Here is a 72,089-nt window from a genome sequence, read left to right on the forward strand (position 1 = left end):
TCAGGTGGAGCATCAGGATAATACTCAGGATGAGGAAATTGATGAACCCGATCATGAGGAGGTTCAAGGGGAAGGTACACAAGTTTTACAACAACAACAGCAAGATGTTTCGGTACACACTAGGCCGAAACGGTTATATAAGCCGGTACAGAGGTTAGGGTCAGACAAACCTCTTAGGCATTACGGGCAGGCAAATCTGGTTGAATATGCACTCTCGGTGGAAGACGACGAGCCGGTCATCTTCAAACAAGCTATTACCGCGGAGGAAAGAGAGAGTTGGTTGCTTGCTATGCAAGAAGAGATGGAGTCTCTTCACAAGAACCAGACATGGGAGGTTGTCCCATTGCCCGAAGGTAAATCTGTTATTGGTTGTAAATGGGTGTACAAGAAGAAAGAGGATTCTTCCGAGATCAAGGGTACAAGGTATAAGGCAAGACTAGTGGCCAAGGGTTATGCACAGAAAGAAGGGGTCGACTACAATGAGATTTTCTCACCGGTCGTGAAACATACTTCTATTCGGGTGCTATTGAGTATTGTTGCTCATAGTGATCTTGAGATGGAACAACTCGATGTTAAAACCGCCTTCTTGCACGGAGATTTGGAAGAAGAAATTTATATGGCTCAACCTGAGGGATACAAGGTTGAGGGTAAAGAAAATCAAGTATGTCGTTTGAGGAAGTCTCTTTACGGATTGAAACAATCCCCTCGCCAATGGTACAAACGATTTGATTTTTTCATGCTAAAGCATGGTTTTCGCAGAAGTGATTATGATTGTTGTGTATACATCAAGAAGCTTCGCGAAGGTGACTTTATTTATCTCCTTTTGTATGTGGATGACATGCTTATTGCTTCTCGAAGCATGGTGGAGATAGATAAGTTGAAATCTCAACTCAGTCAAGAGTTTGAGATGAAAGACATGGGCGCTGCAAAGAAGATACTGGGAATGGAGATTAAGAGAGAGCGGTCAAGTAAGAAACTTTACTTGAATCAGAAAGGTTACATCGAACGAGTAGTTTCTCGGTTCGGGATGCAGAATGCGAAGGCAGTGTCAACACCTTTGGCACCACACTTCAGGCTCTCGGGAAAACAATCTCCCACTACTACGGTGGAGAAGGATCATATGGATCGTGTACCGTATGCTAGTGCAGTTGGCAGTTTGATGTACGCTATGGTGTGTACTCGTCCGGATATTTCACAAGCGGTCAGTGTGGTTAGTAGGTTTATGGCAAACCCGGGGAAGACACATTGGGAAGCTGTGAAGTGGGTCTTGAGGTACTTGAAGGGTACTGTTGATACGGGTTTGTGCTTTGGTGGAGACACATGTCAGGTAAGCGGTTATGTTGACTCGGATTATGCTGGCGATCTAGATAGAAGACGATCTACTACTGGTTATGTATTTAAGGTACATGGTGCTCCAGTTAGTTGGAGATCAATGTTACAATCTACAGTTGCGTTATCTACTACGGAGGCCAAGTATATGGCTTTGGCCGAGGGTGTGAAGGAAGCATTGTGGTTGTGGGGTCTTCTGGATGATCTAGGGATTAAGCAAGAGTGCGTGGATGTATGGTGTGATAGTCAAAGTGCGATCCACTTGGCGAAGAATCAGGTTCACCATGCTCGCACTAAGCATATCGATGTCAGATATCACTTTGTACGAGTTGTCATAGGGGGTTTTAGTGCCAATGAAAATATCAACCAACACAAGCAACAACTCTTCTTTAGAGAGCTAGAGAGAGAGCAAGAGTGAGAGAAATTTTTCATAGTTTTTTGAGCGGTGTTAAATTTCTCGGTCGTCGAAGATTTAGTATAGAAGGTTAATTACTATACGGTACCATCTTGGGACGAACTTGCGGGTTGTGTGAGTCGTCTTCATCTATCCTTCAATAAAGATTTCTTGTTCGCCCGAGGACGTAGGCTTTAAAGCCGAACCTCGTTAATTCTGTTCGCATATTTGATTTTGACTTAGCTTGTCGATTAATCTTCATAATCGGATCAATTTCTAGGATAGGTTCGATAGCTTCCGCGACTTTTAGTTATAACAAAAACGTCTATGAATCTGACTCTAATTGACCCTAGGAGAAACAGAGTCGTCTTGAAGTTCCTTCGGTTTTCGAATCAGCTTTAAGGCGGAAAGGAGCAATCGAAATTCTGAGATGGAGAAAAGGTGGTCATCTTTGAAGACTCTTGTGTTTTTTTTGAAAGATTCATCATTCATTTCCATCAATTTTTTGAAAGACAGACAGACCCAAGGAGGAAACCATTAGGAATACATATATACTATATATATTGACCAACTATGACAACATATACGTACAGTTAAGTCTCTTGTGGTAATAAACCATCCAAAAAAGCTAAGATTTATTTTAGATGATTCGAAGTAGTCAAAAAAATGTAATTACTTAAAAGTTGATTGGAGATTATATCTTGCAGCTACTACATTCAAGAAATAAAATTTACTTTTTAATGTTGTAAATTTATGTTACCACTTTAGTGTTGGAATCGACTTTCCAGCAGGAGCGGTTTTTGCCCTTTTGACAAGGTTCCCTTTGTCGAAATAACTCAAATAACGTACCGTTGCGTTCGTCTCGTCGAGGGCTTGAATTTCAAGCTTTGGTTTGCTCAAAACCGGTTCCGTTTGAATAAGATATTAATTTTCGAAGTTTGGGTTTAAATATGGAAATATGTGAAATATTTAAGGAAAGTCCCATATCGGGTAAGTTAAAGGAATATGTAGGGTTTATAATAAGCTGCTCTCCCATACTATAGTATGAATGAAATAAAGGTCCAACGATTTGCGTGGTTTGCACCACGCAAACCACGCACGCGCACGCGCGTGGGCGCATTAGAGGCGCACTTTGCACGTGCGCTAGGAGCATAGAAGCCTTTTTTTTTTAATTTTAAATACCAAAGGCAATCCGACGGACAAGATTAAATCTACATCCGACGGACCAGATTAAACCCGTGGATCAGTACCTCCTTTCTTCAAGAGGGTTGTGACTTTTCCCCCTAAAAGTGAGGGTTGTGACTTTTCCCTCCAAATGTGACTGTTAACAAACAGTCACCTCTCACCTTTAAATAAGCCATGAAACCAGACTTCAAAATTCACTTCGAATTAAGAGAGTTTAAGGCATTCAAGAGTTTTCAATACTTACTGACGTTCGAAAGAGTTTTCAGATCTAAGTACCTCCGATCCGAAAAGGTAATCCGTTGTATCCTGGGAGACAAATCGCCTATACTGTTGGTACAATAAACAGGGCGAATTATTGTCTTAAGGAAAGAGATCACTCGCCTCGGTTCTAACTAATATAATTTCTGTTCTTTATCCTCTTTCTTATTTTATTAGTTAAAGATACAATTTGTATCTGAAATTTAAAAACAGAGTACTAACCTTCTGTTTTTTATTTAAGGAATTTTAGTTAAAATACTGACTGTTTATCTCTGAAAAATTTCAGAAGGATATTATCATCGTTTAAAAGAAACACGACGATAATATAGTATACAGATTAAAACAACATTTAGTACTTAACAAAAACTTCTAGTTCCACTTTTGATTCTTTTGGGTAAAGAATTACATTGTTGCATAAAGAGTTCAAAATTCTTTTGGCACTAGGCTCCCAGAACATCTCAGCCACACCATTGTTTATAGGTGTTTTTGTGGTCTTGAAACGACCCAACTGTCAATTTTATAGCTTAAGTATGTATTCATTCCCTTCATGTTGTATTCTTATGATTATTTTTAAGATAATCTTTGTGGGAAGTCATATATCATATATGGGTATCTTTCTATTGTGTTACATTTGGTATGTATTAGTTTTACGAGCGTTTTCTTTGTTTACTCCGTTTTTTCTTTATCATTTCTGTTAAAAATTGATATCTTCAATGTAATAATACGTAGAAGCTTAGATTTTTTTTAGTAAATATTTTCAAATTCATTTAAAAGGTATGCTGCAAACTTGTACTGTTAATAATCTTAATAACATTTCCTAACTCATATTTATGGTTCTCCATGATTCTAGTCACTTACAAAGAGGGGGGCACGAGCCAAGATTTTAAGTTAGGTGGACTAGCTTAAAATTTAGGTTTTAAGAATCAAGTTGTTTTATTTGAGTTGTTTACTTACAAAGAGGGGGGCGCGAGCCAAGATTTTAAGTTAGGTGGACTAGCTTAAAATTTAGGTTTTAAGAATCAAGTTGTTTTATTTGAGTTGTTTACTTTTCGGATTAATACAATAAAATATATAAACGAAACGTGAAGATAAAATTAGTGAATATTTGAAATTTTTATTAAGTGAATATGGCGAATATAAGGTATTGCTTCAAGTTGTACTTCCCTTTTTAGAACTATGTGATTTTTAGTTTTGTATTTGCATATATCTTTATACAATTCCAAACTTCTTATATAATTTTTTAAATTTAAGACCATTCGATAATAAGACAAACGGTATATACTTTTCACTTATGAATGAAATATGGTTTCGCGTAGTTTCAAAAAATAAGAAAAAAGTTTGCCTACTAAGTAACCTGTTGGATAACATGAAGAACTAGACGCTAGAGTGATGAGTTGGTTATGTTTGGAGGTTAAAAAAGAATACCCCACAATGAAAAGAAAAATTTCTTAGTAAAGAAAATGACGAGATAATAAATAAGGATGTCATGTTGTGAAGCAGAACTTAGCCTAATACACGTTGAGATTGACAAGATAATTCATATGGTGAAGCACTTAAACTTGAAGAAGAATTAGTTTTCCATGATAACGGTCTATAAAATTGAAAAATGGAAAAATAATTTTTTTTTTAACGACCAACGTCTCTAACCGGAAACAACAACACAGAAATTAAAATTTCTTTGTATATATTTTCTCCATGCACATAACTAGGTACCCAAATATACAACATTTTAGGTTTACATTTTACATAGAAAAACTTCCATTTCTCAAGTGCTTTACACTAAATTACATGGGTGAAATGTAAAGGCATATCTTGTCAAGTCAATGGTCAGATCATATGGGATCTTGGTACCATGTGCTTCCACATTCTAGACAGAGAATGAAAAGAAACCGTTACGGAGTTCTTGCAAGTTCATTTTTACTCCAGTTGTGGTTAAAAATTCACCCTTCAATTAAAGAGCAGCTGCAAGACTTTCTCCTTCTTCTTTTGTTGTAGTTTATGTTCTGATTATTGGCCTTCAAATTTGGATAACTTGTAAGATCAATAGTCTTTTGTCCAATCGTTTTTTTAAGTTTCTTCCAACACCCTATACATTGCCTTTAGGGCAAAAAACACAAATGATAAATGTAAAACAACAAACTAAGTTATTATAGTTAAAATGACTTCAAATAGAAAAGATATGACTAATTATAAGTAAAATGTCGAGATCCTTTAGTTTCAAGAAAATTCCTTAGAACTCATTAGTTATTCCTTGCCTTAGAAAACCCGTTTTATTCGGTGGTATTCTAGAACTGGCTAGGCCAATGCTCAAGTCATGAATGAAGTAATCTCTATTTATTTCCTGTGGAGGAATATGACATGAACCACACATTCCACTTAACAGTAAATCTGACAAAATATTACTTAAAAAGTTCTAAAAGACTTAAAAGGAAAATGAATGGGGACTCCCTGAGGTATATTCTGAAGTGTACACCCCCTCACAGGACAAAGTCATTTTGATCTTTTCACTCTGACAAAATTGTAAAAAGACCAAAATGACCTTGTCACTGTGAGAGGGAGTACATTTGGGAGTATGACCAGTGACAGTGAGCCACAATTATTATTTTGTCGAGTCCAACCAACAATTAATTTATATTTATCATCTTATATAGTATTCAAATTTGCAAAATTCTCCGAACACGGAACTAACTCTCATGAAAAATTGTGGTTCTAATCTTTCATGTAAAAGATAAAAGAAAAACTAAGAATTTTAACCGGAAAAATGTAAACAATAACCTTTTCATATAAGTGCACCCTTAACAGTTTTCGACTTTATATTGAAGTGCTCCACTTGATTAGCTAAAATATCATGAATTTGACTCTAAATCTAAATCTACTCGAGTTAGATTACTGACTTGTAAAAAAAACAACTGATTCTTAACTTTATTTGTTACATACCAAAAACAAAAAGATCGAAAAGGAAAAGAAGGGAAACTTTTTTTTTGTTGAAGTTTTTAAATTAAGAGTAACTTTTTTAGGCTATGTAAGAAGCTATCCCTTTTTCATTTTGATAGACATATAACTACATTACGTTTTTTGGGTTATTTTCAATTTGACCTCCAATCTGCGACCCACTGAAAAAATTTGATCGCTGTATTTGTCTAACGTTCTAATTTAACTTCCAATACAATTGTTTCGTTTTTTTTTTTTTTTGTTGAAATAGATTGCATTAGATTAAATCAAAGCGTTATTACAATACTTATTGACTAAAATACATGGTACATTCCTCCACACTTTATTCCGCTGATTCGTCCTTGCCCATTTCGCTAATTTGTCTGCATTCTGATTCAGCTTTCTCCCAGTGTACTGAAATTTGATCATCTGGAACTGTTGAATGTAAGATTTGATTTTCTTTATATGCAAGATAGATTGCCATTGAACTGCATGTTTTCCATTGAGAAGATGATTTATAAGATTAATGTTATCACTTTCTATGATGATGGAAAGGTGGTTCATCTCTTTGGCCCATTCAATTCCCAAAAGGATGGCTTTGGCTTCACTTTCTTCACTGTTTCTCGCTCTGCTAGATTTAACTTGAGCTCCGATGAATATAGATTTATCATTGTGTGCAATCATGCTCATTCCCATATTAGAAGAAATATTAGTAAATGAGGCGTCAACGTTTATTTTTATCATATTATGAGGAGGGGGTTGCCATTTTTCATCAGTTGAAACGTTTATATTTCTATCTTTATTACTAGGTTTTTTGTTTAAGTTCGGGTAGTTTTCTATCATTTTTATAATGTAATGCAACTCATTTATCTCGTGCTGAAAGCAGTGATCACACCTAACTTTCCATAGCACCCAAAGAACTGTAGATAGATGAATGTTACCTTTGGTGTAGCAAAGATTCCTATTATCTTCCCATGAGAAAATCCAGTCCGATACGGATGGGATATTCTCTGAGATGATGTCAAAATAGAACCAAATATTTTTAGCTAATGCACAGTGTAATAGGGCATGTTCTATAGATTCAGTAATGTTGCAATTAGGGCACTTATACTTGTTACCTATATATTTACCAATTCTGCCTCTCACTGGGAGAGCTTCATTGCAGACCTTCCAGATAAAGTTCTTGATTCTAGGGATGGTCGGGAGATTCCAAATGAACTTCCAGTTGCGTGTATTCGGGTTGATCGCTATGTTATTGTTGGTAAGATACTTGTACATCGAGGCTACTGTAAACCTTCCCGTCTTGGTAAGCTTCCATTTTAGTTGATCTTTTCCTTCATGATTAATAGGTATAGTTTTGATCAGATTTTGCGTATGGGTATCAAAGGTCGCTCTGAGAATCTTGTCGTTCCAGTCGTTATTTGTGATCAGCTGTGCAACTTTGGTAAGGGGGGAGTTGTTGACATTAATGATGGGGGTATTAAGATCTGGGACCCAGCTGTCCGTCCAAATATTCACCTCATGGCCCGAATTCACTTCCCACGTGGACAGATCATTAACCATATTATAATGCTTTCTTATAGTTTTCCAGTTCCACGAGTGATGGTTTTTGGCCGGACCCGGAATACTCGTGTTGGGGAAGTATTTAGCTTTGATAAGCTTGGCCCAAATAGCTTCCGGTTCGGTTTTGAGGCGCCACGCCATCTTAGCTATAAGCGCACTATTGTCTATATCCGGGAGATGAATACCTAAGCCTCCCTGACTTTTAAGGAGGCATATATATGACCACGCTTTGGTGCATATACCTTTAGATTTACCCCACCAGAAGTTCCGTTGAACGGACTTGATGCTTTTCGTAATTCCTTTAGGAATTGCAAAGCACTGCATCTGATATCGGGGTACGACAGCAGCTATGGCCGATATGACCACCGTGCGACCCGCCTGGGAAAGGAAGGAGTGACTCCACTTGTTCAGCTTGTTATTAATTTGATCAAGAATATCCTTGAACACTTTTGTCTTCTGTGCTCCTATGAATAGCTGCGCTCCCAGATACTTCTCCGAAGTAGCGGCGTGTCTAACTTTAAGGGTTCTCATAATGATACGTTTAAACTTGGGGTGGGAGTTCTTCGAGTAGAAGATATTAGATTTGGAAAAATTAATCATTTGGCCTGAAGTTTCACTGAAATCCTGTAAAATATCTTTAAGATTATGTATGTTTTCTATCAAGTTCTGACCAAAGATGATACAGTCATCAGCGAAGAGAAGGTGAGTTATCTCCTGATCCAAGTGAGGCGTGGGAAACCCCTTAAAACTATTCTGGCCCATCTGAGACTTTAATCTTCTGCTAAGCCCTTCCATGACCATAGTAACAGGAATGGAGATAACGGGTCTCCTTGTCTGATACCCCTAGTGGGGTAGAACGTTCCCCCCGGCCTTGAAGGAGTTGAAGGAGATGTCCTTCGACCAAGGTGACAATGCGAACAATTTGTCGGATAGGACAATTGATGTGGAAGATCATCAAGTCCGATTGATTTAGGGATCGTAGAGTTGTAGCTAGAGACCAACTACGATCGTCGAATTACGGAGTAATTCGCGGCTAACTTCGATCGGATCCTACAACGGGTTACACATAAGAGTGACAAATTGATCTAGGATATGACTAGTGGGAGTGAGATATAATCATGGGAGTGTCCCATAAACATATCTCATAGGCCTAAAAGGGAATTAGGCAAAGATAGTACAAAAGGGCCAAAAACAGGGTTTTTGGGCCTAGACCGGTTCGGGTACTTCTAGGACTCGGATTGGGCTGAATTTTGGAGGGTTAGTTGCTGATAAGGTGTGGAATTTCTCTCTAAGCTTTCTTACTCTACCACATCAAGTAGAGAGGAGAAAGTGAGCTAATTCCCATTAACTATCTATCTAGTCAAGAAGAAAGGAGTTCTTCTTCCAACCACCATTGGTGTGCTAGCTATACAACAAGGTGGGAGATCAAATTTGTTTGCTCGTGTCCCAAGTAGAGGAGCTACACTTGAAGCTCTTGGTCTTCTCATAAGCAATTGGAAAGGTTCGAGGGAAAACTAGCGAACAAGGTATTTATCTTTCTAGTTTTAATTAATGATTATCATAGGTTTATGCATGTGATCCTGGGAATACTAGTGTAGATATTAGATGTCTTAATTCCGCTATAAACACTAGTAGAAGGGTGTAAAACCCAACAGTGGCGTCAGAGCCTCTTGCAATTAGCCTATCTTATCTAAGTTTTGGACCAATTCCATGCTTTCCTAGATAGATTATTGTGTCAAAAGATTTCAAAATTTGTTCTTGAAAAGAGTTTCAAAACCTAAAATTTTGATCCAAATTGGTTTGATTAAAAGAGTTGTTTTTAAGTTTTTGGAAACTTGTGAAAAACAAAATTTGAAAACTTAGAATTGTTCTAAAAAGAATTTGAAATATTTAGAAGTGTTTCAAATTTTGGAAAAAGCAATTTAAAATTGCAACACAAAAAAAAAAGGAGAGACTATTGAGTTTTTTAGAAACTCAATAGGTCCGGCCAGGAAGCTTCCTGGCCGGACCAGTAGCCTGGAGGACGCGTCTGGTAGACGCGTCCCAGATTACTGATGGACGCGTCTGAGGACGCGTCCAGCTGCTCCAGGTCGCGTCTTCCAGACGCGACCAGTAGCTTAACCAGGACGCGTCTTCCAGACGCGACCAGTAGCTTAACCAGGACGCGTCTTCCAGACGCGTCCAGTAGCTACTACCAGACGCGTCTGGGGTCCTGGGTGTCTCGGACTATGTCCGAGACACCTAGTGCTGGTCGGGTCCAGCACCAGATGCGTCTAGGACGCGTCTGGTGCTTGGACTAGCGTCCTGGCTCTGGCCAGGACGAGATCAGGCCTATTGGCCTCGGCTCGGACATGCCGGTCCTATGGGCCGTGCCATATCCGGACCTTGTCCAAGCCCTTTTGTGGGCTTGGGCCGGGACTTGTCTAGGACTTGTCCCGGGTCTTTTCAAGGGTTTTCGGACCACGAAAGGGACCACTATTCGAGTGGGAGTTTTATCCAAATTTTCTCCCAAAATTCCAATCCAAATATTTCCGAAATTAACCCGGGCCATTCAAGGCCCAAACGGAATTTCTCTTTAAAATCAAATTTTAAAATCAAACCAAGACACACCATTAGTCTAATCTTTTGATGTAGACTTAAGGTGCGTACATGACATACGGATGTCGACAAAAGTATCTCCCGGATATACATGCATATATAATTGATAGCCTTGAAATATATTATATGATTGCATGTGATGTGAATGCGGAAACTAGTATGGCCATAGAATTTATTTCTTATTCTTGTTTTGAGCACGGATGGGTGCATGTTTTGTAATAATTTTAATTTCAAGTTTACACGATCTGCGAATCGTTTGAGTCTTGTAATTAGAGTTTAGGGTTTATGAGTCCATTGATGAAACTCAAGGAAGAAATCCAAAGGCGAGTGGGAGAAATCAATGGAGGTTCAAAGACGGAGATCTAGACGAACTAAAAGGCGAAACAAGAAGCAAACCAAAGGAGATTAGATCTTCTAGGTTAGGGGTCATACTAGGATCCATATGTGCTTGATTTACTTTCTCGCGCGCATTTACTTACTTATTTACGCTTTATGTCGTGGATGTTAGTTAGGCTAATTAGTTCACTAAAACGAACGCCAGACTAGCGTAAAAGTCCCTAAAAGTAATTTTGAGTACAGTGCCTATCCAAATTAAGACACTCCTTGCGCCCTTGTTCGAGGAAGGTGGGTCGGCCTTCGCAGAGTACCTCCTCTACCTTGGGACATTGCGGGTAGGCCTATAGAAGAGGCCTACATGTCTAAATGGTTCTACTCAACGAGATCAGCAAGAGAGTCTTGGATACTCGAGGCAAAAGGATGGATTTTACACTAAACATGTAATCCATCAACCGAGAATCATATAGTATGATCAGTGAAAGTATTCACTCACCTAAATCAATGGGAATTAAGGGCAGGGCCCTAGTCCGCTTAATCCTTGAGAGATGGAATCTTGGAATCGCATTATTCATCTAGGGACACGTTTTATCTTGAATAATGTGGCAAAAACTTAGGACTTTTTGCAAAAATTATCGAATGTAATACTTAGCAAAATCCTTTTTCTGTTTCATGTAGTTTTACTATGGCAAAAATCAATCTTTTCAACCTATGTTCAATCCTTGATGAGGACAAATTGAACATGGATAACTTCCTTGATTGGGAAAAGAGATTGAGAAGTGTTCTCAAATCTACAAACAAAGAAAGCGTACTGGATACCCCTATTCCAAAAATAACTGCAAACTCAAAGATTGAGGAACAAAAGCAGGCCAAAAGTATCCGGATGAAATCAATTTCAGTAACTTGCCTTATGTTGGCAACCATGGAGCCTAATCTTCAAAAGAGATTCAGGAAAATGGATGCGCATACAATCATCCGTCGATTAAGGGACATGTCCCGAAACAAATCACGGTTGAGGAAGTACGGAACTTCTAAGGCAATCCGGAGAGGCATTGGAATGTCTGAATCAAAGAAAGAACTTCAACTGATTCAGAAGAACAAAAGGAAAAAGGAAGGAACTCACGATTCCGACCAAGGTATCTATGTTATCGAAGTTAACTTAGCAAATACATTTGATTCTCAATCTTGGGTATTCGATACCGGATGTGGTGCTCATATCATTTATGATGTGCAGGGCCTTAAGGGAATCAAGTATTTATCTGGAAGGGAGCTTGTCCTACGAGTAGCAAATAGAGCAACGGTTGCTGCGAAAGCTGTAGGAACTTTCAGTCTACCTCTAGAAACTGGTCTAGTTTTAGAACTTCATAATTGCTATTATGTACCCTCTATTTCTAGAAACATTATCTCTGTCTCAGAATTAGACAAAAAGGGATATCACCTATAAATAAAAAACCAGCGTTGTTCTTTATACAAAGGTGAAATGTTTTATACCAGTGCTAAGCTATACAACGGTCTCTATATTACGAATATTGAGAACGAAGTCTTCAACATAGAAACCAATAGGCTACGGTCAGATGATTCAAATCCAAGTTACCTTTGGCATTGTCATTTGGGTCACATTAACATGACACGCATGAAGAAGCTCCATGAACATGGACTTCTAGGTTCGTATAATTTAGAATCATATGACACATGCGAATCATGTTTAATGGGTAAAATGACGAGATCTTCTTTTAAAGGAAAAGGAGACCGAGCCAAAGAACCCTTGGAACTCATACATACGGATGTATGCGGACCAATGAGTACTCCGGCGAGAGGTAACTATGGCTACTTCATCACGTTCACGGATGACTTCACTCGTTATGGTTACATATACTTGATGAGGCATAAGTCCGAATCGTTTGACATGTTCAAACAATTTCAGAACGAAGTAGAGAATCAACTTGGCAAGAAAATAAAAGCCATTCGATCCGATCGAGGTGGTGAATATTTGAGTCAAGAATTTGACGATCATCTTAGGAGTTGTGGTATAATATCTCAACTCACTCCGCCAGGAACACCCCAGATGAATGGTGTTTCTGAAAGGAGAAATCGCACCTTGTTAGACATGGTTCGATCTATGATGAGTTTAGCAAATCTTCCAAACACGTTCTGGGGGTATGCTCTAGAAACGGCTGCTTTCACACTTAACCGAGCTCCGTCAAAAGCTGTAGAAAAGACGCCATATGAGTTATGGTTTGGAAAGATTCCAAAGCTGTCTTTTCTCAAAGTCTGGGGATGCGAAGTTTATGTAAAACGCTTACAAGGAGACAAACTCGCACCTAAATTAGACAAATGTCTCTTTGTGGGCTATCCAAAAGAGACAAGGGGTTACTACTTCTACCACGAATCTGAGAACAAAGTGTTTGTTGCTCGAGATGGTGTCTTCCTTGAAAAGGAATTCCTTTCCAAACAGACAAGTGGGAGAAATGTAGATATCGATGAAATTCGATATGAGCAACAAATAAACACAGATATAGAAATATCAAGAGGTTTAGCGGCTCCTATCTATACACAAAGTATGGAAGAGGAAAATGAGGTCGAGAGAGTACCTCCCGCTCAAGTCGAATTAAATTCGCAGGAGACATCTCAACTAGTTGAGAACACTCCAAAAGTTGCTCAGGCCCCTCGTAGATCTCAAAGGCTCCAGGAATTATCTCAGAAAACAGATATCCTACTGTTAGAAGATAATGAGCCGACTACCTACAACCAAGCTATGACGAGCCCCGACTCCGAAAAATGGCTAAAAGCCATGAGATCGGAAATGGATTCCATGTCAGAAAATCAAGTATGGAACTTGATCGATTTGCCCGATGGAGCAAAACCAATCGGATGCAAATGGGTTTTCAAAGTAAAAACTGACAAGGATGGAAACGTTAGCGTTTTCAAAGCTAAACTCGTGGCAAAAGGATACAAACAGATTCATGGCATAGACTATGATGAAACCTTTTCACCTGTCGCAATGCTTAAATCCATTCGGATCATTCTAGCAATTGCAGCTCATTATGATTATGAGATTTGGCAAATGGATGTCAAAACCGCCTTCCTGAACGGACACTTGGAAGAGGATGTGTACATGACACAACCCGAAGGTTTTGTAGATTCCAAAAATGCTGGAAAAGTTTGCAAGCTTAAGAAATCCATTTATGGACTCAAGCAAGCAAGCCGAAGTTGGAATCTTCGATTCGACGAGAAAATCAAAGAATTTGGATTTCTCAAGAATGCAGAAGAATCTTGTGTTTACAAGAAGGTTAGTGGGAGCGACCTAGTTTTCTTAGTCCTTTATGTCGATGACATATTAATCATAGGAAACAATATTCCGATGTTGGAATCAGTTAAAGACTGGCTTCGGAAATGCTTCTCTATGAAGGACTTAGGGGAAGCAGAATACATATTGGGAATCAAGATCAATAGAGATAGATCAAGGAGGATGATCGGACTTAGTCAAGAAACTTATATAGATAAGATTCTTCAACGGTTCGAGATGACAAACTCCAAAAGAGGATTCCTTCCTATGTCACATGGTATGGTGCTTAGCAAAGATCAGTGTCCTAAGAGTCCTGATGAGCTAGCACACATGATGAAAGTACCCTATGCTTCGGCAATAGGATCAATCATGTACACCATGATCTGCACTCGCCCAGACGTCTCATATGCTTTGAGCATGTGTAGCCGTTACCAATCAAATCCAGGCCAAGCGCACTGGCACGCCGCCAAGAATATCCTAAAGTACCTGAAAAGGACTAAGGATCATTTCCTGGTATATGGCGGGGAAGATACACTAAAAGTTGTAGGCCATGTGGATGCAAGCTTTCAAACGGATAGAGACGACTTCAAATCACAATCTGGGTTCGTCTACTGTCTGAATGGAGGAGCGGTATGTTGGAAAAGTTCCAAGCAGAGCACAGTTGCAGACTCTACCACTGAAGCAGAATACCTAGCAGCCTCGGAAGCTGCAAAGGAAGGAGTTTGGATCAAGAAGTTCCTGATAGAACTTGGTGTCGTACCTGGCATGGAAGAGGGCGTGACTCTATATTGTGACAACAACGGAGCTATAGCCCAAGCCAAGGAACCAAGAGCGCACCAAAAATCCAAACATATCCAAAGGAAGTACCACTTGATTAGAGAAATCATAGAAAGAAAAGATGTGGTAATTTGCAAGGTTCATACGGATGATAACGTTGCAGATCCGTTAACCAAACCGTTACCTCAGCCCAAACATGATTCACACATGAGGGACATTGGTATAAAGCGCATTGGGGAATGGCAACAAATGTAATTTGGATTCATAATAGAGTTTATGTGCCTAATTACTTACATTCGATAAATAAAATAAAAGAAAATTTATTTTGTCCTTAAAATTTGGTTTGGTATTTTAAGAGACAGTCCACACGATAAAGAAAACGCTCCGAGTAGGCTTGTCAGATACGTGATCTGATGAATGAAACCCTACTAAGTGAACTTGGAGTGATTCATTATCAATTCCCTAGTCCAGGTCATTGCATGGACAACAATGACTCACGAAGACTAGTACGGGAGTCGATGGGATAGCGCAGTTTCATGGGCTACAGGAATAGTGTATTCGATTCGACTACGTGAGTGCATAATAGGGATTATACGCTGGAATAACCCTCAACGTGAGAAGTTCATCCAAAGAATGATGAAATCGTCAAACTTCTCACAAAGACAAGATTGAAGAGATTCCTCAAAACATGAGTGCTCAGCTCATCTTATGTAAGGAATGTCTGACTTTGGTTCCGTTAAACGCCGCGCCGTAAAAGGAGGTTATAAAGGCGGATACTGGGAAGGACAGGATAGACATGAAGTTGAGTGGGAGCGCAAGAATGGATTATGTCCTCCTAACCATGTTAGGGTACAGTGTCCTCGGGCCACTTGACGAGCAACAACTGAAAATGCATGGCCGTGCTCAAATGGATTAAAAGTTAATCATTTGTTTTGACAGTTGTACTCGAGATCAAGAAAGTCTGAATGACGTGACGTATCAGATGGGATACTAAGTGACATGGGAATCGAGCATTGTACTTGTTCTAAGTCCAAGTGGGAGTCTGAAGGAGTTGAAGGAGATGTCCTTCGACCAAGGTGACAATGCGAACAATTTGTCGGATAGGACAATTGATGTGGAAGATCATCAAGTCCGATTGATTTAGGGATCGTAGAGTTGTAGCTAGAGACCAACTACGATCGTCGAATTACGGAGTAATTCGCGGCTAACTTCGATTGGATCCTACAACGGGTTACACATAAGAGTGACAAATTGATCTAGGATATGACTAGTGGGAGTGAGATATAATCATGGGAGTGTCCCATAAACATATCTCATAGGCCTAAAAAGGAATTAGGCAAAGATAGTACAAAAGGGCCAAAAACAGGGTTTTTGGGCCTAGACCGGTTCGGGTACTTCTAGGACTCGGATTGGGCTGAATTTTGGAGGGTTAGTTGCTGATATAATAAACATTATATCTGCCAATTTTCGTGGTGTTTGGGCACCTCCTCCTTAGGGAATTGAGAAAATACCAATAGTTGCTATTTTCGACTATTTCCCTAAATCTTATTCTAAAGGGTGTTTTAGGAAACCTAAAAGGAGGTGGATTCTTATTAGGGTTCTATATAAACACTCTTAGGGCAGAGAATAAGGTGTGGAATTTCTCTCTAAGCTTTCTTACTCTACCACATCAAGTAGAGAGGAGAAAGTGAGCTAATTCCCATTAACTATCTATCTAGTCAAGAAGAAAGGAGTTCTTCTTCCAACCACCATTGGTGTGCTAGCTATACAACAAGGTGGGAGATCAAATTGATTGCTCGTGTCCCAAGTAGAGGAGCTACACTTGAAGCTCTTGGTCTTCTCATAAGCAATTGGAAAGGTTCGAGGGAAAACTAGCGAACAAGGTATTTATCTTTCTAGTTTTAATTAATGATTATCATAGGTTTATGCATGTGATCCTGGGAATACTAGTGTAGATATTAGATGTCTTAATTCCGCTATAAACACTAGTAGAAGGGTGTAAAACCCAACAGGCCTACCATTAATCAGAACACACATAGAAGAGGTGGAGATACACGCGTTAATGAGCTTGATCCACTGGTCATCATAACCAAGACTACTCATAACATCCTTCAGAAATTTCCATTCCACCCTATCGAAGGCTTTCGACATGTTAAGCTTAAGACCAAAGTAGCTATGAGCACCTTTCAGCTTTTTAAACGAATGAATAATCTCTTGGCCCATGATGATGTTATCAGCTATCTGCCTCCCCGGCACATAGGCCGCTTGAAAAGGAGAAATGATAGGGTTCAGAGTGGCTTTAAATCTCTCCGCAAGAATCTTAGTAATGACTTCGTATGTGGTGTTAAGAAGACTGATAGGACGATAATCTGCTGGAGTCTGAGGAGTGGGAGTTTTCGGGATGAGACAGATGTTGGTGTGATTGATACCCGGAGGAAGCAATCCCGTGGAAAAGAAATTCTTAACCAGATCATAAATATCTGTTTTAATAGTCTCCCAATTAGATTGAAAGAAGAAGGGGGGTACCCATCCGGGCCTGGAGCCGCCTCCTTTTTCAGACTCTTGATAGCCCAGTCAATCTCCTCCAAGTTAGGGATGGTAATGAGATTCTGATTCTGCTCCTGGGAAATGGTATGTGGAAACATGTTATGAATATTACTATCATCTCTGGGATTAATGGAAGTATTGATGTTGAGAAGATGAGAAGTAAAAATATCTTGGATTTCTGCAATCTCCTCGGTCCATTCTCCATTGTTATTCTTAATCGCCCTGATTTTGTTGTTTCTGTTACGTTGGATAGCCTGGGAGTGAAAAATTTTCGTATTTTTATCTCCCAAGTTAATAAAATTATCCCTAGATTTTTCCTTCCAGAGACTCTCTTGGTAGTTATATAACTCTTCGAGCTCCGAGTTAAGATTGTTGTAAGCTTCTTTATTCCTAGTGTTTTGGAGCTCTTTGATGATCCGGTTGATATTATTCTCTATATTGCCAAAAACTCTTTTATTTCAGATGGTCAGTTTAGAGCTTAACTTCCTAAGATCTATCTGGATATTATTATGAGTATTGTTGTTCTTGATCTTCTTCCAATTGTCCTCTATGTAGTTAAAGCAATCTGGGTGCGACATCCAAGTTCGAATAAACTTAAAAGGTTTGGGTTTACTAAATCTAGAATCTTTACTCTCCAGAAGGATAGGTAAATGGTCCGACCCCACCGTGTCTAGGTGCGAAATACCATAAGTATTAAAGTTATGGAGCCACGAATGATTAGCTAGGGCCCTATCTAATCGTTCCTGGATCAGATTATCACCATATTGCTTGTTACTCCAGGTGAACGGATTGCCCTGGAAGCCGATATCAAGAAGATCCAGCTCACTAATGATCTCCTTTACTCTATCTATGTTCGAATTAGCCCCTTTATTGCCTCCATCCTTTTCCGCCTTGTCAAGAATGCAATTCAAATCGCCAATCATGATCCAAAGGGAGTCTCTATTAGCATTAAGGTCTCGAAGGATCTTCCAGGGCTTGAGCTTATTTTTACTGTAAGGGGACCCATAAAAACCCGTAATAGTAATATGATTTTTATTATTATGGTCACTAAATTTGACTTGAATAATATTACTATCCGAGTATTCAACGTGCACTTGTAAGTGATGCTTCCAATAAAGTGCAAGTCCACCTGCTTTGTTCATTGGTTCCACCATATAACTAGTATACTCCTTGGCAATAGGTATGTGCTTATTGATGGTGGACGTCTTGTTCTTCGTCTCAGACAAGAAGATTAGGTCTGGTTGGTGCTTACGAATTAAGTTTAGAAGATGCTTCTTGGTCCTAAAGGCGGAGGTGCCTCTAATATTCCAGCTTAAAATAGTCGGGTGCTCCATAAGTCCCAAGAGGACTAACCCAATGTCTAAGGGCACCTCCACACACCCAGGCCCAAAAACCAAAAAGACCAAAACTGCAGAATCGAGGGAGCACCACCTCCCCACACCTCCCCACTCGGCCCGACAGAAGGAATCGAAGAAAGCAGGAAGAAAGAAACCAATTGAACACAAAGATACCAAGCAGATAATCGACCAAAGAAAAGCAGAAACCGAGAGGATTAAATAACTAAAGACAATATTACTATCATATAACATAAATATGAGTCTAAACCATAACTACTAACAGTAAACTATTAACATAAGCTAGCTTCCAAGGCTTACAACTAACAAATTCAGAGAAATAACACTAACCACCCCCTAAAGCAACCAAGCTTGCTAGCAGGAAATGACACAAAAGAAGTCGACTATCTTATATTAATCGACACCAAAAAACCTACGACTATCTGTTCAGACTCAAAAGCCACGAACCACTGATTACTATAATATGAAAACATACAAAGACACTAAACTAACACACGAGAACTGAATCAAACAAGTAAGAACAAAACAGCAACTAGATAAATCCACCAAAACCACCAATTGACTACCAGAACTGAACCAACCACATAAGACTAGTCACGACTATCTTCTACTAGTCGGGCTAAAGAAATCTGTTGCTGACACAAAGAAAAGCTATATAAAAACAGCAACCGATATCCAACGTAATCACATTAAAAGAGAACCAGATCGAACTGAATCTGACTAACCACTAAACATAAAACTAACAGACCTAGATAAATAATAACTTTATAGCCAAACCAGTAATCTCTACTATATGTAGAACTGTAATAGGTAAGATTCACTCAAGGAATACAACTAGGTTACTCTGAATCTAACAACAATGAAACATGCAAAGTACTTAACCAACTAGAAAGTATATACTTATTATTGCGACTAGCCAGGCTAAAAACTATGATACTAACATATAGAAGCTAACATCACACATAGAGTATCTCGGACCAGGATCAACATATTGTTCTACTGAAGTTAATAATAGAAATATTAATGGTGAAAGAGGATTAGTGAAGTATTACTTTCCTGATTCAGCTTATAAACAGTTGATGTTAGGGAATTCTTCTTGCGCTGCTGCTGCTTCTTGGGTAGGATCAACTTATACAGACATGTTTGAGTATGGGTTAAAATGGTTGTGTTCAGTGATTTTTCGTCAGATACTCGACCCCTGTGTTTTCGATGATACCCTGCTGGTTTAAGATGTTAGGGTTAACCTTCCTTGGCTGATTTCTTCTCTATTGGCAAAGGATGTCGGTTGTCTTCAATCTAAAGGAGTAGTGATCTCTGATTTGGGGATCGCCGGTTATTTGATTGTATGAGGGGAAATCAAAACGGTTAAGAGAGATGATTGAGGAGATTTGCTTTGATTTTGCTGATTGTGAAGGATCTGTATGATGAATTGAAGTTTGGATCGAGATGTTCTTGGTTGGGAATTAGGGTTAGGTCGAAAAAAGAGGGAGGAAAAAATCGCCCTATGGTGACGTCATCGAGACACTCTCTCTCTTAAAAAAACCTGTCTCCTGTCGGCAGATTCATGATTCGTTAGTCAAATTTGTCCGCGAATGTTTTCTTTCTAGAAACTTTCAAAATATTTCACTTGTCATTTCTCTCATTGAAAAAATCACCAACTTAAAAAAAAGCAATCTTTGTTTTCTTCCAATCATTCTTCTTCTTCTCTCTCTCCACGAAAAGCATGGCATTTCACTTGGAAGTCGATCGATTCAAACCTTGTGGAGTGGGGCATCAGTTTGGACAGAGAAATTGCGACCCATCGAGCCTTTAACTAAAAGCTACAAACAAATCATAGCTTTTAATATCTCTAACAGGAATGAATACATTACCTAACTACAAAACACAAACCTTCAATCTCTTCCAAGTTGTAAACTAGAAACTCAAGAATGAAATATGCTCATAAAGACACTCGAACATCTTAAAGACCAGTTTGGACCATCGATCTTGTGACCTGATTTTCAGAGTGTCCATGTGCATATAGCTGATATTATAAATGGTCGTAAATCGCGAAAAACTGTCTTCCTTTTTATAATTGTTACTATGCAGAAGCCTTTTCCTTTCCCATTAGCAACAACCTTGGCAAACTTCAAGGACCAGTCAGGAAAGAAACATCACTCCTGCTTTAACCCTAGTATACAACCGTTTCTGTCTCTTACTATGCAGGAGAGAGTAAAAAAAACCCGAAAATACCTTTCGATGATGATACAAGAATCACCTATTTATTTAACTGGGTCGTTCCTCTCTACAATTTTCTCCACAATGGATGCTAGAATATTATTGTCCGAGACTTCGTCGCTGGTTGTAACGACATTTCTGCTACCGATATCAGGACCGTTCTTAAGGATATTACCACTACTTGGAGTTTCTGGAGAACTCACATCGCCGGAATTTGAAATGGAAAGGTTTCCTTCAGACTGCTTTGACTTATTCAGAGCATGACAGTGTGGACAGTAGTAAGTGATGAAAGGAAATTCCTCTTTCCTAGCAAGCTCTGCACAAAAACAAGTAGGCCGAGATTAATTTTTAACCTTTTTATCTACTCCAATAGTTTCTTAAATCACGTAATCAACATTATTTGAGAAGATTGGAGTCCAACTTTACCACAAATGAGTGCATATGACTGTTTTAGAAGAAACGCCGCGATACAGGCAATCACTTGATTCTGTGTCTGGGACTCGGTCCCATAGGAGCCTGTATTGTTGGGACCTTTCTGAACAGATTGTTCCAACTGAAGATGATTTCTAACATTGTTGGAACTGGTATGGGAGGGTCTCCGGTTTCGGAGCCTGTCGGACTGTGCAAGTTCAAAATCTTTGCTTTTCCCTGACGGCCTGACGTCTGATCAACCTTTATGTCCCCTTTGAGATACACTTGCAAGCCCGAATCTAGGCCCAACTTTGACGCCAAGACTGTTGCAGCAGCTGCCTTTGCTGCTGGATCAGGGTCGTATCTCTGCGATTAGTGGGATCAGTGAGTGTTTCATCTTATGATTATTTTTCTTAAAAGAGTTACAGGTAAGCAGGTATCTCATACATGTTACTAGGTAGACTCATTATCCATGACTTCAGATATACAACTCAACTAATGAAGTGCAGATGTAAATTACGAAAATTTTCATGGCTACCACCAAATGAAAGCCGTCACAACCCCAACCCTCAATACGCCTTTTCACTATTTTAGTCCCGCTATACAGCCGTGAGCATGTGAAAAATACAAAAAGGCCATATTACTCTTGAAAACGAATGCATATCCGCTCCTTCAAGTATATAAGGATTTTAATATCAAATATGCGACGTGCCGACCTTTCTTTTTGTGAAAATGACATAAAAACCCTCAATATTCAGGGAATGCACAAATCGTCACTCTACCAAAAATTTAGAGTTAACTCCTTTTTAAACCCCATCGTGTGACTAGTTTCTTGTTTGGTCTCATATTTTTGTAAATTCAAAATTTGATCCCTTTCGTTAGAATTTTATCCTGCTAGGTGTCATATTTACTTGTTTTTCTTTAACTATAAATATTTTTCTTTGTGAGGTTTTTTCTATTTTTCGTCTCCATTTTCATATTCAATATTTAATGGAATTCTAATCTCGATTAATGGATGCTTATTTTGTTAACAATATATTCTTACAAAATTTTAAAGAATAAACAAAAGGAAAGAGATGAGAGAGAGGAAAATTAGGAGAGGAGATAGAGTTCTTTGATGGTTGTTCTCAACTCATATATGAGAGGAGACGGGGAGTGAAAATCTATAGAGATAACATAATACATATTGTAATCTCTAGAAAACCTATCATAGGTGACTCTATATAAGACCAAAATATATCATTTCATCAAAATGTTAATGTTTGAGAGATTACAAAATACATATTGACCAACTATAACAATACGCAAGAAAAACACTTCGGATTGTTGATTCATCGTCAGGGATGGCTTAGAACTAATAGTTCATTATCTAGTGGATCTTTCCGTTCTAATACTTCATCCAAGAGTAAAATTTTTTAATATAAAGAAATCGTCTTTATAAAAAATCAGAATCATTTTCTTGCTCCAACTTCTTTTTAAGTTTTCTCCAACACCTTATAGATGTCTTTAGCATAAAAACACAAACTAAAATGCAAAAGAACAAATCTAAATCATTATAGTTGGGTCAACTATAAATGAAAAAGAAATGTCTACTTATAACTTATAAACAAAATGTGTCATGTAAAATGTTCAGACCATTTAGTTTCCGGGGAAATTCTTTATGACTAGTTACTTCAATTCCTTGCCATAGGAACCCCTCTTTATTCTATAGTATTCTAGAAACGGCTAGGATACTCACAAATGTTCAAGTCATTAAGAATTTTAAGCAAAAAAAATTTAAACGATGAGTTATTTACATAAGATCATCATGAGCCGTTTTCAACATTATATTCAAGTGCTCCAATTGATAAGCTAAAACGTCTATGAATCTGACTCTAAGTTGACCCTAGTTAAATGGAGAAAGGGAGTCGTCTTAAAGTTCCTTCGGTTTTCGAATCAGCTTTATTACTTTACAAAAACTTCTTGGTCCGCTTCTGATTCTTTTGGGTAAAGAACTATATTGTTGCATAAAGGGTTCAAAATTGTTTTGGCACTAGGCTCCCACAACATCTCAGCCACACCATTGTTTATAGGTGTTTTTGTGGCCTTGAAACGACCCAACTGTCAATTTTGTAGAGAAGTATGTATTCATCGGTCCATGTTGTATTCTCACGATTATTAACATAATCCTCATGAGATCTTAACAAAAAAAAAAACATAATCCTCATGAGAAGTCATATATCATATATGGATATCTATCTATTGTTTTACATTTGGTATGTAATAGTTTTACGAACGTGAACGTTTTCTTTGTTTACTCCTTTTTGTTCTTTGTCATTTAAACTCGTGAAAAAATTGATATCTTCAGTGTAACAATACGAGGAAGCTTTGATTTTTGTTAGTATGTATTTTCCAAAATATTTTGAAAGGTATGTTCTTAACAACATTTCCTTACTCACATTTATGGTTCTCCATGATTCTAGCCACTTACAAAGAGGGGGTAGGGTCCAAGATTTTAAGTTAGGTTGTTTTATTTGAGTTGTTTACTTTTGGGATTAATACAATAAAATATAATCGAAAGTGGAAGATAAAATTAGTGAATATTTGAATTTTGTTATTAAATGAATATTGGGAATATAAGGTATTGCTTCAAGTTGTACTTCCTTTTTGATGGGGGACTTTGAGAAATAAAAAAAATTATCGGAGTAGAAAATTTTAAAGAAAGATGTGAATTTTGACGAATTTTTCGGGTTGTAAAATTTTAAAAGGAAACAAGTCATCTTCTTCTTCGTCATCTCTTACCACCAAATAGGGTTACCACCACCAACTCCGGTCACCACCATTTCTTTTCTTTTTCTTCATCTTCTCTCCTTCCAATAAAACTACAACCTCCCTCTCCATTTCTCTCTACTCCTCCCTCTCTATTTCTCTTTCTTTATCTAATCCGCCGAAGGGGAGGATCCCCTTTGCCGAAAAGTCGAACCAGATACGGCTAGTGGTGTGCGGTACTCCCAAACATGAATGGTTTGGGAGAACCCCAAACCACTACACTGGTTGGGGATCCCCTCAAGCCAGTGCCCTTTTCTGGCGATTTTTTCGCTGGAAAACGGCTAATAACAAGAAGAAAGGGTGAGGGAAGAGAAATAGAGAGGAGAAGAGAGAGGAAGAGAGGAAAACACTTCACTCAAAATGGTGGCCCTCTAACAATAAAAAAAATGATTTTTTGAGAAAATTTTTGCACCCCGGATACTTTTCTTATTTCCCCAAATCACTCACCTTTTCTTTTTGGTACCACTCGAGCTACGTGATTTTTAATTTTGTATTTGGATATGTCTTTATACAATTCTAAACTTCTTATACAACTTTTTAAATTTAAAACCATTTGGTAAAAGACAATCGGTATACGCTTAAAAAACAGGGAAGAGAAATAGTTAGTAGATTTGAGAGATTTTCAAGAATAACAGGAAAAGAAATGGAAATAGGCACACGTCAAAGAAAAAATAGAAGAAAATAACACAATGGGAGATGATAAGAAGTTTCTATCAATGGAGGAAGGAAGATTATACATAAGCAACAAGAAGATAAAGCTACGGAATCGCTCAACCTCCATCTTTGAAATAAAATGTCAATGTTTCCGGTGACATCCATAAATTCTTCTCCGAGAAACTTGGTGGTGTTGTTGATGAAATCGTAATTCGTCTCTACTTGGTTCATCTTGATTACATATAATTGAGTAAAATACAATTCAGGACCTTTAGGGTCATCTCATTTGTGATCTTTAAGATCGTTTTATTTTGAGTTAATTCCTATACGGCCCCCTACTTTGTGACCAACTTCAAATATGGCCCCCAAAATTCTGTAAATTCAAATATGGCCCCCTTTTTTGATGTAATTGTCATAACTACCCTTCCTTTAAATCATTTTTCAAAATTATAAATAAAAATAATATCTTAATTCCACCTCATTTCCCTCTCCACCACACATCTCTCTCCATGTCATCTCTCTCTCTCTCTCCACATCACCTCTTTTTCCAACTCACCTCCCTCTCTCTCTCCAACTCACTCCTCTCTCTCTCTCTCCAACTCACCTTCATCTTCTCCGATTGAAGTTGCCCGGCCGGAAAACTTTTCGGCCGGCGACCTCCCAAATTTTTTTTTTCTCTCTTCTCTCTCTCTCTGAAAATCCGGCGAAGGGGGTTTCCCTTCGCCGGAGTTTTTAGAGAGAGAGAAAGATGAGAGAATTTCTTTTTTTTTTTGAGGTCGCCGACCGGAAAATTTTCCGGCCGACGACTTCAATCGGAGAAGATGAAGGAGAGTTGGAGAGAGAGAGGGGTGAGTTGGAGAGAGAGAGAGGTGAGTTGGAAAGAGAGTTGACATGGAGAGAGATGTGTGGTGGAGAGGGAAATGAGGTGGAATTATGATTTTATTTTTATTTTTAATTTTGAAAAAAGATTTAAAGGAAGGGTAGTTAGGACATTAACTTAAAAATAGGGGGTCATATTTGAATTTACAGAATTTTGGGGGCCATATTGGAAGCTGGTCACAATGTAGGGGGCCATATAGGAATTAACTCTTTTATTTTTTAGCCTTTAGGGTCTTTTTGTTTTGTTTTTACAATATTGTACACCTTTACCTTCATGTCGTCTTTACGTTTGTAAGTTTCGTGTTGTAATTTACGATAGTAAATCCATGTTGTCAGGGCCGGCCCAAGTAAGCTACATTCTAAACTTTACACAAGTTTTACTTATAATAACGATAAAAAAGAAAGTATCCATATTAGTCTATATGTACTAGATTACGAACGAACACACAAGTAGTATTATCAACTAGGGACGGATCTAACGCTATGACATTTTTAGTTTATATTTGAAATTGTTAGTACTAAAAGTCCGCGGAAGCTATCGAACCTATCCTAGAAATTGATCCGATTATGAAAATTAATCGAAAAACTATGCCAAAACTAAATATGCAAACAGAATTAACGAGGTTCGGCTTAAAGCCTACGTCCTCGGGTGAACAAGAAATCTTTATTGAAGGATAGATGAAGACGATTCACACAACCCGCAAGTTCGTCACAAGATTGTACCGTATAGAAATTAACCTTCTATACTAGATCTTCGACGACCGAGAAATTAAACACTGCTCAAAATTATAACCAAAATTTCCCTCTCACTTGCTCTCTCTAAAGAAGAGTTGTTGTGTTTTTTGTTGATGTGAATTACAAGCACTCAAACCCCCTATTTATATAGGATATCAACCGTCATAACAAGTCCAATAATAGGAACTTTGGTTTCTAAATTTTGAAGCCAAACTTTGGTTTCTAAATTTTGGTGCCTCTCACCAAACTGCCTATTAGAAACCGCCTCTTACAATTCTCCACCTCGTACACAATTTGATATACTTCAAATTTTGGACGAACACCATGATACTCCTTGTAAGATATATCTGCTTCTTGTAACTTCATCTGACTGCACCATATGACCATGGTTGCCTACGTATCTTTTTACAGGATCAAGCCTACCGTAGTTCTACCAACCCTTCACATAAAGATTACCTTGTCGCCATTACGCCCTTTCGGGCAACTTAACACGAGCCGATTTGTAGCAATTTCAAGCAATGCTGAAACTTGCTACACGTCACCACTTTAGTCAACATGTCCGCGGGATTCTCATATGTGTGTACCTTCATGAGAGAAACATCATCTTCATCTATGACATTTCGTACAAAGTGATACCTGACATCGATATGCTTAGTACGAGCATGATGAACCTGATTCTTCACCAAGTGGATCGCACTTTGACTATCACACCATACATCTACGCACTCCTGCTTAATTCCTAGATCATCCAGAAGACCCCACAACCACAATGCTCCCTTCACACCCTCGGTCATAGCCATATACTCGACCTCCGTAGTAGATAACGCAACTGTAGATTGTAACATCGATCGCCAACTAATTGGAGCACCATGTACCCTAAATACATAACCAGTAGTAGATCGTCTTCTATCTTGGTCGCCAGCATAATCCGAGTCAACATAACCGCTTACCTGACATGTGTCTCCACCAAAGCACAAACCCGTATCAGCGGTACCTTTCAAGTACCTCAAGACCCATTTCACAGCTTCCCGATGTGTCTTCCCCAGGTTTGCCATAAACTTACTTACCACACTGACCGCCTGTGAAATATCCGGACGAGTACACACCATAGCGTACATCAAACTGCCAACTGCACTAGCATACGGTACACGATCCATATGATCCTTCTCCTCCGTAGTAGTGGGAGATTGTCTTCCCGAGAGCCTGAAGTGTGGTGCCAAAGGTGTTGACACCACCTTCGCATTATGCATCCCGAATCGAGAAACTACTCGTTCGATGTAACCTTTCTGACTCAAGTATAGTTTCTTACTTGACCGCTCTCTCTTAATCTCCATTCCCAGTATCTTCTTTGCAGCGCCCATGTCTTTCATCTCAAACTCTTGACTGGGTTGAGATTTCAATTTATCTATCTCATTCATGCTTCGAGAAGCAATAAGCATGTCATCCACATACAAAAGGAGATAAATAAAGTCACATTCGCGAAGCTTCTTGATGTATACACAACAATCATAGTCACTTCTGCGAAAACCATGCTTTAGCATGAAAAAATCAAATCGTTTGTAGCATTGGCGAGGAGATTGTTTCAATCCGTAAAGAGACTTCATCAAACGACATACTTGATTTTTTTTGCCCTCAACCTTGTATCCCTCAGGTTGAGCCATATAAATTTCTTCTTCCAAATCACCGTGCAAGAAGGCGGTTTTAACATCGAGTTGTTCCAGCTCAAGATCACTGTGAACAACAATACTCAATAGCACCCAAATAGAAGTATGTTTCACGACCGGGGAGAAAATCTCATTGTAGTCGACCCCTTCTTTCTGTGCGTAACCCTTGGGCACTAGTCTTGCCTTATACCTTGTACCCTTGATTTCGGAAGAATCCTCTTTCTTCTTGTACACCCATTTACAACCAATATCAGACTTACCTTCGGGCAATGGGACAACCTCCTATGTCTTGTTCTTGTGAAAAGACTCCATCTCTTCTTGCATAGAAACCAACCAACTCTCTCTTTCCACCGCGGTAATAGTTTGTTTGAAGGTGACCGGCTCGTCGTCTTCCACCGAGAGTGCATATTCAACCACATTTGGCTGCCCGTAATGCCTAAGAGGTTTGTCTGACCCTAACCTCTGTACCGGCTTATATACCCGTTTCAGCCTAATGTGTACCGAAACATCCTACTGTTGTTGTTGTGAAACTTGTGTACCTTCCCCTTGAACCTCCTCATGATCGGGTTCATCAATTTCCTCATCCTGAGTATTATCCTGATGCTCCACCTGATCATGATTCCTAGAAACCCGTTGGTTTTCGGCTTCTACTTCCACTACTTGAGCTTTAGTAGACCCAACAACTAGGCACCGTAGCTTTCGCCATAGCTACAATAGATGACTCATCAAACACCTCAACTCTGCTGATTACAAACTTCTTATCTTCCGTACACCATAGTCGATAACCCTTGACTCCTGCAGCATATCCTAAGAAAATTGTTTTCTTTGCTCTATTATCAAGTTTGTTACCTTTAACATGGTAATAGGTCGTACAACCGAAAACCCTAAGTCTCCCGTAATCTGCATGTTAACCTGACCACACCTCGTAATGTATGCCGTCATCTAAAGAAGAATGTGGAGACCTGTTCATAATATAACAAGCTGTAGCAACAGATTCTGCCCACCATTCTACACCTAATCTCGAATTGAAGCGCATACATCTAGCCTTTTCAAGTAGTGTACTGATGGGCCTAGAAGGTTACCCTAAATAGATCACCACCCGCAAGTATACGGGCGTCAAGTGATAATTTCGGTAAGATCGGGTCGATCCGCATGGACTAAGTGAAACCCGTTCTAAGACTTAGAAGTAACACGGTTTTTGTTTGGAAATTGGTTTTGGTGATTAAATGATAAAATACCTTAACGAAAGAAAAATAAATACAAATGAGACAATCGATGGGGGAGAGGTATAGAGATCAGAATCCACCTCAAACGATCATAAATGATTTAACTCTTTTCTAACATGATTCTATAATTTTTATAACTCAATATCTAGAAAAATAACCTTATCTGAATATCGGAAAATTGAACCTTTTAAACAAAAATATCTAGAATGAACACACAAACATCGATTCCTAAATAATCATGTCCCAACTATCGTCTATCAAATTTCAAGCATAAATCATCAGGAGTAACAGCTCGAAATAGACTAACTAGCCCAGGTTAAGAGATTCAGATGGGGCATTTTCATGTCTCATCATGTACGATTCAATCTCTCTGCGACTCCATTCTGCTGAGGTGTGTTTACTACTGTCCAGTGCCTCACAATGCCTTCCTGATTACAAAACTCCTTGAATGCCCTATCCGTGTACTCGGTCCCATTATCCGACCTTAACGTCTTCAGCTTTCGACCAGTTTTGTTTTCAACCATTGCTTTCCACACCAGGAATGTGTTGAATACCTCATTCTTATGCTTCAGAAAATAAAGCCAGACAAATCTCGAATGATCATCAACGAATGTAACAAAATACCTGGAACCACTCTTGGAAGCTAACTTTGCTGGTCTCCAGACATCGGTATGTACGTAGTCTAATACCTCTTTGCTCCTGTGCTTGCTTGAAGAGAACGTTACCCTGTGTGCCTTTCCGAACACACAATGCTCACAAAACTCCATGCAAGGCTTCTTCATGTCCTTCAACAAGCCTTTCCCGCACATCAAAGATAGACCCTTTTTCGACATATGCCCAAGGCGCATATGCCAAAGCCTCGTACAAGCCGTTGGATCCCTTTCACTGATTCCTACTGCTACATCTCCCGTAATTGTTGTCCCTAAAAGTTTGTATAAATTACCGTAACGAGTACCTCTCATTACCACCAAAGAACCCTTAACGACTTTTATGGAGCCATTCTCTATAATTATCTTACAGCCGTTCCGCTCTAACACACCAAGGGAAATTAGATTTTTCCGCAAATCGGGTATGTGTCTTACATCCGTCAATGTTCTCACCACTCCATCGTGCATCTTGATACGTATTGTTTCGAGTCCCACAGTTTTACATATACTATCATCACCCATTATAACTGTACCGCCATCTATACTCCTATAGGTAGTAAACCACTCCCTATTTGGACACATATGGTGTGACGCCCCTGAATCAAGCATCTACTTATCAGAGATCTTCTCAGACACCTCTGTCACTGAGAAACATTCGTCAGGGTCTTCTGACACATATCCCACCTCTTGCATCTCTTGTTTCCCCTTGTAGCCTTTGTTCTTTTGCTTCAACTTTCTCTTTGGACAAGCCGCTTTAAAGTGGTCAAGCTCACCACAACTAAAGCACGTTTTCTTGAAAGAGCCTCTAGATTTGGATATAGATTTCCCGCCCTTTCCCTTTCCTCTTTCATTACTCCTCCCTCTCATTGCAAACAACCCTTGTGCTTGATCCTTGTCTACTCCACCCGACGTCATACCACTAGTAGCAACCTTACGAAGGTCATCCGCTAATAACGAATTTCTCGTCTCTTCCATGCTTAGACTATCACCAACAAGCATCAAAGTTTGAACAAGTTTCTCATAGGATTTAGGTAATGAAAGTAACAATATGAGGGATTGGTCCTCATCCTCAACCTTAACATCAATAGCCTTCAAATTTGAGATAATCCTGTCAAATCTATTCACATAATCCTGAATAGAAGAACCCTCTTCCATTCTACACGTGAATAACTTGGATTTTAAGTAGACCCGATTCGTTAAAGTTTTTGTCTTGAAATTGCTTTCTGGCTTTAACCACACACTCGCCGCCGTTGTTTCTCCGTCTACTAGGAACGACACGTCCCTCTCAAGACAAAACATAATGGTTGCCCGTGCTTCGAGATCTAACTCTTCCCAGTCCTCATCTGACATATCTTCTGATTTCTTTCTCGTCAACGTCTTGTGTAATTTATGCGAGATTAGCAGATTCTTCATCTGCATCCGCCAATAAGAATAATCGTTTTTCCCATTGAACTTCTCTATCTCATATTTCCCTGATTTGACCGTACCACTTCTCGATCCCATCTCCTCTTCGTTCAATCTCAACAAGGCACTGATACCAATTGTTAGTACTAAAAGTTCACGGAAGCTATCGACCCTATCCTAGAATTTGATCCGATTATGAAAATTAATCAAAAAGTTATGCCAAACTAAATATGCAAACAGAATTAACGACGTTCGGCTTAAAGCCTACGTCCTCGGGCAAACAAGAAATCTTTATTGAAGGATAGATGAAGACGACTCACACAACACGCAAGTTCATCCCAAGAGTGTACCGTATAGAAATTAACCTTCTATACTAGATCTTCGACAACCGAGAAATTAAACACCGCTCAAAACTATGAACAAAATTTCTCTCTCACTTGCTCTCTCTCTAGCTCTCTCTAAAGAAGAGTTGTTGTGTTTTTTGTTGATGTTGTTGATGTGAATTACAAGCACTCAAACCTCCTATTTATATAGGATATCCATTGTCATAACAAGTCCAATTATAGGAACTTTGGTTTCTAAATTCTGGTGCCAAACTTTGGTTTCTAAATTTTGGTGCCTCTCACCAAATCGCCTATTAGAAACTGCCTCTTACAGAAATAAATGTAAATGGCATGGACGAAATTATTTTTTAATACAATCTGTTTTCAATTATGTGTTTTAACTATTTTAATTTTCTAAAAATACACAACATATATAAAATTATGTTGTTTGGAGTGTGCATTGGGCTTTTTCAAAGATTGAAAATAATTTATTGTCAATTGGTTAGTTTGTGGACAACATATTAAGTATACACCAGGAACATCCTAAAACTAGATGAGCCTAAAGATTACTTCAATATACAGTCCTGTTTATCAATTAAAAAAAAACGATATTTGTTTTCTCCAGCTTATACCCTAGGTCTATTATAAACAACAATGTTTATTGAAGGCCGCGGCTTTGGGGAATAAAAAAAATTCTCCGGGGAATAAATTCTCGAGGGAATCCAGATTTTTTTGAAAATTCTCCGGGAAATAAATTTTTATGGGGAATACAGAATACATTTTTTTTTTGAAAGTTCTCCTCCATCTCATCTGTTCTCTCTGCCACTTCATCTTCTCGACACCTCATCATCTTCTCCGGCGAAAGTCACTGGCCGGCGACCTTCAAACATAAAAAAAAAAAACTTTTTTTTTATTTTCTCTCTCCTCTCTCTCTCTAAATTTTTTTTTCTTTTCTCTCTCTCTAGAACAGATCTAGAGAGAGAGAGAAGGTTTGTTCTCACGAACAAACCTGCAATGGCTTTTTCATTTTCTAAGATGGGTTCTTTGAGTTTTATTGTTTTATTATAGTTTTTCGATTTATATATTGTATATGAGTTGTTAATATCATCAGTGCTTTTATAAGTATTTAGCCCTAAAATGGTCTTGTAGGGCAATGCAAGCTTTGATTTCATTGAAGAATGTAAATGTATATGAACTTTGTAGATCCTGTTATCAGTTTAATAATTTTCTGAAATTTTAGGGTTGGATGATTCATTAATCTGTAATGGGGTATTAGGGTTATAGAAATTTGATTACTCTAGGCCTAGGGAAAGGTACATTCTTATAACGTATATTGTGTGGAATGAATTGAAAAGTTTAACCTTTTTAATTATTATTAATCCTGGTTAGGTATAAGGATTATGATTTGTATTGTCTGTGTATATCTCTACTTGGTAGATCAAACAACTAACTGATTATACTGTTATCCGCCAACGAAAATAGCTTAAGATTTGTTTTGTTTGTCAATGATTCTATAAAGCCATTGAAGGTTTGTTCGTCTAGATCTGTTCTAGAGAGAGAGAAAAAAAAAATTAGAGAAAGAGAGGAGAGAGAAAATTTAAAAAATTATGTTTGAAGGTCGTCGGTCGGAAAATTGGTCGGCCGGCGACTTTCGCCGGAGAAGATGATGAGGTGTCGAGAAGATGAAGTGGTAGAGACTAGAGAGAGGTGATGAGATGGAGGAGCCTTTTTTATAGCATCTTCTAAAATTAGAAGCCCCTTAGCAATAAAAAGAAACATAAAAAGTCAATCTTGTTTGACTAGTTTTAAGAAAAGTCTTTATTCCCCGGAGAATTTTCTTTATTTCCCAAAGCTGCGGCCTTATTGAAAATCAGTTATACTAGAGAAATATGGTGCAAACAAATGATTTTTTATTTGATTTAGTTACATGGTATAGTGAACAAAATCATAGAGGTTATATAAGGACGCCCACTTATTGGCAGCTTCGGTTCTATCCCACGAAATTTAATGTTGAACATTTAGCCCTCATGTTGATAAATTAGTTTCAATTTCGTCCCTATTTTAACTTGTTGTTATATTGGGGATTGAACTTTGTAACGTTACTTTGTTGTTATTTATGGCTTTCAAAAATAAAAATAAAAATATAATGACTCTTTACAAGATTGCTGTTGGTGTGGACATATCGTATATTAAATTTTTCAAAATCATGATCATTTAATGTATCACATTGAAAAAACAAACGGTCCTATCAATTTGGACGCAAATAATTTCATCTAACAAAATTTTTTTTGACATGTAACTAGATTTTGTTAAAACTCTTTTTTTATGTTACCGTGTTCAAGAAAAGACTAAAAACATATGAATATAATAATGTACTAGAAAGCAGGGGGATGGTGAGTCAAACTCAGGACCTCTTGAGAAGTGTAAAGACAACTTACTAGTGAAGCTAATTTTGTTACTCATAATTCCATGTATGATTTTCTGTTAAAGGCAAAAACGGATCTGGGACCCTGATAATTACCTTAGAAAGATGAGGTCCAAAGCCACCGCTTTGGTGGCTTTGGACCTAGGTCTGCCCTGCATGTTGTGCTCAAAGGAGTCAAAAGTCTCCAAACTATGTAATGTATTGGATTTAATTCCTACATATGAATGAAAGTTTTAGTTTTATCAAAATAATAAATAATAACAATAATTTGCCTACTAAATCACATGTTGGATAACATGAAGAACTAGAACGATGAGTGGGTTATGTTTGGAGGCTAAGAGAGGATACATCGAAATGGAAAAGAGAAATTTCTTAGTAAAGAAAATGATAAAAAAAAAGTGACGAGATAATAATTGTTTTTCAACGACCACGGTGTCTAGCCGGAAACAACAATGAAAAATTAAAATTTATCTCTATATATTTTCTCCATGCAGATAACCAGATACCAAACATATCATAATTTAGGTTTACATTTAACAAGAAAAATTTCTACTTCTCAGGTGCTTTACACTATATTACATTTGTGAACATGTAAAGACATATCTTGTGAAGTCAATGGTCTGATCACATCCAATCTTGGTACCATTTGCTGCCACATTCTAAACAGAAAATGAAAAGAAACCGTTAGAGTTTTTGCAAGTCCGTTTTTGGTATAGCTAAAAATTCCCTCTTCAATAATCTCACACGAGACAAATGGTTGTTTCTAGTGAAATTAATGAACAACTGCCAGTCTACTTTTGTTGTAGTTTGCGTTTCGATTATTGGCCTCGAAAATTTAGATAATTTGTAAGATCAATAGCTCCACTCCAACCTTTTTCTAAGTTTTCTCCAACACCCTATATATTTCCTTTAGCATAAAGAGCACCAATGGTAAATGTAAAAGAACAAACCTAAGTTTTTTGTTGTTGAAAGGAAACAAACCTAAGTTATTATAGTTAAAATGACTAAATGGAAAAGATATGTCTAATTATAAGTAAAATGAGTCATGTAAAATGCTCAGATCCTTACGTTTCAAGAAAATTCCTCAGTCATTACTTCAATTCCTTGCCTTAGAAAACCCGTTTATTCTATGGTATTCTAGAAATGGCTAGGATGTTCACCAATGCTCAAGTCATAAACAAAGTAATCGTTAATGCTCAAGTCATTAGCGAAGGAATATGACGTGGACCAGACATTCTACTTAAGAGGAAATCTGACAATTACTTACAAAGTTTATACTATTAAACCCAATAAAATATTCAAATTGTATTTTGACGACCGCAACCAACAACTAGTTTATATTTATCATCTTAAATAAGTACCATCTAACATCTTAAATAAGTCCACCGCCCTTAGGTGTAGTGGTAGGACATCCCTCTTAAGCTCATGAAGTCTTGGGATTGAGTCTCCAAAATTTATATCATGTAATTTAGACACTAAATAAAGTAGTTGTTGTCGGGCTTTAGGCCTCTTTGTTGTCGGGCTTCAGGCGTCTTTAATCATTTGTTTAACTTATGCGGTTATCGTGCTTATCACATCTTGACGATGTATCAATGCTTTGTAACGACTAACGTAAATTGTAGGTAGTCAATTTCTCAAAAGAAAAAGCTAAACACTGAACTAACCCTCATGAAAAATTGTGGTTCTAATTTTTCAAGTGCTATAGATGACTGGTTTCGCCTTGTACATCAAACTATATATGTGTTACACTTTTACATGTAAAAGATTAAAACTAAGAATTTTACCCAAGAAATATAAACGATTTTTTATGTAAGTGAACCCTTAAGCGTTTCCAACTCTATATTGAAGTGCTCCAGCAAATTAGCTAAAATATCAAGAATCTGACTCGAAATGTAAATTGCCTCAAGTTAGATTATTGATTTGTAAAAAAAACATGATTCTTAACTTCATTGGCTCTTTCATCAAAAATAAAAAAATAATAAAAAAAAAAACTTCATTGGCTGCTTACCAAAAAACAAAAAGATTCAAAAGGAAAAGAAGGGAAACTTTTTATTTTAGGAAGTTTGTAGATTAAGAGTAATTTTTTTTTAGGAAATGTAAGAAGCTATCCTTTTTTTCATTTTGATAAACATATTATTACATTACGTTTTTTGGGTTAATTGCACTTTGCCCCCCCCCCCCCCCCCCCCCCCCTCAATTTGCATCTCACAACAAAATTTGGTTATTGTATTTGTCTAGCGTTCTGATTTAACTAAAGGTGACTAATACGTGGATAACCGTTTTTCTTATATGAACAACTATCTTATGTGGATAACTAGAAAAATTAAAATTTTTATGTGGACGCCAGTTTTTAAGGGGATAACTCTCTATTGTTTTCATTCAAGTCCTCTTAGAATTAGATGTATTATTTTAACTCCTTCCTCTATTTTCTATAAACCTTAAAGTTTGATCATCCTCTTCTACAACTTCATCTTCATCACCAACACCCAAATTTGTAGAGAAAGAAAATTGTAGGAAGATTGTTGATCATGACAAAATCAAAGAGATCTTTCTCAAATAAGTATGATGGTGATGTATCTGAGTGACAGATTCTCTACCATTGGTAGAGAACAACTCAAGTGCCAATGAATGATCAACAAACATATTAACAGGGAAAATGGGTCTAGCCGCCAACATAAATACGTTTGTATTTGAATGGGATAAAGAGAGAAAGGTTTACCAATTTCTCCAATTCCAAAACCCCTTCTCCAAGAATCAATTGATTTTGTTAATGAAAAACTAAAACTACTAAAAATCTAGTAGTAAAGAATATGAATAAAAATCATGGGTCGTTTTAAAATCACTAAATTCATCATGACATCAACTCTTTCAATCTCTTTTTCTACTTTTCTGAGGTGGTTTGGTCTTCACCATCAGACTGAAAGCATCAAATAACCACAAACAGATTACTAGCTATGAATCTCATAAACCATAAAAATCCAGACGGATGTATCGCGCAACTATATGAAGAAATTTTTTTGTCGGTGACAAATAAGGCCTTGTAGAATTGTCCCCTTATTAAATCGAAGTCCTCCCATTAATTATTGTTTTAGTATTTAAGGCCTTGTAGAGTTGTCCCCTTATTAAATCAAAGTCAACTAAGTCAAGCATAGTTAACTCGCATCGGACTCGAAAATAGTTACCCATATAAAAAAACCGGTTGTTCACATATTGGCCACCTAACTAAGGTGTTGTTTGGCAACACTAACATAAGTTACTTTTTTTACTTTAAGTAAAAAAAGTAGAAAAGTTAGTTTGGTAACGCAAAAATGACTGACTTCACTTAAGTCAAATTTTGACTTCCTTTTGAAGTTAAAATTTTTAACTTTTGACTTTAAAGTAAAGTAACTTATGTTCAACAAATGCACGACTTTTACTTGACGAAATTTTTTCTTCGTCTATTTTCTTTCCACCACCACAACTAAACCTCTACCATACCATTGTACCCCCACCACCACAACAACCATTGCACCTCCCCCACCACCATATCTCAACCACCACACCTTAACCACCACCACTACCGTACACCTCCACCACATCTTAACTCACCTCGTACTTCCACCACCATCGTACCTTCACCACCACCACCATACGTCCATCACTACCACCCACATATCTTATCCATTATCACCACCATTATATCACCACAGTACCTCTACCACCACCACCACCATACCTCCATCATTACCATCTACGGATCTTATCCACTACCTCTATTATCACCATCATACCACCACCACCATACCTCTGTCACTATCACTTACATACTTTATCCACCACCACCACCATACGTCCACCACCACCACCATACCTCCACCACCACATCACCCGCCACTGATGCACCCGAAAAGGTTGCAAACCCAAGCGGAGGTATCAAGTAGTAATCCGGCAAAGCCGGGATCGATCCAAGGAAAGGAATGTAGCTTGGATATCGAATGGTCTTATTCGTCAGTTTAGATATCAAAGGCTTACTTAGACAAAAGCGGGAATAAATGAAGATAATGTGAGGTTTATAATCGAATAAGCAATAAGAAAATAAAGTAAGTAAAACAAACTAAAATATCAATGTAAGAAGGCGAGAGAGATTTGAGAGAAGAGTTCGGAGGAACAAGAGTCGGGAACAACAAGTGAGAGAAGTGTCGAGGTCCGGGAATCCGATGTGGTGAACTTACAACTATGTACGGTCTAATCGAATGGATTGATACAAACCTAGTCTCGATTCCTAAGGTGGATGTTCATAAGCACTACGTATGTCCGGAGATAATACTTAGTCAAATAAACTTCCTAAACGAATAAAACCGAATCATCGATCACATTGCCTAATTGATTAACTATGCGAAGTACTTGATAAGACACATGAAAAACGATTGAAACAAGTAATCGAAATAAGAGAACATCAATTTATTATCAAACACATTAAATAATCACAAACACAATCACAAATTCATCAAGATTTCATCCCTAGACCTCAACAAATTGATTAGCTACTCATGTTAAAGCAAACATTGAGATTCAAAGTTAAAGAGTAGACCACACACATGATTTTATACTTTTAGAACACTACAAATCTCAATTAAATTGATAAGAGTAACTTAACAACAACTAATATGCTTTTGGAGTAATTGAATAAGATGAAGAACAAGTAAAAAAATTGAAGAACAAGAGAGAAAGTAGTAGAAAATGGGGTTTCAAAGCTGCTGGAAATTCAATCTCTTATGTAGCCAAATAGCACCTTGAGGAACTGAATTTTCCAGCCAAAAGGATCAACCAAACAACACCCTTTTCTCTAACAACCCACCAGCCTAAACCACCTCTTTTATTTTCCAAAACCGCGTACTAAATCATCCAAAACCACCCAGCCAAATCCTAAAAAAACCGCCACTTAATATATCACCAAAACAGCCACCCTTTTCCAAACTACTCCTTAATCCCGTGAAAACCACCCACCAAAAATCGCCTCCCTTCAAAACCGCCTCCTTCCTCTCTCCCGTATTCAACCCTTGAGAAGAGATAATAGCCCCTCCAGCCCTCCTTCTTTCTTTTGTTCTTTTTCCTAAAACCCTAGTAAAGCTTGACTTGGTCATACTCTTTGACTTAGGCTAAACACTTGATGGGGGTGTCCATAAAATCTCTAATAGCTCATCTTCTTTACACTCTAGGCTTGGGTTTGGACTGTTTCTTCTCATTAAGAAATCAAATTGGGTGCCCTCATCATTTTCCACATCTTCTAGCTTTTAGCAAAGACCGAAATACCTATCGACTTCTTATGATCACCATTTCTTCATTCGAACTCCGATTTGATTCTCGTCTTCACCGTTGGGTTCATCATTAACTCTACTTTCCATTGGTCCACTGACTTTTACACAAAATTACTAAATCACCCCTGGTCCAAATGACCAATTTGTCCTTCAAGCGTCTTTCTTCCATTTTTATCCGTTTTTCTTGTTCAACTCCATGAATAGTACCTAATCAAAAGAAGTTTATAACTAATCAAAATAAAAGTATAAAATGGACTAGCTTATTTAAATTAAGTGACATAAATGTGGTGAATTCACACCACATCAGCCACCACCACCACCACCGTAATTCCACCATCATCATCGTCATCATACCTCCACCACCACCACACCTCCACCACCACCGTACTTCCACCATCACCACCACCGTACTTCCACCACCACCGCCGTACTTCCACTATCACCACCACCGTAATTCCACCATCATCATACCTCCACCACCACTGCCACCATCATACCTCTAGTACCACCACCATCATACCTCAAGCACCACCAAACCCCCATAACTATACTTTCAAGGCACCGCCACCCACTAATATCACCACCACTTCGTATGCAAGAATAATTATGAAAATCATAAATAAATTCAATTAAATAAAGTATCTCTATGAGTGAAAGAAAAATAAAATTATCTAAAGTAAATTGGATTACCAAATTAACTTTTTGATTGTTTTACTTATAAGTAATATTTTTGCCAAATATACTTTTGTAATTTATTTACTTTTTTAAAGCAAAAGAACTTATGCTACAAGCAAAAATACTTATACTTTTGGTTGCCAAACGACACTTGAAACTGAAAACAAGTAATAACTTTTAACATCTCTAGTAGAAATGAATACATTACTTTTAACACATGTCTTATAAGTTTTTTTTTCCCGGAAATTGACTACAATGTACGATAGTCATTCCAATGCCGTTGATACATTAAAGATGTGATTATCGCGATAACTGCTTAATTTTAACAAGAACATGCCTAAAGACCAAATAAATTCTAGGGATCGAATCCGAGACCTCTGGGAACTTTTGGTGTTTACCTCAACACTTATAAGTTGTAAACAAGAAACTTAAGAACAAAATATGTTCATAACTACTGTAAAACTAATCTGAACCGTACTACACTAATACATCCTAAGACTATTTTGGACTCATCTACTTCTATGTATATCCAAAATAACCCACATCAATAAATAATGAATTTCCACCATCATTTAGTATCGATCTTGTGACTTCCAGGTGTTTAGAGTGTCCATGTGCATATAACTGTATTTATGAATGTCGTTAATCACGAAAAACTTAGCCTAATACAAGTTGAAATTAAATAGATACTGTAATAATTTTTTTTTTTTTTTGAGAATTCGACTACGGTCTACGTTAGTCGTTACAAGGCATAGATGCATCATGGAGATGTAATGAGCACAATAACCGCGTAATTTAAACTGAGAATGAAAGAGGCCTAAAGCCCGACAACGAAGAGGCCTAAAGCCCGACAAATTATTACATTATTCATAGCCTAAATTACATAGGATAAATCTTGATGGCAACTGCTTCCACCGAGACTCGATCCCACGACCTCATGGTCTTAAGAGGGGTGTCTAACCATTACACCAATGGGTGGTGGACGAGATACTGTAATAATTAAGTTGTCATGTGAAGCACTTAAGCTTGAACAGAATTTCGGGAATAATGGTTTGTAAAATTAAAATTAATTTTTTTTTTTCAACGACCACGGTCTCTAAGAAGAAACAACTACGTGGAAATCAAAATCTCTATATATATGTTCTCCATGCAGACAACCGGTTACCAAACAACCATAGTTAATTAGGTTTACATTTAACATTCAAAGGCCTCAATTTCTGCTCTACACTATATATGCAGTTGTGATATCCAATAAAGCATATCTTGTAAAAGGCAAGGGTGAGATCACATGGGATATTATTACCATGTGCTGCCACATTCTAGACAGCGTATTCTATGTCTCCAACACGTGTTCCTGTAATGATATCAGTCACCACGTATCATTTTTTTCGAACATATGTTGCACCGTGACTCTATTTTCCTGAGAAGGTGTTGATATTTAAATTTGGTGTGTTTGGATTTCAAATGAAAAGAAATCGTTGTCGTGTTTGATCGGTTTTGTGTCTCGAATGCCAGTTAATTTTGCTACATCAGTAGTTGAAAGTCCCCCTTCAATAATACGATGAAGACATCGTTGAATTAAGGACAAAATTTAGAATTTTTCAGTCTTTTTTGTTTTAGTTTGTTGACATGTGGCATCTCTCATTCTTATTATTGCCGCGAAAATTTAGGTAATTTGAAAGATGAACAGGGTGTTTTGTCTGACCTTTTCTTTTAGTTTTCTCCAACACCTTATACTCTCTAGATGGTGTTTACCATAACGAACACAAATGATAATGGTAAAAGAACAAACCTAAGTTATTGTAATTGAAATGACTATAAAGGGAAAAGACATGTTCACTTATAAACCAAATGAGTCATGTGAAATGGAGAGACTGTTTCATTTCAAAAAACTCGTCAGAACACATTACTTCAATACCCTGCCTTAGAAATCCCATTTTATTCTATGGTATTCTAGAAAAGGCTGAGAAATTCATCAATGCTCATGTCATTAATGAAGTAACTTTTTAATCACTGGGTTTCTGCCGTTGCGTCCTACGCGACAGATCCGTCTTGGATTCGCTGATAAATCACGATTTTATATCATTCATCAGATGTGTTCCCAACCAAATCTCTAAAATAAAATAGACGGTCAGATTTATTTCCTAGATAACCGACTGAGCTGTTTTAATACAATAGATTTCTTGTTGAGTAGTATGACATGGACACCGTTCTATTTAATAGGAAATCTGATAAAATAACACAAAAACAATTTATATATCTAATCACACCTAAAAATGTTTTGTCGAGTCTAACTAAAAATTAATTTATTTAACATCTTAAATAAGAACCATCACTTTCAACAAAAAAAAAAAATTACCATCAAGATATTTCGACCATTAAAATTTGCAAGATTCTCCAAATACTAAGCTTACTCTCATGAGAATTTGTGGTTCTGGTCTTTCAAGTGTTATAAATGACTGGTTTTGCCTTGTACATTAAACTATATACATTTTCATTAAAAACTAAGAATTTTAACCAAAAGAATGCCAACATTAAGTTTTTCATAAAAGTGCACCCTTAACCTTTTCCAACTTTAAATTGAAGTGATCTCAACAAAAAAAAAACTTTAAATTGAAGTGCTCCAGTTGATTAGCTAAAATATCATGAATCCAAATCGAAATCTAAATCGAGTCAAGTTAGATTACCGACTTGTAAAAAAACAACCAATTCTTAACTTCATCTACAAGATTGAAAAGAAAAAGAAGGGAAACTTTTTTTTGGAATAAACTCGGAGTAACTTATTTTTTGGGCTATGTAAGAAGGTATCCGTGCCTTTTTTTTCGTTTTGATAAACATATTACTACATAATGTTTTTTGGGTTAATTTCAATTTGGCCTCGCAATTTGCGGCTCATTGAAAAATTTGATCACTATATTTGTCTAGCGTTCTAATTTAACTGCAAATACCATTGTTTCATTAATCAAATTTGACAGTGAATATTTTCTTTCTAGGGAACCTTTCAAAATATTTCACTAGTCATTTATCTCATTGAAAAAACATCACCACCAACTAAAAAAAGAAAAGCAATCTTTGTTTTCTTTCCATCTTTCTTCTTCTTCTCCATCTACTCAAAGCATGACATTTCACTTGGAAGTGGATCGACTCAAATCTTGTGGGGTATCATTTTTGACAGAGAAATTGCGACCTATGGCGCCTTTAATTAAACACTACAAACGGATCATAGCTTTTAATATCTCTACTAGAAATCAATATGTTACCTAACTACAAAACACAAACCTTAAATGTCTTCCAAGTTATAAATTAGAAACTTAAGAATGAAATATGCTCATAACTTCTATGAAACTACTCTAAAGACACTCGTACATCTTAAAGACCATTTTGAACTGTCGATCTTGTGACCTAGTTTTCAGGGTATCCATGTGCATATAGCTGTAATTATAAATGGTGAAATGGTCGTAAATCACGAAAGTGTCTTTCTTTTTATGATTGTAACTATGCACAAGCCTTGTCCTTTCTCATTAGCAACAACCTTGGCAAGCTTCAAGCACCAGTCAGGAAAGAAACATCACTTCTGATTTAACCCTAGTATACAACCGCTTCTGTCTCCTACTATGCAGGAGAGAGTAAAAGAAACCCGAAAATACCTTTCGATGATGATACAAGAATCACTTATTTATTTAACTGGGTTGTTCCTCTTCTACACTTTTCTCCACAATGGATGCTGGAATATTATTGCCCGAGACTTCGTCGCTGGTTGTAAGGACATTTCTGCTACTGATATCAGGACCGTTCTTAAGGATATTACCAATACTCGGAGTTTCTGGAGAACTCACATTGCAGGAATTTGAAATGGAAAGGTTTCCTTCAGACTGTTTTGACTTATTCAGAGCATGACAGTGTGGACAGTAGTAAGTGATGAATGGAAATTCCTCTTTCCTAGCAAGCCCTGCACAAAAACAAGTAGGCCGAGATTAACTTTTAACCTTTTTATCTACTCCAATAGTTTCTTAAATCATGTAATCAGCATTATTTGAGAAGATTCAAACCCAACTTTACCATTGTGCATATGGCAGTTGCCACAAATGAGTGCATATGACTGTTTTGGATCCTCGCCTACAAGCAATGCAGCGATACGGGCAATCCATCCACTATCATGTGCTATAGAATTTGGATGGTGGTTGACGACAATCACTTGATTATGTATCTGGAACTTGGTCCCATAGGAGCCCGTATTGTTGGGACCTTCCTGAACAGATTGTTGCAACTGAAGATGATTTCTAGCATTTTTGGAACTGGTATGGGAGGGTCTTCGGTTTCGGAGCCCGTCAGACTGTGCCAGTTCAAAATCTTTGCTTTTCCCTGACGTCTGATCAACCTTTGTGTCCTCTTTGAGATACACTTGCAAGCCCGAATCTAGGCCCAACTTTGACGCCAAGACTGTTGCAGCAGCTGCCTTTGCTGCTGGATCAGGGTCGTATCTCTGCGATTAGTGGGATCAGTGAGTGTTTCATCTTATGATTATTTTCTTTAAAAGAGTTACAGGTAAGGAAGTATCTCATACATGTTACTAGGTAGACTCATCATCCATGACTTCAGATATACAACTCAACTAACGAAGTGCAGATGTAAATTACGAAAATTTTCATGGCTACCACCAGATGACAACCCAAACCTCACTACACCCATTCACTATTTTAGTCCCGCTATACAGCCGTGGGCATGTGAAAAATATAAAAGGTCATATTACTCTTGAAAATGAATGCATATCCACTCCTTCAAGTATATATGGATTTTGATATCAAATATGCTAGTCAACAAGTTGAAAGGAATTTATGTTTTTAAGTTTACCTGAATTAGTTGTTGGGTAATATAATAGTTTGTTCTCTCTTTCAGTTCATCTATTTTTGCTTGCCTTTCAGCCCGCAATCTCTCGATGGTTTTCTGATCCTTGCGCTCACCTACAGAGGTCACATTTAAATATGAAATTCAGAACCAGGATTCCTTGATTTTACTTGGAGAAAGAAATTAGCTCAGTAGTTCACATGCATTAGAAATCAAAGCCCATAATAGTATTTTATGTATAGATGATCTTAGGAGACATGATTACACTACTCTATCAATTTCCCACATATAGCTTATGTATATACATAGATAGCTAACTAAATCTATTTTTTTCTGTGAAACAACCAGAAGACTCAAGGTTAAGGTGGAAATGGCAGCACTTATGTAACAACCCATGTGTAAATTGAGAAAAAGCTTTTCGTGAACACGAGCTCGAAATGGACTCGAAGAGTGTAGAATTGTCATGCTGATGGCTCTCATTATATGGAAAGTATTATATTTATTCCTCATTAAAAGTTCGGGCTTTAAGGGCCACATGGTGCTGGAGTTTTGTCTAAGATACTATATTTTGGTCGGAGCTATTTGAAAGAGTCTCTATGGATCATCATAGAGCAAAGTAAGAAATTCCTGCAAAGAGAATTCCGTCAAAACTCAAAACCCCATCACTTGATTATTGATAAATGTACATGCATGTGCTTGTACATCACGGTGCCTTCTATCTTTTCATAGTTTTAGTCACTCTTGAAGCTTTTGATTGCTCTAAAAGAATTTACCTAGGACCTCAAATACTGAATAGTAGACCATAATCAGATGATAGAGTTTAATTAAAATACTTACGCATTCTTGTGAAGCTAACTAGTGTTGAATAAATGATAGAAGATAGACCAGGCAAAAGAAACATAGGCAAAACTCGAACAGCTCTCATCTTCCAGTCTAGATCAAACGATCGTGTTATTATAATAGCATAACCTACTGCAATAACCTGAAAATATAAATTCAGACAGTAGACTTAGATTAAGTAACCCACCGATAACATACATGTGAGCATTATACTATTCTTAAGCATACGGATACTACATGCTTTTTACAAGACAAAGGAAATATGTAAAAGAAGGTGGAACAAAAGTGAGAACAAAGTCGAATTTGACACTTATGCTAAAGTTCTCTCCTGATCAAGAAGGAATGGTACTCCATTCAACTGTTTCCGCGACCGTCCAGTCTGTTTCAATTCAACCAATTCAGGGGCAGGAAAAACTTGGAGCCCGATACTGTCACGTTCACCCATGTCCAAATTGATTTCATAGACTTCGAAACGCCGGGGCGAAGGTGGGTATTACTCCCCCAACCCACGAATTAAAGTGTTGGGCTTGGGAAAATGACGGCCACCGGCTCAGTGTGATAATCCGACATCGCTCGCGAAAGAGTCCAGAGTCTGGGCTGTAGGTGTATGGTCAATCTTAGTAAGTGACGAGGCCTTTGGATGGGCTCATGGAGCCTTCGCCAAGAACGAAACCAAAGCGGGGACAATATCCTTAGCTACTAAGGCCTTTTAGCACAACTAAACATACTAATATATCATGAGATACTAATATATCATGATTTAAGATGGCTTACCTCCAGAATGACAGAGAGAAGAATAATATTTCTAGCCATTTTTCGCCCTCTTTGAGATCTCCTTTTCATCCTTGCAAGAACAGAAGCTTCTTCCTTGGATAAATATTGCAATCTCTTCTCAAAATCCTCATTTCGGTCCCTAAAGATTCGATTCCAAATTCGAGAAAGAATCCCTTTTTGTTTCTTCTTTATAGTCTTAGTTTCTTTTCTATTATCATCAGAAATTTCAGCAGTAGTATATTGGGATTGATTAGAACCCTCGGCCATTTCCCCCAATTTAAATATACAGAAGTTCAGCCAATGCAGAAACCTACCAGTGCAAGCAAACCCTAATAAGGTCAAAGTATCTCAGATCCAATTATCAATTTCCAAATTGAAAGAAGAAAGAGGTCATGAACCATGAATCAATGAAAGATGAAGTTTAATGAAGAAACTTAACCTGATTTGAAGATTTCATGAACTATAGATCCAATTTCATGACAAGTAATTCCAATTTCAAGCTATTTAAAGTAGTAAACATTTCAAGAAAGAATTAAAAAAACAGAGACATAAGAAATTTTACCTCTTTTCAGGTTCTGATACTTCAAAAGAATCAGTCACGAAATCTTCATGAAATAAAAAAAATATAAAATCTGAACCCTAACAATCAAGGAAAGTGAGAGGGAAATGTGAACAGAGAGCAAGAACCCTAATTTTGATGTAATTTGAAAACTACTCGAAATGTATCATTAGGAGAATGAGTACCTGTCTTGAGTGAACTTTTAAATTCCAACCGACAGTCAGAACGTTGACTTTTTGACTCATTTTGACTTTTTTTTTTTTTGTTTGTGTATGAGATATGGACTAACTCTGACTTATACACTATCCAAAAGTGACTAACCCTAATGAGTGTTTTTGGTTATTTCCCGATTGAGTATGTGGAGATGACTTCTTTTTTGTTTATGTTGAGGAGTATGGTTATTGTCATCATAGGTTGATGTTGCAAAGACTGAGGTCCAAACCAGATCAGGTCTACGAAGAATTCTAAATCGGTTGTAGAATCTTTAAATCGGTTGTAGAATCTTGCGTTTATTGTAGTTTTATGGATCATTAGGTTAAGGAATGTCCGTGGTATGACACTCCTGGTCCCCAAACAAAACGCTCAAGTGAGAAGGTGATTCACATAAAATGTGACGGATTACCATATGAGATCTTTTCTTCTCTTCATTGCAAAAAAAAAAAATGATTGAGTTTCTTAGTGGATTAAAAGAAACTACAGAATCTAACACAAAAATATGAGATGATTCAATTCAACTTCCCTGTCACCAATTTTGTCGTAATTTTATGAAAAAGTATTTTTTATTTTGTTATATGTTTATTTGTGCTAAATTACCACAAACTCAAACAAATCAGGCTAGAGATTCAACTTCAAGGGGATCAAAGGAGAAACACCCCATCACAGACAAATTAAGCTATATATTGTAGGGGTTAATTACGTAAAACATCAAAATCAGACAAATTAGTATAGAAAAATACCCAAATCTGTTCAAATCAACAAAAATAATGTAGTTTAAATCAACATCATAAGCCACCATTTTCAACTAAAAAAAACATCATAACCCACCAGGTATCTAGTCATATAGAATTACTTTGTCCTTCTCTCCCCCGACCCCTTCTTTCGATGAAGATGGGTTGTGTTTTAGGCCTATCATGTATGACCGAAACTTGCCTACTAGGTTGTTGTTGTTGCGTATGGTGTCGTTTTTGCTGTGGTTGTTGCTGCTATTTTTATGTAGTGTTCTTTTTGCTCGTCAAAGGCCACATATGTTTCCACCTTACCTGCATTGTTATGTAGTTTTTGGTGATTTTTTAACCTTGCAGGACACTATCACCTGTCTAATGGAACTTGGGTCGACTAAACATCTCCAATTAAGGTGGAAGAAATGAAGAAAAAGTCTTGGTCTTGAACAAGCGGACACCTATTTTGTCCAGATGAATGGTCAAATTCCCCTCTTCAAAATGTTATCTCTCAAATTTGCTCACTTCCTCATTCTCATCAACAATATCCTACACACTAAAACTTATGCATAAATGAAACTTACAAACTTAGAGCATCTCCAATGCAACATTCAATCTTACAAACTCTGAGTGCCACTAAGATTTTTAGAATTTTTTCTTAAAAACTCTCTCCAATGCAACACTCTATTTGGATCTCTAAGATGACGTGTCGAGGGTGGAATAAAGATATCTCAAGAGGACACCCTATTTCTATAGTGCCCTCTTGAGATATCTTTAAATGTCCAACTCATTAATAATTGATTTTCAACCAATAAATATTGAGTCTTCTATATTTTCTAAATAACTAATTATTTGTTTACAAAATAACTATGACACATAAGTAAATAAGATAAGTTTAGAGTTTTGCATTGGAGACAAAAAAATTGAGGATCTCTATTTTCGCCACCTAAGAGTGAGAATCTCAATTGAAACTTGATACCTAAGATAAATAGAGATTTTTTTTTTTGAGTTTTGCATTGAAGATGCTCTTAAGCGTGTGAATGTGAGTCAATCTATCTGAAGAGGAGTTTTTTTTGTTTTTTTACGATATTATCACAGTTAAAACAAATATTCTGTTTATTCACGTGTTGCATCTTGATTAATGTTTTCTCAATGTTATGAATATAGTTAAAATTATCGCCACCCTATGCCACTTTATATTTTATGGGTTATTTTTCATATGATCCTCTAGTTCATTACCAGTTTTTTTGCGGGCTTTTCCCCGTACGGTTAAAAATGAAAAATAGAAATGCTATTTACCCTAAAAATGGGGGCCGACCACAACCTAAAAATTGATGTGGTCAGCTCCCATTAGTGTGGACATTTTGACCACATCAAATTTCGAGTTGTGGTCGACTCTTATTTTGTGACCAAATAGCATTTCTTAAAATTTCGAGTTACGATCGACATTCATTTCCCGACCAAATAACATTTCTCAAAATTTCAAACTATGGTCAGCCCCCATTTTCTCAAAGAAAATGACCAAGGGGTAAAGTTCAATGACCAATTATGGCTAAGGGGTAAAGTAGAAAAAACCTTTACGTGTACTAATTCATCCATAGCTTTTGGATCTAACAGTTTAAATTCAGTTAATTTGACCAACGCCTTTCCCGGGTTTTCCCCTCTTCTCAAATAACCCCTAAAATCCCTTTCTCTCTCTACTTTTCATTCTCATCTTCTCCAAATCTCTCTCCCCAAACCCACAAATTACTTTCTCTCTCTAAAAGGTACATTCATCCCTCTTTCTTAATTGCATCTTTTACTCAGTATTTGGATTCTTTAGGGTTAAATTTTTTGATTTGTTGATCTGAAATCCTGTGGATTCTTCCTATAGTTGAATCAATTTGAAGTTCTTGATTATGATTTGGGTAGATTTAATATGAAATAGAGTCTATTTAGATTGTTAATTGCTTTGAGTCTACTTATTTTTTTTCTTCAGATTTATGGTTATTTAGGTCATATATGGTTCAAGTGTTAATTTTTTTCTAGATAGATTTTAGGTTTAGGGTTTCACTGGTAACTGCAAAAGACATTACAGTTTCACAAATCTGAAAATGTAAAATTTGACCTAATTTTTCTTGTTACTAATTTTAGTTTTTGATAGTGATTATGAGGTTGTATTGAAGCAAACTGGGTCAAAACTAGCTGAAAGGGTAAAGTTGGTAGTAAGCAGAGAGCAGATTAAAGAATTAAAGATTTGTTAATGAATCTTCTTAAAACTGGGTGATTGGATCTTGATTAACTAGTTATTTTCAAGAAATGGATTCGTATATATTTTTCTGAATCTTGGAATTAGTAAGGTAGTTTTAGGGTTTTGTGTTTATGAGGGATGGAATTGAAAGATGGTAATCTGTCGAGAGAGAACTCGGGACGTTTTCGACCTGTTTCAGTAGATGTCGATGCTTCTGCTTCCCAATTGAAGATTAGCACATCGAATAAGTCTCCAAGATCCCCAAGATCGCCTCATGGGAAGCATGATTCAAGCAAGGGATCTCCTAGAGATCCTAGCAAGCATGATCGACATTCGAATTCTGTAAAAGACGGACGTCCTAAGAAAGGTAAACATATCACAACTTTTATATTTTGAATTCATGGTTGTTGGTTTCGATTTTCATGTTCTTGGGGAACTTATCAAAGTCTTTGTGCAGGTGGCTCGGGTGGAAAAGGAACCTGGGGCGGGATACTGGATACAGGAGATGATCATATTTTAGATCCGAGAGATCCCAACTACGATAGCAACGAGGTATTTAGTTTAATCAACATTTTTTTTCGTCTCTTTTGATGGGCTTGTCTTTTTAAACACATTCAAATCACAACATCTTATTATGAAATTCATAGCTCGATTTTGATAGTTAATTATTGATAATCAACTTGGCAGGAAAATAACCAGTCAAATGCTAAAAAACCCGATCTAGTGTTGGACGAGTACAAGAAAAAGGTTACAGTAATAGTAGAGGAATATTTTGCTACAGATGATGTTATTTCTACTGCAAACGAATTAAGAGAACTTGGTATGCCGGAGTACAGTTACTATTTTGTTAAGAAACTTCTCTCGGTAGCCATGGATAGGCATGATAAAGAGAAAGAAATGGCTGCCGTTTTAGTATCTTCACTATATTCCCATGTAATTGAACCGCCTCAAGTGTACAAAGGCTTTAGCAAGTTAGTTGAATCGGCGGATGATTTGATTGTTGATATACCTGATGCAGTAGATGTTCTTGCTTTATTCATAGCCAGGGCAGTTGTCGATGATATACTTCCTCCAGCATTTTTAATCAAAGAAATGGGCTCGTTACCTAAGGATTCAAAAGGGGTTGAAGTCTTGAAAAGAGCTGAAAAAAGCTATTTATCAGCTCCACTCCATGCAGAAATCATCGAGCGAAAATGGGGAGGAAGCAAGAACAAAACAGTCGAGGATGTGAAAACTAAGATAAACAACTTGCTGATTGAGTATATAGCTAGTGGTGAAAAGATCGAGGCTTTTAGGTGTATTAAGAATTTGAAAGTCCCATTCTTCCACCATGAGATAGTTAAAAGGGCCCTTATAATAGCAATGGAGAAACGAGAATCTGAAGCTCGACTCCTTGATTTGTTGAAAGACGCTGCTGAGGAAGGTATCATAAACTCAAGTCAAATGACTAAGGGTTTTGGCCGGCTAATTGACACTGTTGATGATTTATCACTTGATATCTTAAGTGCGAGAGAATTATTACAATCTTTGATCTCTAAAGCGGCATCTGAAGGTTGGTTATGTGCCTCATCCCTGAAGTCACTTTCTTTTCAGCAGCAAAAACAGATAGAAGATAGTGCTGCCAGGGCTTTCAAGATCAAGATTCAATACATTATTCAAGAATATTTCTTATCAGGTGATATATTAGAAGTGATTAGTAGTCTTGAATCAGAGAATACCACTTCATCGTCTGAACTGAACGCAATTTTCGTGAAGAAGCTTATAACTACAGCAATGGATCGCAAAAGTAGAGAAAAAGAAATGGCTTCTGTCTTATTATCCTCCCTATCATTTCCTTCAGATTCTGTCATAAATGGGTTTGTAATGCTAGTCGAGTCAGCAGATGACATTGCCTTGGATATTCCAGCTGTTGTAGAAGATCTTGCGATGTTTTTAGCTAGAGCAGTCGTCGATGAAGTACTAGCTCCACAACATTTGGAGGAAATCGGAAGCCAGTGTACGGGCCAAGACTCAATTGGCAGTAAAGTTCTTCAAATGGCCCGATCATTACTTCGTGCCCGTCTTTCAGGCGAGAGGATTCTTAGGTGTTGGGGTGGAGGTGGAAGTAGCAAACCTGGATGGGAAATCGACGATGTCAAAGATAAGATTGGAAATGCTTTAGAAGAATATGATTCGGGAGGGGAGTTAAGAGAAGCCTTTCGCTGCATAAGAGAGCTAGGAATGCCATTTTTTCACCATGAAGTTATTAAGAAAGCACTAGTTACAGTTATCGAGAAGAAGAATGAAAGACTCTGGGGTTTGCTCGAACAAGGCTTTTCGGTAGGACTATTTACTCCCAATCAGATGACGAAAGGTTTTGGGCGTGTGGCAGATTCTCTAGATGACTTAGCCTTAGATGTTCCTGATGCTGAAAAACAATTTTCCCATTACGTCGAACGAGCCAAAGATGAAGGTTGGTTGGACTCATCATTCTCAGCCGGGCGACAAAATGGAATCAACTCTTGAGATTGACGTCGCGGAAGCGTTTTTTTTTTTTTTTTACTCATTTTCAATCTTTATTTTCTCTTTGAAAATCTAATTTTCCTGTACTAATAAGAAAAAAACTTTATAACCGTTTTTCAGTTATGGCTGAAATACTTGTTGAACTAGCTATAATTATGAGCCGAAAGGTGTATTAAACTTTTGTGACAAATTAACATATTGGCTCCACTCCTCTCTCAGCCGACTGACCACATGCAAACCCATCTGTTTTCGACATCTTTTTTGTTCGAGACGAAGGGGATAGCTCTAGGATTTGAAAGGAAATAAAGCCACCCCTTAATTGTAATGTTGCAAAGATCTAGTCTTTATTTTGGACCTAAATGGGTTGGACTCCACTGATTTTAAGACTCCACTGAATTCGGTGTATTTTAGTAGGGTCCGTGGGTATATAGACCAAAATAATATTCAAAAAAGGTTTATGATCCAATCTTCCCAAAACATGGATATTTAGTCCTTTTACATTATGGACATAATAACCCATTCTTTATGAGATAACTACCGTCCATGTCCCTCCTACAAAAATCACGAGATTTTTAATTTTCTAGGGTGTATTTGGAATGTTTCTAATGTGGGCGTGATTTAGGGGATTTAAAGCAGCTAACGTATTAATCCGAAATTGATTTTTCTCTATCTTCTAACCGTTTTGGAAAGCAAATCTATTTCCAAATCAATTCAAAACAATAATCGTAACCAAATCAATTTTCTTTCTCTTTACAGATTTGGAAACCAAATCAATTTTCTCTCTCTTACTATGGAAATTTTTTTCGATTCAAATCAATTTTCTCTCACTTAACTTTCAGATTTGGAAATAGTATATTTTCTAGGATCAATTTAGCGTGATTTGGGGGTTAATATACAAAACATGTATATCATTTTCTCTCACTTAACTTTCAGATTTGGAAAGAGTATATTTTTCTGGGAACATTAAACCAACATATGTTTTCATTTTTACTCATACATAAATACACATAGAATACAAATTATGAAACAAATACGTAAATTATGTATGACGAGGAAACCATCATTTGTCAAGTATACAACATAATTTATCAAATGTATGTGGGTCTTGTTCAATAAATTACACATAATTTCTTTTACATTACACATAATTTCTTTTACATTACACATCCTTTACATTCTGTTACAAAAAAAAAAGTTCAAAATCTTCTTTGGTTAAAAAATGGTGCCCATCCATGTACTCTCCATTAGTTTCGTTGACTCACTTTGATTTGATGATTCTCTTTGAAATTTCATCTGGTATATCAAATCTACACACATAAATACACATACATTAAAGAAAAAAAATCATATATTGTATTATAAACTAAATGTACAGTTTCGTAAATTATATATAATATTTGTCAAATTTTGACAACATTTGAAGGTTTTAAGTAGTTTGGTAAACTTATCAAGGCTACTGTTTTGGGTGAAAAGTACACGTAATGGTAAATAAATAATACATAATTTATGTGCACTTATACGTAAATTATATACATAATGGTAAGAACATGAAGATATACATAAATTATATATACTTTATTGCAAAGTACACGAGATTTGATAGTAAAGCGAAGTATTTCTACTAATGAAATGAGTACTGTTTTGGTGTTAAAGCACGGGTAATGTTCTATAAATTATCCATAATTTACTGTAAATTGTGGTAATTTACGATAAAGTACATGTACTGTAAATTCTGTTATGAGTAACCGTACGAAAGAACAAATGTTTCATAAATCCGTACGGATTGAAAACTAGATCTAAAGAAAAAAATGAGAATATCATTAAGCTTAAACTACAAATCTAAAGATATCTGCTATGATGATTGATTGCAATAATGTCAAACTCGAGTTGAAGGATTAAACATCAAGATCAAAAACATAAATGAAATTTTAAGAGAGAGAAAGAAAATAAACATCAAACATTCGATTGATGATTGATAATCTGATCTCACGAAATATCAGAAACAACAGAAGATTAAACATAGATCTAAAGAAATATGATATTATCACTGGATGCAGACATAACATACTAACTTTGAAGGAATCATTGAATAAGGAATAAACATAAAGATCTTAAACAGTTATGAAAATTTTAGAGAGAGAAAATAAACATCATACATTCGAAGTTAATGAATTAGTAAACAGATCTTATAGATATGTATCATAAATCTGATACGTTTTATAATAGAGCGAAATAATTAGGGTTTTAGTTATAAGAAGAAATATTAGATATTAACAATGGTGTTTATAAAGATTTCGAAAGTATTAAACCTGATAAATGATGAATTTGGACAACAATATAATGTAGAAGAAGAAGATTTTCTGAGTTTAATGGAGGTTTGTCAACTGAATCGGTTTTAGAGAGATCAAATAAAGAGTTTCCGCTATTGAAAATAATGAAGATATCCTTACTTTGAATAGAAACATGATTGGAGAGAAATATGGGAGATAAATATGGAAAAAGATATGCATAGATTTTGAAGGTAAATCAGTTATAAAATATGGAAAGGTTAGATTAAGGATTATGAAATAATATTTATTTTAGAGATTTGTGTTTTCTCTCTAGATGAGACCAAATGGACTAGATATCCATTTATATTATTTTTTTGGTTTTAAAACCCTTTATAGGATTGGAGAGGATTATATCTACTATTAGGACCCATTTTTTGGACTATAAACCCAAAAATTCATTTTAGTATTACCGATAATAGATGGATTATCCAATATAAAGATGTCCAACTGATAGGAATCCCTGTGCTGTGGCATTGTCTTGGACCGATTAGTCCACACTACAATAGACTGACTACTATGATATTGAACGGGCATGAACAAACCTAAAACACATCATAAATTGATCGTATTCCATCTAGATTGTTACCAGTATAAAATGGCTTACATACTACACTCAAAATAAATGGCTTACATACTACACTCAAAATAAATAAAATTGCTATGATTGGCACTACGTATACCCTTACAACACTATTAAACACAATTACAAAGATATATCATCAAAAGTATTGATTGTAACTTGATTACTCACCTTTACTAAAGGACAAAATGTTTCCTAGTTTGATTAGAATTCTAGGTGAATCAATATATCATAAATTAAGTCAAGATCATTTGACATTTAGTCTTTCTGGTCAATTAGGACCTATATATAAAACATTTAAAGAGAAATTATAGTATTTCTCCTAATGATCCAATAAACAGTAACTCACATAAAAAACACAAAGCCTTAAAAAAGAAAAAAAAGGATTAGAGATTTTTTTTTTTATAAGAAATGAAAGAGAAGAAAGAGAAGAAAGAGAAGGCCTAATAATAAGGGTATAAACCCTATAAAGAGGGATTGAACCATTTTTATCTCATCACGCTCATATTTCAATCTCTGTCAATTTATATCTCTCAACTCTTTCAATCTTTTTCTCTCCTTAATCTCTTTCAAATTTTTTCTATATCTTCTATTTGATTTTCCTATGGATCCACTAGATGTTAACGAAGTCAACGACTCAAGTTATATGAAAACGTTGTGGCCTACTTCTACTTACCAGTCAACTCAATTAGGAGTTGATGATGATGAAGTATTTGAGGATTCTTCTGTGCACGAAAGACGACTTCAGTAAAAATAACTAAACTGGAACCGTATAAGCCATATGAAGATATGTTACTTTTTAATTGTTGTTTGAAAATCACATTTGATGCGATTGTCTGAAACTGTGAAAAATATAAAGTATTTTTGCAAAAAATATCGGATGAATATAATGTGAGTACAAAGTACCTACGCCCACTTAGAAGTTGCAAATCTCATTTAAGTGAAATAAACTCTGAATGTCAAAGTTTTATATCTACTTTGAGGCTAGTAAATAAAGTTCCAAAAAGCGGAGAAACGATTATGACCGGATAATTGTTTCAAACTCTTTATTTCAGTTAAAAAGAGCACTTGAAATGCATAAATAAATCACCAAGGAAAAGGCTTTAGGTTCCAACATGTCTACAAAATTTAGTGACACACCACAAGTGGATGGCAGACATGTCAGGAGAGTCAACATCCGACGAAAGAGATTCTAACACCAATCCATCGGAGGAAAGACCAATTTTCGTAAACAAGCAAAAGCAAATACAAGAGTTGGAGAAAATTCCACACATTCAACTGCTTCAAAAACTCAGAATGAGGGATATTGAGAAAACAATATAAGAATCCCAGCAGAGAGCAACACCTTTGGCGGAAGCTATACGGGTTCAACAAGAGGCCCTACGGGTTCAACAAAAGTTTCTACAAACAGATAGAACACAAGAACCGAAAATATGGGATAGACTTAATGAAGATTGATGCTGTCTCTCGACGAAGATGGTGCACGAATGCTTATGGCAGCACGAGAAGCTTGGTTGGACGGTCAACCACGAGACTCAAGAAACTCCTTCTAGCTATCTTTACTTTTCATATTGTTGTTTAGTCGTATTTAAGTAGTTTTAAATTTTTAATCAATTATTAGTTGTAATTAATGTTCTTCAACTGAACGTATTAAGTAAATTCGGAAATTTCATTTCTAAATTTTTGGCCTCAAGAGAGGTCGGGGTTCAGGTTGAACGTATTAAGTAACTCCCGTTTTGAAAACAATTTTTGCACGTTTCAACAACCGTGGTTTCCGGGAATAACGGTTTTTCACGAAAATAGTTTTTCGGAAATCATATTTTTTTTTTTCTTCCAGATGTCGTATTTTCTCATGTAAACATTTTTCTTTCCGAAATTTGTTTTTTCTTCAAAATGTTATTTTTTTTACTGAAACTCTTGTTTTTAGACTTTTTTTTCCAAAAACTTTTTTTCAATGATTTCGTGAAAAAAGAAAACGATTTTCGAGAACAAAAAAACGATTTTGCAGAAAACGATTTTTGAAGTCGTTGTAAAAACATAGAAAAGTAAATTATGTTGCCAAACTAACTTTTGTGTTTGTAATTTATAAGTGACTATATTGTTTTTATGTTGTTTTAATTTTTCAGCGACCAATTTGTCAAATATACTTTTGAAATTTAATTCTTCTGACAAAATTCATCTATTTTTGTTTGCCAAACGCCACTCTACTTATAAAGACGAAAATTATACATTCGACATCTAAAGACAAATTGAAGTATTTCTATAATGGATTAAAAACAGTTAATTATAAAGAAAACACATAGAAGGGGTTGAACGTTTTTATAAGAAATTGAAGGCAAGAGAGAGAGAACAAGAATAAGGGCTACGGCGAGACAAAGAAACCGTTAAGAAGATAAAGGATAACAATATGGAACGGGCCCCACTATCCGTACTAGAGGATCACAAAATCGTCCTCCGCGTTTGATCACGTAAAAGACGAAAGTAGACTATTGTCAGAGGAGACGGCGTTTGCATGAAATGGAATGATTACACCACTCCCCCTTCATCTTTCTCTCTCTACATTTTCTATATATGGTATGTGGAGAACTATGAGCACCTATTTATAGAGCTACCTATTTTACTGATTTGTGCTTGGGTATTTACATGGATGTATTAAACTCTTGAATTTTTTTTTTTGTTGAACTATTAAACTCTTGAATTATTCATAGACAAAGGCTATATGTCTAGTAATCTATCACTGAACCTACTAAAATCCCCAAATTATAAACCCGAATGAATTTCAACCCTCCACCTTGTTCGATCATATTCCACTGTTTCCAGCCAAATATTATCGATCATAGTTTCCTGAGACTCTTCTCTTCTTTTCTTTCGATTGTCTTCCCTTCTCTCATTTATTCTCTTATCTTTTTCTCCCTCTATTCCCTTCATCTTAAGTCTTAATTAGATGAACTCCCTTTATCTAGTTCAGACGAAGAGGGTTTACTTTCACCAGAAATTTCATTTCATCATGCTCATATTTTTATCTCTCTCTGCTCTTTCAATTTCTTTCTCTCTTTAATTTCTTTCAAATTTTTTCTATATTTTCTATTTGATCTTCCTATGGATCCACCAGATATTAACGAAGTCAACAATTCAAGTTATATGGAAATGTTGTCGCGTACTTCTACTTACCGGCACAATTAAGAGTTGATGATGATGAAGTATTTGAGGATTCTTCTGTGCACGAAGAGACGACTTCAATAAAGATATCTAAACGGGAACCATATAAGCCATATGAAGATACGTTACTTGCTAATTGTTATTTGAAAATCACATTTGATGCAGTTGTCGGAAATTGTCAAAAATATAAAGTATTTTGACAAAACATATCGGATGAATATAATGCAAATGCAAAATATCAACGCAAACTTAGAAATTGTAAATCTCGTTTCGATGAAATAAGTTCTGACTGTCAAAGCTTTATATCTACTTTGAGGCTAGTAAATAGAGTTCCAAAAAGCGGGTAAAACGATTATGACCGGGTAATTGTTTCAAACTTAAAAAAAAAAAAATTCTATCTTTTCATTTCATAATATATACTTAAAATATATTTTCTTTATTTCAGTTAAAAAGAACACTTGAAATGTATAAAAAAATCACCAAGGAAAAGGCTTTATGTTCCAACATGTTTAACAAATTTAGTGACACACAACAAGTGGATGCCAGACATGTCAGAAGAGTCAACATCTGACAAAAGAGATTCTAATACCAATCCATCGGAGGAAAGACCAATTGGTCGTAAACAAACCAAAGCAAATGCAAGAGTTGGAGAAAATTCCATACAATCTACTGCTTCAAAAGCTCAGAATGAGAGATATTGGGAAAAAAGAAATATAAGAATCCTAACAGAAAGCAACGACTTTGGCGGAAGCTATACGAGTTCAACAAGAGGCCCTACGGGTTCAAGAAGAGTTTCTACAAGCAGATAGAGAACACAAGAACCGAAAATATGGAATGGACTTAATGAAGATTGATGATAGGTCTCTCGACGAAGATGGTGCACGAATGCTTATGGCAGCGTGAGAAGCTTGGTTGGACGGTCAACCACGAGACCCGAGAAACCCCTTCTAGCTATCTTTAATTTTCATATTGTTGTTTAGTCGTATTTAGGGGTGGGAATCAGGCAGATTCGGTCGAGCTCGGGCATAATAGAGTCGAACTCGGGTGGATGGGGCACTACATTTCCTACACCGCTACTAGTTGTCGGGCGGATCAGGTCGGACAGATTCAACCAATTCAGAGCCCGTAGCCCATCCGAACCCGCCTGCCGGAGCGGGCTCCATCGGACTCGGGGCGGACAGACTCGAACAATTTTATTTAAAAAAATATTAAAAAAATCTTCCCATGGATCGTACCTAACCTAGGTATATTCTTCTCCAATTTTATCCAATTTGTGGATTATTTTTTACCTTCCCATAGATCATTATCAAAATCTTCCCAAAAGATCATAACAATCAAGATCTTTCCAATTATGTTATGTGTTTCATATCAATTGATCGTCATCATCATAGTCTCCGCACATACAAAAATTCATTAATATATATCATCTTATTTATTAGTAAAATTTTAAAACAAACTAGTACATCTTAAAAACCAATTAATACAAAGAGAAGAAAACCTAGACCAAAGTCCTATCCATATCCTCCCTTTTTAATTTCATCATCCTCCTCACTTTAATACAAGATCTAAAATAAGGCTTTGGTTTTAGTTTCTTTAAAGACTTGAGAAGAATTTTAGTTTCTTCAAAGATTTTAGAAAATAAAAGAGAGAACGACAGTAACTAATGGAGTTATGGAGACAAGAGGTTAGAGAGAGAGAGAGGGGTGTGGTGATTTAGGGTTAGGGTAAGACTATGTATGGAACAATATTTATTGGTGTTCCCATCGGGTAGCGGGCGGGTATCTCAGGCTGGACTCGGATATGAGGGTTTGTCCAAGTCCCGCCCCCTATTGCCAGGATCATCAGGCTGGGTATGCCCGACTCGGGTACATGGCGGTCTTCGGGTGTAAACGGTCCGGGTGGATCGGGTTCCCGAACCGTTTTTCTACTCCTAGTCGTATTTAAATAGTTTTAAATTTTTAATCAATTATTAGTTATAATCAATGTTTTCTAATTGAATTTATTAAGTAAATTGAGAAATTTCATTTCTAAAATTTTCAGTCTCTAGAGAAGTTGGGGTTGGAGTTGAATATTTAAGACCAAGGGAGACTGAAAATTTTGTGTGAAAAAATTGTTTTTTCAGCCAAAGAGAGATTTGAACTGCACATGGTGTAAGGGGTAGGGCTGGAATAAATAGACGGTTAATTAGAAAAATAAAATAAAGGATAAACAATATCAAAGGGGCCCCACCATCGGTACTAGAAAAGCACGATATCGTCCTGGGCGTTTGATCATGTAAAAAGACGAAAATAGACATTTGCAGGAAATGGTATTAATTACACGCATTCTCTCTACATTTTCTCTCTCTACAACCACTCTCTTTCTCCAAACCCACTTTTCTTCTTCGTTGCCACTCTTCTTCTCTGTTTGCTAAGAAAAACTCACTCGTTGTTAGTAATTGCTGTATTTTTTTTTTTTTTTTTTTTTTTTATCTTCTTCTTCTTCCTCCTCCCAAGCTTCTGTTACCCGATTCCTTACTTCTTTTTTTCAATTGCAATGGCCTCAAAGAATTGCTTCAAGACTTGAAGCGTAGAAAAACAGAATTCAGAGAAACGCAGTTTACTGAGAATGTGAAAACCCTATTTGCAGCAGTAAAGAGGTCTAAGCAGCTGACCAAAGATTTAAAAGAAACGAAAGATAGAGCAACCGTCAAGCGTCACCGTGATGATGAAGACAGTTTTATAAGAGAACTGAGAGGCAGTGTTCTTACACCAACTGATAAGAGAATTGAAGCAGCATACAAGATGTTCAAAACTGAGAAGAAGAATCTCCTCAAGAGAGAGAGAGAGAGATGAATCCATCTTGGCCTAAATGTCAATTTCATCTTTGTTTTGTTTTGGATTTTGAATCTTTGATGAATGTGTGTGTGTGGATTAAACACATAATTTTGGATTTGGATTTGTGTTAATCCCTATGGATTTAGATTCATAAGCTTGATTAATCTGTTTGTGGATGATTGTTTTGGGATTTGACTCATTACATTTTGAATTTGGATTTTGATTGATTAAAACTCTCTTCTATTCAAATCATTTGTTGAATCTTTCCAGAATGTTTGACTTGCTAACCCAATTTTGTTGCGGAATAGTTCTTGAAGCAGGTCCTGTTGTTCTCAGGGAGTGGTTCCTCTTGGTATGCCAAAAAAAAAAAACCCTCAGAGGTTCTATCCGAGTCCAGGTATTACGATGGTTTCAATGTTTATACAACCTTCTCAATTGCTTTTTATGAGATACTTATATAACTTGGGATAGTTTTCTTGTTTTGCACCAAAAGTGGATTCTCAACAACTTGAATATTATCGGTTTTGTGGAGGAGTGATTGCTTTAGCACTGATTCATGATGTGAAAATAGGTATTGGATTTGATCGTTTGTTTTTTCTTGCAATTAGCCGGATCAGTAATAACTTTGGAAATTCTCTATGGAGTTGTTATGTAGCAATGCCAGCTCCTTTCGAGGTATACATTCATTACGACACTTGTTTAAGTGATTTTGCTTAATAACTTGTGTGTTATCATCATTTCATAGAGATATAAGTCTCAATCTTGAAGATCTTACAGTTGCATAATTTATAAGGTTGGAAGTCGAGTAGGCGTTTAAAACATAAGTTGTTTTAGATCCGTCTGTATCAATTAAAGTGGAGTGCCTGAATGTTCTGTTTTGAGCCGAAATGGTCTGCCTAAATAGGAAGGAACTACTCCCTTAATTGGTCACCATCTTGCTTTTGCTCTTGTTGTTCATTAGCAATTAGAAACAACAGTTATATGTATTTCATAGGCGTCTTTTAAAACAGAGAAGTTTAAAACTCGGACAGAGGACACGAGGGACTCAGAGCCGCTTGGGAAGTGCATAAACTGTCTCGTGAATGGTCTAGCAATAATGTAGGCTTGTAGCCAGGGACGGATCCAGAGTTTTCACTCAGGGGGTGTAGATTTATACACCTAAATAACTTTTTTTGCAAATAAACTAAATGATATGTTTTGATCTCTCTTAGTTTCCACCAATGTTCTACCAAGAACTCAAATCCCATCTAAATTTGAAAAATCATCCTTCTGCTTCATATCTTCAAACCACAACTATCACCACGAAGTCAAACACTTCTGTGTGTTATAATCATACATTACTAGAGTTATATATAAATTTATATGTACCTATATAAAAAAGATTCACTACTACTATTTTTTTTCGGGAGGATCCATGGGATGCGGCCGCACCCCCTGGCACCCTTATGGATCCACTCAGGGCCGGCCCTGGGGCTAGGCGACCCAGGCGGCCGCCTAGGGCCCCCAAATTTAGAGGGCCCCTGATTTATGTAACTTTATATATATAGATAATATTATTATATGTGTTATTTTATGCACACAAACATCACATCTGTTTGGGTAGTAGAGTTGGCAGAGTATTGTATTAGTAAACCCAAGGTCACGAGTTTAACTCCCACAATTTGCTATTACATTTCAGCATTTATACTTTTTCGGCTTAAAGTGTAGGGGCCCATCGATACGTACGCCTAGGGCCCCCCAAAAGTCAGGGCCGGTACTGGATCCGCCCCTGCTTGTAGCTTCTCTGGTGGGATAACTGAAAATACGAAGACTAGACTATCTGAATATTTTGTATAAATTAGAGGGCGTAGGTGAAAAACTAGTCACAAACTAGGAAATCAAATTAATTTTGACTATGAGTAAACGGACCCAAGCAACACAGCATTTTGACTGGCGAAAAATCTCCAAATTAATTTTGCAGGCATTGCCTTATTCAGCACTGGTAGAGTGAACCCACCGGCCACCAGAAGTTCATTTCTATTTGTTAAGAGAAATTTTGTATAAACTCACCGTTTCTACTTTCACCATTTCCACCTTGCACACTCATGTTTTGGAAAACTCATGTTTCACTTGATTTGGCCAAATTCATTCACACTCACCTCTTCCTCGACAATGGTTAAACTAACAAAAACAAGATTTTCCACTGCACCCCAAAATTAGGTATGTCCTTCCATTGATTCCTCCGTTAACCAAATCTACATCAACCTTTCAAGTTTTTTTTTTTTTTTTTTTTTTTTTTTTTTTTTTTTTTTTTTTTTTTTTAGGAACATTTCAAAATTACACCATTATCTTCCTCCACCATCATCTTCTATGTTTAGTATTTTAATGGCGAAAATCATGAAAAATAGAGAAAGTTCAAATTCATATTATGATCTAACCAAAATGATAAAGACCAAAGAATCACCTTCACCTCAAGTGTTTTTTTTCCCAATGAAACACTGGTGCATTGGTTAGAAAAGGGAAAAACAATTCAAGAAGGTAATTTGTGTTAGTATTGGGTTTACCGATTCCAGCATTTCCCTATGAACATCTCATAGTTTTGGTCGTACCCATTACACTACACTGTGTCAATGATTCAAACCAACCTTATTCTTATTTTATTATCATTTTTTTTCCCTTGACATTGTTATTCTTTTTTTTATGAGAATTTTGGACATACATAAATGTCCTTGTACAACCCCGACTATTTAGAATAGGTACACTAATATGACTTTATGTGATCCTCTGTGGACTCACAAATAATGTCAATGTGATTATAAAACTGCAAGACTTGCAGTGAGTGACCATTTGAAATCACTAGCATCACAACCATGAACCACCAAATTTGATAATCACTGTTTTATGCATTCTATCTTTGCTTACATGCTAGCCCGTGGTTGGGTATATCAGTATCATTTTATGGAATCCTTGTCAATTCACAAAGAACAAAGACGTTGGAAGTTCTTTCCACATTTTCAAAAAGTATCTTATTTTCAATAAATTACATATATCCACCTTTTTCAATCATATAGACTTGATACTGTCTCACTATAAGATTATGGTTCAGTTACATTTCAATATGAACTTCACATTCATAAATCATATTTGCAAATATCACATCCCGTCCCTATTACTTCACATTCTCACAAATATCGCAAAATAACTAATCATAGTTTAATTTGTAAAATGGTCCTGAGTTTTATACCCCATCATCTTCCATTAGGGAAACTGAATCTCTTAGTCCAATGTAAATAGTAATCAATATCATGGAGGACCATAACTTTTCATTCACTACTTTATGTCCAACAGGCACCAAAAGGAATCCGTATGAGAAAGTTGGTGTCATACATTTTCAGAGAGAGAAAGTGTGGAAGAAGAGCTTTTCTGTTTTTTATCAACAAATTTATTAACTATTTCAATAGTCACAAAATGGTATCCAAACTTCTTTCACATAGACCATCAACCCTAGTAAGAAGAACAAAATGAGAGCATAATAGATCAAGTAACATCTCAAAATTTACTTCATACAAGGACATTAGATGATGCAAATAATTATAAAACTTCATTTTACCATGATGCATAAGAGAAACCTTTTAGAAACCTTTTACTTTTCATGATGGTATCTAACTAAAAATAATGCCAATAAAGTGACAAAACACAAATCAAAATCAACTGGTGCATCTCAAGGTGAAATTAAATGTAAGTACCCAGTACCCAATGTTTTGTTCTGCATTGTTTGTAATAACAGTGAAACTGCATCAATATGCCCTATGGCACTGGATATGTGTTTCCCTCTCCGTCAACTTACTAGGTGTTGCACACATTAACCCAAATATTGGGCCTAGAGTCCTGGACTGGGTTATCAAATGAAAAATATAAGTTGAATTTACATATGCATGTTAAATTCATATAATATCTCAGAATATGACGTGGAATTAACAAACATAAATTGAATTTTCTCCGTTTTTCATCAGTAAGATGAGTACCGACGATTGAACATCTAAATTAACAACTCTTTTGTTATAGTTTAAATGGCGTCGATAATCATTTTATCGACAATTTTTATTATCAAGGTGTACATATGAAAAAGAAGTGTATGAGGGTAAAATAGGTCCGGATGGTGAGTGCGAAAAACTGTGAGTGTAACAGGTAAAACGCTAAGTGTGTATAACATCTCTCAACAAAAATATGTGTGTACTGTTGTAAAGCAATCCCCTCATTGACGGTGATGAAGTGTGGTGCTCCTCTTAAGAGGTTAAACACCCTTCCCTAGTGAGGCCTTTTAAAATTGTGAGGTCTAGGTGTGCCAAAGCGGACAATATCATTAGCAGCCTAGAATGTTTGTCCGCACCATCTTATAATATGTTATCAACACGATTTGCTTTACTGTGATGTGATCCTGGGAGGGTGTGTTGTAAAGCAATCCCACATTGGTGGTGAGATGGAGTGTGGTGCTCCTCTTAAGAGGTTAAGCACCCTTCTCTAGTGAGACTTTTTAAAACCGTGAGACCGAGGTCTGCCAAAACAGACAGTATCACTTCCTGCTTGGACCTTCTTTAAAACCATGTGTAACATTTTTTTTGTTTCAGGTGATGAATAACTTGTTCCAAATGGTGGAGTGACCCACCATAATGTCCTCAAATGGGTTAATTTATTTTGAGGATAATTGTTGTTTCGATTCCTTCTTGTAATTCACTTCCTGCTTGGACCTTCTTTTTCAATATCGCACTTTAGATTTATTTTTTTAAGAAAAAGTTAAACATAACAGTTTAAAAACCCAACAAAGATGAAAATATTATTTTAGGCACGAGTTAACTAAACCAAAATATGGACCTATCAGTTGACATGTATGTTTTAAATAGCAAACGAGCTTCTTCTTCCTCCATATGATTGGATTTTTTTTTCTTTGATGTAATCAATTTTATCCCAAATTCTTTACCCCATCTAATCATAACTTCCAGGCCAAAGAATATTAAGGATGTTAGAGAGATTGAAACAATTTTTCTGAAACTGAAAAATGTTGAAAAGGATAGGAATGTTGATAATGGTGAAATTATTAACATTTCTATCATTTCGGATTAAAAAGAAGAAAGCTTAATCAAACTTGTTAAAACAATTAGATCATAGATTTTCAGGAAGAAAAATGGGTAGTCGAAAGGATTTAGATAGGAATAGGGATAGAATATGTTGATTGGTCATCTTTATCAACATCTTGCTTACCTAAATGCGCCATGATGTTGATTGTTGTCTTTTAAGTATTGCTACTGGTCTTTGTGTTGCTACATTTAATCATGCAGTGAGTTTCTTTTGATCTTATGTACTGTCATTTATGCACGAATATCGAGACGATCAAGCACGCGCTACTACACTGCCCCATAGCCAAAAATGTCTGGTTTCATTTTAATATAATCTTGGAAAATATTAACTATATCACAGAATGGATTTTCTCTTTGTAAAAATCTTCACATAGATGTAACACAAAGAATAATACTCCCTCCGTCCCAAATTAAGAGTCCCATATTGGTAATCCAACTTATTTTCATATTTATCCTTCTTCCAGATTTACCCTTAGTTATTTGACAAGTTTTCTTGAAGTAATTCAAGGATTATAATTTCTATTCTAGAAATACATGTAACTTTTCTTGAAGTAATTAACTTTTCTTGAAGTAATTGAAAGATTACAAAGAAAACCCAACTTTTGTATTGGAAAATGTCAAATATCTTAATTAGCATAACTAATGCACCATATATTGACCATATATTGAAAATATCAAAAAAGGGTATTCATGGAAAAGTAAGGGATTTTATATGATAAATAAGGAATGAGACTCTTAATTTGGGACATCCAAAAAAGGAATAGTGGACTCTTAATTTGGGACGGAGGGAGTACTCATTTTGCTACTATACTGTGGGTATTATGGAAAACGAGGTGTGAAAGCTGCTTCCAGTGCACTAAGGCCGCAACAAAGACTATTATCAACATGATTAAAAGTTCCCCGGGAAAAACCAATGAGACTGCTAAAAATAATCAGACTAATACAGGAAAACGGATCCCTCCAATTGCACCGTATCTCAAAATTAATGTCGATGCCTCATTTACGTCAGTAGACTCCATCATAGGAACGTGTCTAATTGTTCATAATGCGGGACTCTAAGTTCATAAAAGTTGTCGCGGCCTACTCCAAAGCTAGAAACAGTGAAGAGAGTGAAGCTATTGCTATTCGCAATGGCATGGAATGGGCGAAAAATCGTGATTACAAACACATTGTCATTGAAAGCGACAACTACAACCTCATCAAGCATATCCAAGATCGAAGACATGCAATCCAGTGGCAATCCAAGATTCACATCAACAAAATTCGAAAAATGAAAGGAAGCTTCGACATCATCATTTTCAAGTACACTAAGAAGAAAATTAACTCTCAAGCAGACAAGTTGGCAAAATGGGCCCGGAAGAAGAAAAATTCCAAGTTATAGAAGAATGTTCCTTATATTTTAATTAAGCAGTATTGTAATAGTGTTTTAGTTTAATTAATAAAGAGTTACTCTTTCAACAAAAAAAAAAACAACTCCACAGAGTTTAAAATAACCACTTAATAAGGTCAAATTTAATGAGATACCATATCGTTCAAATTGGTTGTGATAAATCATTCTCTTATCGATTGAGTCTGAGGTAGGAGATCTCAGATCAGTGTGACAACATCCTGCTGTTCCTCTGGTTATGGTCAGAGTTCACTTTAACTCTGTCTGATCTTGATTAAGCCAGAGTCTTGGCTGAAGTAGGGAACTTCCTTTCTCTAAGTTATAGAGAGATAAACGATAAGCGAATTCCGACTTTATTAGTAATTCCTTCTTTCGGATTAACCGAGATAGACAAAAGATAATAGAGTCGAGGCAAGAATAAATTCTCTTTCCTTAAGACATTTTACACCCCCGTAACAGTACCAAACGTTAGGGTGTATGCCTTCGGGATACAACGACTATCCTTTCAGAATTTTAAGATGGTACTTCTATTTTCTTAAAGCGGGCGAACCTTCGTAAATAATATGAGCTCTTGAGGCGAATAGATCTTCTAGACACTCGGGTACTTCTCTCTTCCTTTTCTAGATATACTAGGATACTTCCCAACAAGTATTCCGACACACAGAATACTAATTGTTAGAAGAGAAGAGAATGAATTTTGATCTTCTAGACGCTTTAAGATTATTATTTCACTCAAAATTTCTTTCTTTATTTTTCTAGATATTCTAGAATTACTTCCCAATAAGTATGCCGACACACAGAATACTAATTGTTAGAAGAGAATGAATTGATGTGATGAAAAATGAAGTGGGTTTGGGTTGTTTATATAGAAAGTGAGTGGGTACATGTGTCTATTGGGGTTAAAGGGGCATATCCTTTCAATAGAAGGGCTTGAGTTGAAATAACTGCCTTTGTGTGAGTCGACAGCAAAGTGAAGCGTCGTATCTTCCTTAGAAAACTCGAGTGGAGCGCCCACCGTTGGATGGATAAAGATGCAGCCCGAATTCGTCCCAACAGATTAAGAAAATGACCGTTAGATTAGGATCTTAGGAAATCCCGAATATGCCCCGACACGCAGAAGACGCGCGCCGTTCGATCGCTCAGATCCAATGCTTCTGGACGCATCCCGAAGTCGTCCCGAGGGACTAAACGCGCGACCGTCAGATCGTCCAAAATCCCGCGTGTCGAACGCGAGCCGTCCAGATCTGGACGTGCTTGCTTCGCATAAATGCCCCCCAAACTAACTTTTCCAAATTGACGTTTTAGTCCCTGTTTCAACCGATCTTCGTCCAAACTTTTAACTTGAATTTCTCATTCATCCGGAATCGGATTCGAGTGATTCTTGACTCTAACTTGAAGAGCTCGACGAGACGAACGCACTGACGCATTTCTTTTCTGAGTTTGACGAGTCGGGTAGAGCCAAAATCGGCTCCGACTCCAACACATCCAACCATTTTATATTGTAGACTTCTGATTGCAAGAGGACGTATTTCTACAATGTCTAAGTTTTGTGGGATGATTGGCACTACATCAAGTGAATGTAACAATTGTTCGGACAAGCCCATAATAGGGAGGTTTGTTTTAGAATGTCCTTCTCTATCTGTCTAGAAAATTTGTTAATTAACTATTTAACTATCTTGTGTAAGTAAGTGGTCGTGGTATCACAAATGTCCTATTTTATCTCCATTTTAGGGGTGAGTCAAACACAGTTTTTAGGATAGCTACTTGTTAATGGCAGACAATTATGGTTGTAATTTGCATGATGAATAAAAAAATTTGTCATGTTATTCTGAGTACAATGTCTAGCATAGTGATTTTTAATCGAAGTAGTTTCCCATGTGGTAAAATTAGTTAAATCGAAAATTGATGTGCCAAAGTATTCCTGAAGTACCTTATTTCATATTCATACGATTCTAACGAAAAGCAAGATAATAAGTGCTTTTATGTGTTGGGCAACTGAGACGATTGTATTTTCATCGCCAAAGTTCTAAATACAAAAAATTGTTGCACAAAGTGGTCGTCTTTGGGACAACAACAATCTTACAACTACTACAAATATGGCAGGTTGTGCAATAGAAACAAGGGAGATGCTAGAGTGCCCAGTATTTAGCCCATTAAAATGCCCAACTGACATGGAATCACTAAAAGACAAGGTTTTTTCAAAGTTTGACTACGGTGGGGACCGTTTTTTTTTCTAAATGAGAAAATTTGTACAATTTAGTGGGCATTGTAGCTGGACACTCTATCATTTCCCATAGAAACAACCCTGGGAGGCAATACCTCGTTTCTGGAAAGGTTACAGTTATGGGGAACACTCATGCGAAAGTTTCATCTCATAGAGCGATTATTAGTTTTTCCAGCTTCCCAATAAGAAGTGGTTGGAGATGCTATTAGTGGTACCATTATTTTATCTGCAAGTTAAGAACCTTGCAATACTGTCAAGACAATGAAATGAGCGATGGTGTCTCAAGAAACCACACCCGAAAACGAGTTGGAACATCTGTATTTTATCTTGACGTATCAATGGCTTCAAACTTTTAATTTATAATTTTTTCGACTAAAAACTTCCTTCAATTTCAAATTATTGATGACTTACTCCATGTGAAGTTTCTAAGGCTTAGACAATTTAAGATGAAGCAGTAGAATTGACCGTTAAAATATGGGGACCTCATGGGAAGCAATCGATAGATGCTATCATATGATATTCGTTACAAAGAAGGTAATGGTAGCCTCCCGTACCTACATTCATTACTAAATTTTGTTGTGTAAGAAGCTAGGTACAAGGGAAATTACATTTTATTGAATGAGTTTTTCAATATATTTACCTCTTTTTTATTCGGGGAAGAAATGTTAAAAGTTGATTGCTAAAGACCCTATAAAGTCCCTCAACAAAAAAAAAAAACTCATAAAGAGGTATTATTTTGATATGGAATAGATTCTTTTCTTCAATTTATTTTATTACTTCGATTTTTTTGCACAATCTCACTATAACATTGTAAACCAAAACTATTGCATATAAAAAATGAATTGATGAAAAATGATTAGAAAAGAAAACTAAACGGCCTAGCCTGTTCTCTACATGTTAATGACGGAAAAGAAGCAGACATCCTTGGCCTAGAGACAGGTAAGGTGGTGTCAATTATTCTCCGAAAAGGACTAGCCCTACTATCACTAGCAAGTTCACTGTAGTTTCTGTCCCGACCACTTTCACAAATGGTTCTATCCAGCAGCAATATATGATCAAGATCTTCCAACTCTATACTCGTGAATAACTTCTTTCGACGCCTTCGAGTAAGAACATCATCAAGACCTAGGATAAATAGCTTTACCTTCTCCACAATCGATTTAACAAAGCAATGTTGAATAACAAGTTTTATATATTCTTCTCTGTTCATACTATACACAACCATTGTGCTACCTTTGGGACACAACTCCACTACTTTTCTAGATCCAGACTCATCTACTTGTTCAGTTTCCCACACAAATGTTAATCCCAAACCATCTGAATCTATCAACTTAGTATCCATACCAAGAATATCTTTGCAGCTTTTATACATATATGGATCGGCATCACATATATCTTCCAAAGTTATTACTGATCCAGCTAATTGCAAGGAAAAAAAGCGATCAAATCCAATACCTATTTTCACGTCATGAATCAATGCTAAAGCAATCACTCGTCCACAAAACCGATAATATTCAAGTTGTTGAGAATCCACTTTTGCTGCAAAACAAGAAACAATGTTGATTAGAGAGATTGACTAAGAAAACTGTCCCAAGTTATAAAATATATCTCATAAACAGCAAGTCAGAAGGTTGTATAAACATTGAAACCGTCGTAATACCTAGACTAGGATAGAACCTGTGAGGGTCATGTGGGCATGATACGAACAAAGAATTTTGTGGACAGAATAGATGTTGGCATACCAAGAGGAACCACTCCCTGAGAACAACAGGACCTGCTTCAAGAGCTGCCTCGTTTTTGAACTGAGGGGCGATTCCATTCCGCAACAGAATTGGGTTAGCAAGTCCAACATTCTGGAAAGATTCAAAAA

At 36.7% G+C, this 72,089-nt stretch overlaps 4 protein-coding genes and 1 pseudogene across 9 annotated transcripts in view; 1 reads left to right on the forward strand and 4 right to left on the reverse strand.

Annotated features, from left to right (window-relative positions):
- Window positions 1–17,659: 17,659 nt before the first annotated feature.
- On the reverse strand, window positions 17,660–18,535 carry LOC147565003 (uncharacterized). The gene has a single exon (XM_086643273.1). It carries the CDS (start codon window positions 18,533–18,535, stop codon window positions 17,660–17,662), a length of 876 nt encoding a protein of 291 aa, XP_086499399.1.
- A 2,282-nt stretch (window positions 18,536–20,817) lies between these two features.
- LOC147565004 (uncharacterized protein At2g24330-like) lies at window positions 20,818–27,277 on the reverse strand (annotated as a pseudogene).
- A 15,849-nt stretch (window positions 27,278–43,126) lies between these two features.
- Window positions 43,127–47,409, reverse strand: LOC147565005 (uncharacterized protein At2g24330-like). 2 transcript variants are annotated; one of them, XM_086651419.1, is made up of 6 exons: window positions 46,943–47,409; window positions 46,381–46,690; window positions 45,604–45,748; window positions 44,773–44,882; window positions 43,981–44,404; window positions 43,127–43,870 (listed from the first exon to the last, which is right to left on the reverse strand). In XM_086651419.1, exons 2-6 carry the CDS (start codon window positions 46,645–46,647, stop codon window positions 43,602–43,604), a joined length of 1,215 nt encoding a protein of 404 aa, XP_086507545.1. In that variant the 5' UTR covers window positions 46,648–46,690; window positions 46,943–47,409; the 3' UTR covers window positions 43,127–43,601. The 2 variants fall into 2 exon arrangements, with proteins under 2 accessions (XP_086507545.1, XP_086507547.1); XM_086651421.1 differs by having other exon boundaries at window positions 46,381–46,709; window positions 46,943–47,102.
- Window positions 47,410–49,324: 1,915 nt separating this feature from the next.
- On the forward strand, window positions 49,325–52,816 carry LOC147565006 (MA3 domain-containing protein). 2 transcript variants are annotated; one of them, XM_086651422.1, is made up of 4 exons: window positions 49,325–49,643; window positions 50,021–50,474; window positions 50,565–50,659; window positions 50,795–52,816. In XM_086651422.1, the coding sequence occupies exons 2-4, from the start codon at window positions 50,246–50,248 to the stop codon at window positions 52,610–52,612; spliced, it is 2,142 nt and encodes a 713-aa protein (XP_086507548.1). In that variant the 5' UTR covers window positions 49,325–49,643; window positions 50,021–50,245; the 3' UTR covers window positions 52,613–52,816. The 2 variants fall into 2 exon arrangements, with proteins under 2 accessions (XP_086507548.1, XP_086507549.1); XM_086651423.1 differs by having other exon boundaries at window positions 49,493–49,643; window positions 50,011–50,474.
- An 18,137-nt stretch (window positions 52,817–70,953) lies between these two features.
- Window positions 70,954–72,089, reverse strand: part of LOC147565007 (E3 ubiquitin-protein ligase UPL5-like) — a 3,570-nt gene continuing 2,434 nt past the window's right edge. For all 4 annotated transcript variants that reach the window (XM_086651426.1, XM_086651424.1, XM_086651425.1 and 1 more), the window contains 2 exons: window positions 71,880–72,089; window positions 70,954–71,758 (listed from right to left, as the gene is read on the reverse strand). The exon at window positions 71,880–72,089 is cut by the window's right edge. In XM_086651426.1, the coding sequence (XP_086507552.1) occupies window positions 71,076–71,758; window positions 71,880–72,089 (893 nt within the window). In that variant the 3' untranslated portion in view covers window positions 70,954–71,075. The remainder of the gene's footprint in view (window positions 71,759–71,879) is intronic.

The sequence above is a fragment of the Eschscholzia californica genome, unplaced genomic scaffold (assembly GCF_041429995.1).
Source record: "Eschscholzia californica isolate CP2 unplaced genomic scaffold, dmEscCali1.0.p SCAF_1, whole genome shotgun sequence".
NCBI lineage: Eukaryota > Viridiplantae > Streptophyta > Magnoliopsida > Ranunculales > Papaveraceae > Eschscholzia > Eschscholzia californica.

Bases quoted from the DNA above. Each gene is read 5' to 3' on its own strand.
- LOC147565003 (XM_086643273.1), bottom strand. From the start codon at position 18,535: ATGGAGCACCCGACTATTTTAAGCTGGAATATTAGAGGCACCTCCGCC.
- LOC147565005 (XM_086651419.1), bottom strand. From the start codon at position 46,647: ATGGCCGAGGGTTCTAATCAATCCCAATATACTACTGCTGAAATTTCT. The intron at 45,749-46,380 runs GTAAGCCATCTT...TTATATTTTCAG, and splicing joins TTCTCTCTGTCATTCTGGAG to GTTATTGCAGTAGGTTATGC. The intron at 43,871-43,980 runs GTAAAGTTGGGT...GTTTTTGTGCAG, and splicing joins CAACTGCCATATGCACAATG to GGCTTGCTAGGAAAGAGGAA.
- LOC147565006 (XM_086651422.1), top strand. From the start codon at position 50,246: ATGGAATTGAAAGATGGTAATCTGTCGAGAGAGAACTCGGGACGTTTT. The intron at 50,475-50,564 runs GTAAACATATCA...GTCTTTGTGCAG, and splicing joins AGACGGACGTCCTAAGAAAG to GTGGCTCGGGTGGAAAAGGA. The intron at 50,660-50,794 runs GTATTTAGTTTA...TCAACTTGGCAG, and splicing joins CCAACTACGATAGCAACGAG to GAAAATAACCAGTCAAATGC.